Genomic DNA, 71,401 nt, shown 5'->3' on the forward strand with positions numbered 1-71,401 from the left:
TTTCATCATCCGAGCAACATATGATGTGCTGCTTTCCCCAATAAATCTGCAGGTGTGGTTTAGAAAAGTACCCATCTTGCCCCCTGTGTACAGTCCCAGCAACATTCAAGCACATCTTGGTTGGTCGCAGGACGAGCCTTACTTAGGGCACATGGACACATAGGCTGTATCCTAATTCAGGGTCTGCAGCCTTAAAGTACGCAGCCTCAATGATCCTCAAGGGCCGCGTACTCAAAGACCGCTAAGGCCGGAAGTGCGAGGCTTGTGAAATGGGACGGTCTAGCCTCCGTTGCGCTGCCCAGGTTGCCTAGCAACCGTGATACTAACAGCTGGAAACGTGTCATACAGCTTTGTTTGACAGAAATGAAGGAGAAAATCTTTTGTTCATTTGTTTGTTTCTTTCTACATGAGCTTTGATCATTCTCTGTAAGATGAAGGTCAGCTATTGAACGGCGTATATTTTAAAGTAAAGGCTGTAAAACCAAGTTAGTACAAACGTCACTAATGTCACATAACTTTGCCGACATGTGGCCAACAGTAATGTTTTAATGTTCTTCGTTATTAAACATTTGCACATAAATAAGTGACATAATATTCAGTACTTACTTAAAGTTTACTCTTCGGGCGCCCCTCATCTGCCGTTTTCTTTCGGCAAAATTATCCATACCCACCACCCACTATGCATTCTGGGATATGTTGGGCCACGAAGTCTACACCGCCACGTCCTTAAAATTCAGGGAAATAAAGGACGCATTTGAGGGCCGCATTTCGAGCAGCCTTCGAATTGGGACAGCCTTCGTCGCGTCGCTGTGACGTAATCGGCCTTAAAATGCAGCCTTTAAGGCTGCAGACCCTGAATTGGGATACAGCCATGGAAACACAACCAGGTCCTCAGCTGTCTAGCTGAGAAAGTTGAGTGAAAGAGAAAATCCATCAGTGCTCAACCTTTCACGAACCAAGAGGAGTCTCAGTATTGATCAGCATTTGTCCGGGAGGGGGACAAGCCGAGGTCTTACTTCTCCGTATCACCTTTTCTATCCCTTTGAAGAAGTGAGGCTCCTTAAATATTAAAGAGGTAAGTATTACTTCTCAGTTGTAGTGAACTGATAGAAGAAAATAAATTCTAAAAAACTAGTCTGGGGTCTGATCAACCCTGGCAGGGCCTCCTTAATGAGGGTGTCTAGTGATAACGGCTGAAACACCCGATGAATCCAAATATGTCCCAAATTTTAATATGATAATCTAGATCAAATCTCAAAGGCAAGAAAGGTAAAAACAAAATGGCAGATTAGGTTGGGATAAAAGTCCGAAACACCCTGTGAAGTTGAGGCACACAACGATGTGTCCCGCTGGTAAAATTTCTGCCTTTCCTTGTAACAGCCATCCCTCAAGGCTTTCTCTATTTGAGGCAATGCATTAGCAGGGATTGTAACATCTAGTCCTTTTACTGAATGAATGAACACATTCCTTCATGTATTTTTAAAAAATACCAACAACTGACTTTCATTATAAAACAGCTCTAAAATTATTGGTCAACAATAAAGGCGCTGGTTGTCTTTTTACTTTAGCTCAACTCTCATTAACATGACAGATAACTGGTATAAACATCTAGATAATGGGGATTTGGTTGGGGTGGTATTCTTGGACTTTAGTCCTGCATTTGATATATAAATCATGATCTTTTGATCGATAAACTAAAACGTTATGGATTTTCACCAGCTGCTTTGTGCTGGATGAAAAGTTATTTGTCTGGAAGAAGGCAAAAGGTTTATTGTAATGGTAATTTTCCGAAGGCTGCGAAATGAACTGTGGTGTGCCCCAAGGCAGCTGCCTCAGTCCACTTCTCTATTCAGTTTTCACAAATGATCTGCCGTATGTTTTGGATAAATCTCGTCTTGTAATGTATGCTGATGATTCCACCATGTTTTATTCAGCCAGAATTGACCAGCGTATTACAACAAGATTTTTGACTGGATAAGTAAAAACCACATGATTTTAAACATATCTAAATCCAAATCTATGTTAATTGCAAGTAGATTATGCTTATTCAAAAGCCCACAACTGAATCTTTCTAAAGCTGGTATTAGAACAGGTCACCCAGATTAAATTACTTGGAGTTACCATAAATCACCACCTTTCATGGTCTCAGCACATAGACTCTGTTATTAAGAAAATTGGACACGGGATATATATTACTTCTTCAATTATGAAAGATGTCATTAATGCACTCATCTTATCCAGAGTATTGTTCAATCATTTGGTAAGCAGCTAATAACACAGATCTTAACAGGCTGCAGTTAGTCCAGAATAAGGCAGCAAGATTAGTGTTAAGGTGTTCATACTATAGAAATATTGAAAAAATGCACAATAAACTTTCTTGGCTTCCTGTACAAACTAAATTATAATATGGCTTACTTGTATTTATGAAGAAAGCAATACTTTCTTCATAAATACAATCACATTTTTTCCTACACGATTTTCAACAAACAGCAATGTAGTAATTCCTCAAGTTCAAAGCAAATTATTGAAAAACTCTGTTATATTTAGAGCATCTTCTAAGTGGAATAAATTTCCTTATGCAATTAGAGAATTATCATCTATTCATAATTTCAAAAAACGATTTTAATTATTGTAAAAAGGCAATGTGATTTGTAATGGAAATTTGTGTATTTTGTCTCAGTGTTATTGATATTTATATGCTTACATTTTCACAATTGTAAAACCTCACTCTGGATGTAAGAGCCATATTATGTGGGTGTTTTGCTTCCACTTTATTGCATAATATTTTATTTGATTGTATTTGATGGCTTGGGCCCAAGGGAGACTAGCAACCACTGTTGTGGAAGCTAATGGGGTTCCTTGTAAATAAACAAATAAACGAATAAACACAGCAAGGACATAACAAAAAGCGAGTACTGTTCATTGGATATGCTGGCACTCACAGTTGATTCATCCATTAAAAACATGTTAAAATCTTTTGAATACATTGAGGCGTGGTTCTTAATTCTAAAACCAAACTAATGAGGCTCAGCTATTGTGATACTGCTGGCCTGAATGTGGATGAGGAAATCAGGCGACACTCTCTAGAACAGGGGTGGGCAAACTTTTTGATTCGTGGGCCACATTGAGTTCTAACATTTGACAAAGGGGCCGGAACAGGAGCGGATAGATGGCATGCTTTGAAAACATCACCTCATTGGGGGAAAAATACACATCTTGGGATATGGAGAAAACATGTGCTTTAATTTCCAATGAAAATGAAGAAAAGCATTACAATAAAATCTCTGACTTCGAAATGAGTCTTTAAACACTGAAAATCAAATAAATGAACATTTTATTTTAAAGCACTGAAAGTTCTGTTATCCTTCAGGATATCACATCACTCTCCTCCTGACTCTTTTTTTTTTTTTTTTCCAAAAACGGTAGGAGATGCAGATGTACTTGTCCTGTTCCTTTTATTCAATTTGTTTCCCCGGTGCCAAAAGTCAACAACGACCAGTGCAAGAACGAAACAGTTGCAGCAAGTCAGTCTGTGAAGCATTATATTTGATCTGCGCGCGCTGTTCATTTGAACAACGTGCGTATCACGGAGAGACACACATTTTAATGGGAGCAGTGTTGTTGGTCTCCTTTTTTAGCCAGCGCATCAAAGTCTGGAGTTAGTTTTGTTGTGGCGATTCTCAGGATGGATCTGAGGTGTAGGTCTGTTAACTTGGATCTGTGGCTGGCTTTGTTGATGTTCATGACGCTGAATGTCTGTTCACACACGAAGGTAGAGCCGAACAAAGCCAACATCATCTGCGCTTTTCGCCTTAGATTTGGAAACACGGCATCATTGAGTGAAGCATAGAAGTCATTTAGTTTCAGAGAGCTGAACTTCTCTTTTAAGGCAGGGTCAGACTGAAGGTCGATGAGTTCGAGCTGAAGCTCCTCTGGAGCTGTTTCGGGGTCTTGTGACAGAGGAAAGGCCAGTGACTTGTCAATTTTATCGAAATCCAAAAACCGACGGCAGAATTCTCCGTGTAGTGCATCCAGTGACTCACTGTATTTCTTTACTTTTGCTCCGGCCTCTTTCAGCGTGGCTAGTGTAGGAAAATGAGTGAATGACGTGTTCAAAATCTGCCTGGAGAATAAAGCCAGCTTGGATTTGAAGGCTTTCACGTTTGTGTGCATGTCATGCACAAACTGCTCCTTCCCCTGCAGTTTCACGTTGAGCTCATTCAAGTGTGAAAATACGTCCGTAGCAAACGCAAAGTCACACATCCAGCTCTTGTTGCTCAGCTCAGGAAATTCATCAGTCTTCCCCTGCTGCTCCAAAAACACGCCAATCTCCTCTTTGAGCTCCCACACTCGTTGAAACACTTTGCCCAAACTCAACCAGCGGACACGGGAGTGATAAAGCAGGTCCTGGTGATCATCATCAGTTTCTTCTAAGAACGCAATGAACTGACAGTGCTGAAGTCCCCGTGCGCGTATGAAGTTGACAAGTTTCACCACAGGATTCACAACATGATTCAGCTGTAACACCGATTTACATAGAGATTCCTGGTGGAGGATGCAGTGGAGAAAAATGACATCCTGATCAGGGTTTTCATCTTTCACTTTATTCTGGATTCTCCTCAGCAGGCCAACGTTTTTTCCCGTTAAATTTGGAGATCCATCTGTGGTGACGTTAACAAGCTTACTCCAGGGAAGCTTCATGACATCAGAATTGCAGGGGAAATAAAACATTAACAAGGTTAATTTATTAATTTTTTTTTCAAGTTTGGCGGGCCGGATCAAAACGATTAACGTGCCGCATGTGGCCCCCGGGCCGTAGTTTGCCCATGCCTGCTCTAGAAGGACAGATTGATACCAGGACAGTCCTCACACACTGCCATTACTATTTAGTCCTACACCTAAAGATAAAGCAGCAGCCATATTAGGAGGATTTTAAAGCAAAAAGCTTTGCCTGTTGTTCTCTTTTGGAAAGAAATACTGTGGCAGCTCACTGCTAATTTTTGTTTTAGATGATTTCAGAGTTCTGAGTTTTTCTCTGTGTCTTCTTTTAAGTCACATATAGTCAGTGAGGTGTCATTCTGAAGCCCAAACCCAGGATAAAGAGGTTCAGTGAATGTGGTGTTGAAGGTGTGAATGTGATTGAGGCTGTCAGAAGAGACTCTGTAGAAGGACAGAGTGCCAGCAGCAGCATCCAAATACACTGCTACTCTGTTAGAGACAGAGGATGAGGAGGGGAGACGACTGAATGTTACACTGTTGTTGTGGCACAAAGAGTAACCATCATGAAAGCAGCCCAGGCACCAGGACTGATCATTCCTTCCAAGCCATGAGTGGTTTTTGTCTCCTTTCCTTCTGATTCCTTTATAACTCACGGCAATATCAACCCTTCCTGTCCTGTTGCTCCTGGTGTTCCTGTTGCTGCCTTTACGTGTTGATGCTGTTCGCTGCAGACAGATTCTCACTGTTATCATTCTTGATATCCTCGACTGTTTTCTGAATTGTCACTGAGCTACTTCCTGTTTTTGTCAGCAGTCCTTGTAGCAGAACTTAGTTAGTTTTTCATGAAAGACCCAGCAGGAAGTGGAGGAACAAGTCCAGATGTCCATTTGGATTCTTTAAAGTGTTGTCCACAGCACTCTGAAATAAATGTGTCTCTGCAAATTCTCTTGATTCATTCTTTTTGGAGGGTGTTTGTTTTTCCAGCAGATTGACTCCAGAGCAGAAGAAGGTCAGATGAACATGAAGAGCAGCCATAAACTCCTAAACACTGAGATGGACAAAACAGAAAACCTTGTCCTGGTACAGTCCTCTCTCCTCTTTAAAGATCTGTGTATAATCAGTACACTGATGCTGCTCTGATATTGATGCCACACTCTGTCAGGTCTGATTCATAGAAGACCATGTTTACTTTCTGCAGCTGCTCAAAAGCCAGTTTTCCCAGAGACTCAATCATCATCCTGCTCTCTGGACTCCAGCAAGGATCTGTTTCAGCGCCTCCATCGTACTTTGCCCTGAACCACCAGGAAATATATGTACATCTCAGTCAGGTTCCTGGGAAGCTGTCCTCTCTATCTGGTTTTCAGCGCAAAAAACAGCTGAAGATATTTTTATTTCAAAAAACTTTAATTAGACCAGGGTTTTTATGATGTATTTATGACTGTATTATGTTTTGTTACCGTTCTTGTGAAGGAATTTGTGACATATGTCTGTGAAAGTGTATAAATTGTAGTGTATAGTGTATAAAGTGTATAATCAGAATCATCAGAATCAGAATCAGCATACTTTATTGATCCCTAGGGGAAACTATGTTGGTTACAGCGCTCCAGTACAAACAGTAACAAAAACTGACAATACACAAAGTAAGAAATAGCACAATATACCTATATATATATATATATATATAGGCATGGTGGTTAGCACTGTTGCCACACAGCAAGAAGGTCCTGAGTTCAATTCCAACATCAGGCCGGGGTCTTTCTGTGTGGAGTTTGCATGTTCTCCCCGTGTTTGCGTGGGTTCCCTCCGGGTACTCCGGCTTCCTCCCACCGTCCAAAGACATGCAGCTTGTGGGGATAGGTTGATTGGATAATCCAAATTGTCACTAGGTATGAATGTGAGTGTGAATGGTTGTCTGTCCCTGTGTGTTGGCCCTGCGACAGACTGGCAACCTGTCCAGGGTGTACCCTGCCTCTCGCCCTATGACAGCTGGGATAGGCTCCAGCGCCCCCCGCGACCCTGAAAAGGATAAGCGGAAGCGAATGGATGGATGGATGGATATATATATATATATATATATATATATGTATATATATATATATATATATATATATATATTTACTAATAAATATCTGAATAAGAAAGAAGAGCATGTGCGAAAAGTGTGTAGCTATTGCAGTATACAGTGTGTTAGGTGGATGAGTTGTACGGGGAGATGGCCACAGGCAGGAATAATTTCCTGTGTCGTTCAGTGGTGTTTTTTTTGGTAATCTCAGTCTCAAACTGAACGTACTCCTGTGGCTAGCCAGAACGTCATGGAGTGTCTTTATCCTGGACAACATTCGCCTCTCCATCACCACCTGTTAGGATGCCTGGGTCGTTGACCCAGAGGTTTGAGTTTATTATATTATTTATCTTTTCTAGTCTTTGGTTTCTTTGTTAGAGTTCTTTCTTATGGTTTATGTCTCTGTGTAATCCTTAGTTGCTGTCTCCCCTGTCTGCTATTTCCCCATGTCCAGACAGTGAGTCTGTGTCTCTAAGTTCAGTCTGTGTTATGTTTCCTGTTTTACTTTGAAGGTCCATGTCTTATGTTAATGTATCTGGTTTTGCTTCCTTTGTCTTTAGGCCTGATTTGCCCCAGCTGTGTTTCCCTCCCGTTACTCATTCCCTGATTGCTCCCTCTGTGTATTTAAGCCCTGTGTTTCAGTTTGTTGGTGTTGCGATCTACCCTCATTTATGCTGTGTGTTCTGTCAGTCTTCTGGTGTAAGTTGGGGGGGGGGGAAATATCCAGTTATGTTGCATTTGAGCTTAGCATTAAAGCTGTTTTGAGTTCAAGTTTTGCCTCTGAGTCTGCACTTTGGGTCCACTAGTGATGGGCAGATAAAGCTTCATGAAGCACTGAAGCTTTTCATCCAATTGGTTCACTCCAGTGCAAAGCTTCTTGAAGCTTCATTTGCTCTAGTAGGACACCTACTGGACATAAAAATATTAGTTGGCATGAATTTGAAGAGTGTGGCCTTTTGCACACAGCCTGTAAATGTCAACAACAAAAGGAGTGTGTAAAACATGTATATTGTAGTGATGGCAGTACACTGTGTATATTTATACTGGCAGTATGGAAAATGATCATTTGGAAATGCTTAAAATGGAAATGATCATTTACTGTGAGGTGAGGTGTGGTTGGGGTGTGGACAGTAGTTGTGCTTTTGTAACGTTGAGGTATGGACAGCTACACACTGAGGCCTCAGTCCTGCCTGTTCACATTTTATTCTGTAAAAACTAAATTTTCACTGCTTTTATGACCTTTTTAGTGGGGAGAACATAGCTAGGATTTAATGATTTAACAAATCTTTTGAATCCTTTGTCCTCCACAATGCTAAATGGCTGGGAGTCCTCAATCACCATGCTAACCAGGTCTACATCTATTTGAGATTGTTCTCCTGAGGAAAGACAATAAAGACAAAGCACAAATATAAATATCACACACGTAACTTATTACAGCTGTATAATATTGTTATATCATTTAGTAACATTACTGCATGCTATATTATCATGGCATTTGATGGCTCACCTGGTCTTGCTCCACAATCGGTGTTCCCCTTATTCTCATGCAAAGCTCTGTAGTGCCTAAGCATGGATGAGGTGTTGTTATATCCCAGCTCCCTGGCACATAGCAAACACTTCACCTTGTACAAAAGTCAAGACAGCTTAACATAAATTGTATGGCACCATCAGTATTATGAAAATACATCTTCTGTAGAAATTTACATACCTTGTTGGGAGGAATAAGATCAAAATGTTCCCACACAGGGGAGGACATCCTCCTCTTCTTAGCTGGCTCCATTCTCTCCTGACTTTCTCTCCTCACTCTCATAAACCTCCAAACTGTCTCCAAACTCTCACTAACCGCAACTCTCCATCAAACACCCACATTTTTGAATGAAGTCTGAGGGGTTTATATCGCTGTCATATCTCGCGGCAAAGTTCGAACCACTTCATGAACCAGTCACGTGGTACAGCTGGGCAGCGAGGCTTCGGACGTCATCATTTTCAGCTCCTCCCATAAATGAAGCAAGCCTCGATACGCGCATCGCGGAAACGCCCCCTCAATTACTCGACACAAGCTTCGAAGCCTCGATACAGAACGTCACATCACTAGGGTTCACTTCTCCTGCCTGCACACAGCGACACATGACACCACCCTAGAGAGTGAAGAGGAAGGGGGAGAGGATAGTGGCGCCCCTGTGTTGCTGATTACCTTGTCAGACACACACTGTGGGAGACACACATATTGTGGTCTTCCTGTCAGGTAATCAACAATCCAGAACACCAGAAAAGCATCCACCTGCATCGCTTTTAGCTCATCATCCTGGACGGTTGGCCTGATGGTGTTGAAAGAACTGGAAAAGTCAAAAAACATGACCCTCACATTGCTCGCTAGCTGGTCCAGGAGGGTGTAGACATGATCGAGCAGATAGATGATGGCGTCCTCAGTTCCGAGATGGGCCTGGTAAGCAAACTGAAGGGGATCCTGGTGTGGTCTGACTATGGGTCGGAACTGATCCAGGATGAACCTTTCCAGGTTCTTAATGATGTGGGAGGTCAGATTGTTTTCCCTGTGCCAGCCACTTTTTTGTCAGCACTGTTCTGATTGGTTCATTTCTTTCAGGCGAGGCTTAAAAAATCTGGGCACAGGCTCGCCATTTCCATCCAGAGAGAACCCAGTTGAATCCATCCAGAATCCAGAATTTGAGTTGCTTTATCAACACCACCAAAAAAAACCCCAGCCTGCACACCAATAATGATATTATTGCATACAGCCAGATCAAGTCCATTCTCTTATTTCTTCCCACAGCTATAGCTTAAATCCTTATCTTCAATTCCCATATCACCACAATAATATATTACACGCATGTTTTTAACTTAAAATGTTTTTGGTCGTACATGAAATTATTTTTAACCATGCAAACAAATAAATTAATTTCTCTTTTTTTCTTTTCAAGTCTTTAAAGTGATCAGAGTCCTACTGAGACACGGTGACAAGAATCTGGGCATGATGTTGTCTTGGAGGATGGCTCTGACAGCTACATGCTACTCTCATTTACAGCTCAGCAGCTGGGCCTAGCAGGCACACGTGAAGACCTTTCCCTGAGAACTATCCGTCAGGATATCCAAACATTGCACGTGGCCTCAGTTTCATTCAGTCTGTCCCTTATCATGCAGCTCCAGAAATCCTTTTCATAGCTAATGTTGTCACTGCCCAGCGACTTGGCTTGGCTCAACATTCATATCCAGTTACCGTGCTCAAGAGACGATAAAGACATCTTGAAGACTTACCCCTACAAACCCTCAGGAGAGTATCACTGTTGGGTCTGTGTTTCCACAAGCCCCACTAGTTTAGAGACTTATTCCTCATGAAGAACACAAAACATAACAGAACATCTTCAACCGGTTTTTCACTCTCTAACGAGGGAAGTTTTGGTCAAGAATAGGGGTGAGTTTTTATAATCGATTCATCAATTAAAATCGATTCTGGCTTGGATAACGTAAAATCGATTCATTAAAATCCTGAATCGATTTTTTAATATAAATTTATTTTGCCCGAAATGCCAGAATCTCTGGTGAAAGATCACAAAATTTCAATAACCACCAAACAGTTAAGACAGTAAATGAGAGCAGGTACAGGGATTCTGCACATAGACTTAAACACACAGCGTGACCCGCGGATCAGAATCAGTTAGATGTCGCCTTTCTCACGGTCGGGGCTGAAAGCCGACAGCTCGCTGATCCGGGTCCGCGCTTTGTGTTCACGCCCTTTATGAGCTGATTCTAAAGCTGTTAGTTTGATGTCTCTCCAAACAATATTGACCGAACCAGCAGCAAAAGAAGATCCAAACGCTTCACATAAACATCGTCATGAATTCACTCTGACTTTTACTGTTTTGCTTCCAACGCGATGCACAGCTCTCTCTCTCTCTCTCTCTCTCTCTCTCTCGAACAGTTTCCCTTTCTTCATTATTCGCTTGCTTGTTACGCACAAGTCTACCGTTGTTTACAGGCTGTCGGCCGCTGTTTTTTTCCCTTTTACATTCTTCCGAAAAGAAAACCTCATTTCTGCTGTTCAATACTGAACAAATTTAAACTTTTTAAAATTATTCAAAACGTAACGTGAGAGGTAATGTTCATATGTTGATTAATGGTTTTCTTTCGTTTTTGATGTACTGCAGAATATTTTTATAAAATCCCAGGCCAGGAAAATCACCTTAATGTTTTTCTGTGTTTTATCTTCAGCTACTTTGACACAAAGGCATCTGCTGTGACGCTTACACCTGCGATAAAGTCTTGCGTGTGTCAGCTTCCTTTTTATTGATACAAAAATATGTAAATGTACTGATCTGAATTATATTTCTGACTGTCAAAATTTCCCAGATTTAAATCGAATCGAATCGAATTAAATCGAATCATGGATCGAATCGATTCGGGACCTTGTGAATCGGAATTGAATCGATTCTAGAAATCAGTGACAATACCCAGCCCTAGTCAAGAATCAGCTCTTGGAGCTCACGCTCCTAACCTGTCTCATGCCCAAAATCCTTCAAAGAGCAGCTTCCCTTGCAGCTATTTATTGACATGACAGTTACAATACAACACAAGCACCTCCCTCTGTAACCCCCTCAATGGTTCTAAGACAAGGGTGTGTGTGTGTGTGTGTGTGCGCGCGCTCACCAAAAGGATCATAAAAGCAGGAAGCTTACAACACAAGAGAAAGACCATCCAGATAGAATGTACCTGCAATAAAACCTCCCCCAGCACAGAGTGGCTGGAGAGGTGGTCAGAGACAAAGGAATGTCTTGATCCTGTAGATTGAACTCAGAGTTTACAAATTTAAGAAACACAATGACACATTTACCAATTAGACTTAACAATCACCCTTGCTGCTAATTGGAGGATCACCCACGCCATATAAAACCTATATAACCTGTGCGCTTTGAATCACCAGGAAGGCTGGCTACAATCTGAACCCGACTGGGATTGACACTGCATGGGCCAGAATGATTCTTGAGTCAAAATAAGAGCACTATTGAGCAGTGCCTATATACCTCCTGAAGCACCCTATCTGTTGAGCTGTGTTATTCTGCTAGTGGATCAACAGCTACCCAGAGCATCGTGGCAGATTTCGAGGGTGACTAAGGTTCTTATTGGTTCTGATGGCCAGATCCAAACGCCAGAGGTAAAGATACGTGACAAAACATACACTTGACGTATAGTGCATCTAATTGTGATTCCGGAGATCATGGATGAAGATGACCAGGCGTTGGATCCCTTGTCTGCACAGACAGCCTGTCCATGGAGCCAATTTGCACTGCAAATTGGGGGCAGCTATGTTGGAAAGGCTGTCAGTTGTATGTGGCGAGAGAAAACGCTGTCAACGCTATCAAACACATAGTCCAGAGCACTGAGGTTTAGCTAACACATAGCAAGAGGCACCTTGCAAACTGACTCGACAGTGGACTTCTATGCATGGTGTGAGTTGCATGCGTCGCTAAAGAACTGCAGGTAGACATTGATTCCTGCCTGGAAAGAACAGTCTTGAGCCTTTTATGTCACTTAGGGAATCAACTTACGTAGAAGAGCAATGTTTATTTTCATCAGTATTTCTGGTTATACTGGAAGTTATTGACACATATTTCATGACTTATGTTGAATGTTTATTATACTCAGCACTTTTGTACGTGTTTTGCTTACAGACCACACACCCCCACTCCCACACCTACTAATGATGTGTCGGTCGCGAACGAAACGGCTCTTAGAGCCGGATCTTTGATGTGAACGACGCGAACCGTGGTTTTTTGTTTTTTTTTCCTCTCTCTCTCTCTCGCCCTTTTTCCCGCTTCACTCCGCACATGAGCCTTGTGCTTTGCGCTGGGAAGAGGGGCGGTAGTTACACTCTCAGTAGCACAGGAGCAGAGCAGGAGGGAGAGAGAGAGAAAGAGAACCAGGAACACCAACGTCACATTAGAAAGGTATAGTAATCATCCACAACTATTTTCAGTTGCAGATGATAAAGGATTCAGAAAGTTTATTCATGCAGACCCATATGACAGAGAATATGCATCTTCGTTTTGTTTTCATATTTTAATTTATATTTAATTGTGTTGTGGTTTGCTGCGTTTTGTGTTGTTTCACTTTAAATTTGTTTAAAAGGAAAAAGCTGAAAATGTAAATAGTTAAAAGTTGAAATATTAATAGTTGGTTTTTGTATTATATGATTTATTTATTAAATTTTATGTGGAGTGAAAAAATAAATGTCTATTTATGGAAGCCCCTAGAGACAAAGCACGTAAAAACTCCAAAACACTTACAAAAGACAACAGAAGTGCTCCAGGATGCTGGGCGCAGTGTTGAGCTTTTGTTACCTAGTGGCTACACAAGCCAGCAAGTACCAACAACCGGATTTGGTGTATGGTAATAACAGGTAAATGAACATTTTTTTTAAAATTATTTGAATATATATGAGTGCTTGTGTATAAATACACAAACAATACACATATGCTTTCAATTGTGTAATTTAAGTGATCTAGTAGCTCTGCTTTGGAAGTTCAGTTAATGCTAGAAATGTGTTTTGGAGTTTGCACGTGCTTTGTCTCTAGGGGCCACCACATATATTTATATATAAACATATATAAATAAAACCACTTTTTTTTACATTAGTAATTCCTTTTGTGCATAATTTTATATTTTTGTTAATAATAAATTAATTAAAGTAACAAAACAACCTTAAGAGCCGGTTTAGTGAGCCTGAGCTGAAAGAGCCGGTTCTCTAAAAAGAGCCGGAAATCCCATCACTAGTGTGGAGCAGCCCGTGTCATAGGGTGACCAACCGTCCTCCATGTCCACTTTTCACATTCTGTTCGGGGCGTCCGGGGGGATTTTTGAGATTGATAAAAATGTCCGGGTTTTCCTATACTCCAACAGAGGACCCATGTATGCGACGTCATCCCCGAGTTGCTGCTTTGTGAGTGCTTGTTCTGCACTCAAAGACGGGACAGCCAGCGAGCAGCATCGCCCTTAATGATGTTTAATAGTTTCTATCGCTGCTGTAACTGCAATGCTTTAAACTGAACTTTGGTTAACAGATCTAGAGTAGCACTGCTGGAGAAACTTGTTGAAGTCAAAGAGATCATGAAAATGGCTCAACAGATGAAGATGATTCAGGAGTAAACAAACATAATGAGAACACTTTAGAGCCTCTGTCATGTATGAATAAACAGTAAAGGGGTGTACAGTGCAGCTATAACCTCTGTTTATGTTAACAATCTGTTGACTGGTTGCTACAAACCTCTGGAAAAATCCCCAGAGAACTCCTAAGATCACGTTGGCTTATTTGTTATTACTGACTCTTATTGCTGCAGGTCAAACCAAGGCTTTTGAATAACACCAGAGGCCAGGGTACAATGCGTTAACAATTTTTATTGGGGCCATGCTGCTTAACAGGGTTCAATGTGAAGTGATTGACATCGATGGTTTGTGTTTACTCATCTTCGCTTCCTCCCATCTTGTCGATAACTTTGCCTATCCACCTGGTCATCCTGAACAGGTGAGTGTAGAAGCCGTACTTCCCGTCACGATCACAGCCCTCTCCCCATGACACGATGCCGATCTGATACCAGCGGTTCTCTGCCGGGTACTGCACAGGAAGACCGTTTCAAAATAAGACTCATTGTTTGCAAAGGCAGCTATTCTAAATTCTCAGATTGAACCTTTTGTAAATGGTAGAAAAGTCTTTTCAGAGCTGAAAGGACGAAAAACTCTATAAATATTTTAACTATTTTTTCAATTTTTAAGCAAAAATGCCAAATAACACTTAACTGTGAGGATTTACTGCTTTTCTCTAAATTGAGATAATAAATGAAGATTGAGGCTGCCAATTAGGCAAATCTGAAGACTTTACACGCTTTTTACCCTAACCCCTTTTTGATGAAGGTTTCTGATGCCAAAGTGCTCAAAGGGTATTTGGGACACAGACAGGGATCAAATCAACAACCTTCCCATTAGTAGGTGAAGTAGGTCCAGTGAAATATTGGTGTATGATTGTGCAGTGTATATGTTTTAATGCTAATATTAATAATAATAAAATCAGTGCTGTGTGGCACTTTTCAAAACCTAGGTAGAAAGTGATTTACAGACCACAAAAATAATTTATAATCAACTACATAAAAAAAATGCACACAAAGTTAAAGCGATAAATGAAATCACTGAATAAACCCTGAACAAACTGTGTGAATCAAATCATCATTGGTGTCCCAGAGAACACACATTTTCCCCTTTGGTTGCCATGGGGTTACCATCTGGTCTCTAGGATTGTGTGACTGGGAATTTAGTTGGAGAAAGCATGGCTGTATGACTTCGGCACAGGTCAACTCAAGCATTGGTATTTCCTATTACAACATTTTGCATTTTCATAAATTTTACATATTTGGATTATGGTTATATATTTTATGACTATAAAATACTGTTAATGTCCAGACAGATTTTCAGGAAATTCGTTAACAATTTTAACGTGTCAGGAATAAGAAAATCCCATTACACTACTGTTGAACTTGTGAACGAGAAAAAATTACATTTTTAATGTAAATGTTAACTTGATTATATAATTAAGAGTTAATACACAGTCTACATAATTTATTACTATGTGTTAATTAAAACATGATGTCACTTCTGTGTGTTCTCGTGCCATCGGTCTTATAATTTATTTAACAAATATATTAAAAAAACAGCTGCTTGAGATATAAACCAGATGTTATCTAATGATAAGAAATGGTAAAGAGGAGACTTAATCTATCATTTGTTCTTCTTTCATTGTGATTCTCACCTTCATCACAAAAGGTCCGCCGCTGTCTCCCTCACAGGCGTCTCCACGATGGTTATCGTCTGGTTTATAACCTGAAACAACCAGAAACTGTAATTATAGAGAAACTTTGACACCTTCAGGAGATGCAGGATCATCCTGAGAGAAACAGCCAAATTCCATTCAGTGCAGCCAATGAGATGGCAGCATCACTCAGCACACCAGGGGTTTATTCAGGATCAAACAGTTGGACCAAAAATAAGCCAAAGATAAAATATAAACAAGCATTTTCTTGAACAAATGTGGAAAATCTTTTGTTTTGTTTTACCAGCACAGAACATGTTGTCTGTGATCTTGACTGAAGTGGAGCTGCGGCAGATGTTCTGGTCCACTATCGGTAGGTGGATTTGCTGAAGGACTGATGGTAAATTTCTCACTGCAGGGTTCCAGCTTTCCTTCAGGTTCCCCCACCCGGAAACTCGGCCCTTAAAGCCTTCAGACATCAGACTGCCGGAAAAAATACCAGTCAGATATATCACAAGGTATAAACCTCACTGAACCAAAGTGTCTCTGACCACAGTTCTTAATAGCACCCTCTACTGGCGCAGTCTTTGCATTACTTTAGACTTTCCAATAAGACAGAAGGAATCTGTGGGATCTGAAGAATCTTTTAACCCCCTGCAGGATAACTGGAGAAAGGAAAATCGATATCTATGCAGAAATAGCTATGTGACCAAGTTTGAGGACCTGACTTGATTTAATCAAATTGTTGTTTACTGAGGACTTTAAGCAAAGTCCTTGGCACAATAATAAACTGTGTTGATACCTCCCCAATTAATATTTCTAGCAGTATTCAACACCATATGAACAAAATAATCTCTCCAGCAAGCTCTATGTCGGACCCAGAGTCTCCCCCACATAAAAACGCTCCAGATCACTTGACAAAACTGGAAATTCAATTCTCCGTTCAGTTTTGTTGATATGCCAGCACTACACAAGACTCATGTTAGAGAAAGGTAAAAACACCAGTCTGAATGTTTTAGTTAAGCCCATCAGGACAAAACTGATTTTGGATGTCTGTGTTTAGTCAGTTTAGATGAGTGGCACAAATAGCAGTAAGTTGGTAAATTGCTTTACCAATAGGCAATATAGGTCCACCACTCAGCTTTAAGCTAATCTATGGCGCTGCTTTTCACCGCAGTAGCGATTTAACTACTTCACATTGAGCAGAGATGGAGTCTGTCTCCGACTTGTATCCCCATGTAATGTCTGTGTTGTGTGTATAAAGTCGGGGTTGTCCCATTTCACCTGTATGTGGCGAATAAAGCTTTGATTGATTGATTGTCCTAATGAGAGGAATCTACCATGTCCTGAAAGAAAACAATAATCTGTGCCAAGCTAGATAAAAGGCAAAAGACACATTTTCACCCCTTTCTTTTGATTTGTGTGGGAAATATAATTAAAGAATTTGGTCTGAACTTGTCAACTTGTAATTGGTTGCAAATGTTTGTCTTACAACTTGGCGACGGGCTTGCTGGGCAGGCAGATAGGATGGATCTTATCAGTGAACGTGACCGGCCTTCTCATGTGCAGCAGAGCGATGTCACGGTTCAGGTTTTCTTTCCAGTTGTACTTGGGGTGGACAATGATTTCATCAATTGCCACAATCTTCTCAATGCCACGCTCAAACCTAGAAAAAAATGACATAATTCCAACAGGCCTTCAAATGAAACTAATGATAATTAAGACAGACACGCCTTCTTACTGGGCTCTGTTGTGTTTTCCCAGGCGGACCAGTATATCGTTGATGGTGAAGTTCTTGTTCCAGGGTGGGTAAAGGATGCAGTGAGCTGCAGTGAGGATCCACTGATCACTGATCAGACTGGCTCCACACAATAACTCCTGTGGGCTACGCTTGTACAGCATCACCTGCCTGCAAACAACAAAATTATCTATTAAGTTAGAAATAAAAAGTCATTCAAAAGGTGACAGAAACAGTTCATTTCTTAATGGTTCATTTATTTGTTTCTGACTGGCAGAATGGACAATGGACACTCATTGACTGTACCACCCTTCAGGAGCTTTCGAGCAGGCCAATCCTACCAATCTGAGTGGGAAGAACAAATGTGTCAGGATTACAATCTTTAACTGCTCACTGTGGAATGTGTCCATATTACTAATCTGTTCTTATCATCTTATCACTGTTTAGATTCCTCCATCAGCTGACACAGAGGTCACCCAAATGAGTATGGTTGTGGCGTATGGCTATGCATAATAACTGGATGACCTGGCCCACCCTTTGCATTCTGTCCTTGCCAGGCAGCATACAAACTTTCAACATCTGTCTAAGCTGAAGAGGCAGATGTTGAAAGTTCCCTGTGTCATACTTGTATTTATTTGCTTGAATGTACTACAAGCTCCTAAATATTTTCATTTTTACTTTTTGAGTCCTTCACTTTTTATGTTTCCTTGTTACTTCAGCTCTTTCTTGTGTGTATTTTATTTACCTTTCAAGATATTTGGTTTTGTGGTGTTCTATGTATTTTACAGTTTTTATGTTTTGGGTGCTATGGTGCTGCAGTTTCCTGAATGTTGGGATAAATCAAGTATATCTAATGTTATCTTGATAATCTCCTGATGGGAGTCTGATCTGTTTTACCAGACATTCAGAACAATTTTGTCAACCATCCTTAAAGTCATGTTGTTTATCTAGTGTCATTACCATGGAGCTGAGCCCACTTCAGCGTCATCACCCCCAACGATACGTCCGTATGACTGCACAAGCTCTACTTCGTTTTGATCTTTTTTGCTTATCTTTTCAAACAGGGGACGCTGTCCACAATCTGCAACACAAGAAGTCAATAAAAACTTTGATAGATGGTCAAACACAACAAAACTATTAACAGGCTAGATGGATCACCTGCTTCTTGAATTGTTCTCTTTCAGCTTTTTGGGGTACAGGGATTACCTGATGCTTGCTGTCACTGCCCATTAAGTGCACTCACCATCCTCTCCTTGTCCAAACGTGCGAGGACTGAAAAGGTTTTTCCTGGCCTGACCTAAGACGGAGCGCTCCCTGCCTTCGGTCACAGTTGTTTGCTCAGGCCCTAATAGTGGGGCATCTGCAGGAAGCAGGTGGCCAATTGGAAAGGTAAGGGGCAGGTAAACAGGTGGATTTATTTAATAGTGGATTGTAGGTTTGTACTCTACCACATAGCTGCAGATCACAGTAGTCCATTGTTATATTTCCAGCAATCCTGACATAGCACCAGGGGCCCTCAGAGTCACTGTCAGGATTTCGGCACTTGTTGGTCTGCAGCTGAACTTCAGGGATGAACTCTTTGTCCCGACTGAGGGTTTTTACCTCCGGTAATGACCATGGCAGGCAGGTGTGACCTCCTATGGTAACACTTAGGTCCCCATTATATTCTATACCATAATTGGGCAAGCACACTATAGGTTTGTGTGGTTTCGTGGCCACAGTGGGTGGGACAAAGTCTTCACCTTTAACCAAAAAAAAAAAAAAAAAGACAGATCAGCTGACAGAACTTGGAGCTCAAACTACAGAGAAATATAATCCTAAATTGTATATGAGCCCTGAAACACTGCAGGATGTAAGAAGAGTTCAGCAATGATGTGGAAACCAGAGACTGGAAGAAATTCAGTGAGTTCTGAGCAGCTCATGTTAGGTGCCGACATGGCTTTCCAACATTACTAGCACAAGAGTGTCAACTAGCCTAAAATGGTGCGAGAATATTAATTATTATCATTGTATTCATAATCTTTACTCAGTGGCTATAGCAGATACTTGCCACATATTGGTACTCTGCAGGTCTCTTTCTGGACAGATGGGTCTTTGGTAAAACACCAGGGTCCTTCTGGACGATGGTCAGGGTTTCTGCAGAAATTCTCCTTCAAATTGCTGCCTGGCTCTGAAGTGTTATACTCTCTGCAGACACACAGAAAATTGAATGAATTACTTCCCCAAGTGGAGGAAGGATCTCAGTGTGTTGTTCACCAGTGTGAACAGAATGGAACGGGAAGACTGTCAGATTGGCATGACCTCTGCATTAATGCGGATGCTGTACTGATCATCTGCAAAAGCAAAGCTATAGATGTCTTGATTCATGCTCAATCACGTAAGTAAATCCAAGTGACTTCTTCAGTCTCAGCTGACTGCAGGTTTCCCAAATCTTATAAACAGTACTGTACATTTCCATAATAACGGAAACTAGCGCCACTGAAGGAACAATGGGCTTGGAAGTCAGTTCCTTGATCATTAAAGAAGGCGCCAAAAGAAAGCTCCAGCCGATCCAGGAGAGAAGGACAACTGCTGCCTAAGCAAAAACCTGTAATGATCCCGTATGTGTCAGGAGTATCAGAACAGTTCTGATGCATCGTGTCTCTGTGACTTTCAAAACCCAAAACACACTGTGCCAAAAAATTGGTCCACCCCAAGGATCGGGTCCCCCGACACAGAGTAACATAGTGCACGCTGTTAAGTGCCAGGAGGATTGCCAGGATTTATACGTCAGGGAAACCAAACAACCTCTCGCAAAGCAGATGGCACAACACAGACGAGCTACCTCGTCGGGCCAGGACTCCGCATTCTATTTACACCTACAGCTACACCGACATTTACACCTAATGAGGATGTGCACATCCTGGACAGGGAGGAACGTTGGTTTGAGCGCGGAGTCAAGGAGGCCATTTATGTGAAAAGGGAAAGACCATCTCTGAATCGAGGAGGGGGCCTAAGGGTACATCTTTCGCCATCTTACAATGCTGTGATTGCAGCCATTCCCCAACTCTCTGTGAATGGTACTTTAATAATGGCCTTTGGTCAGTGGTTGTTGATGGTCATGAGAATTTGCATATTAATGATCAAGGAACTGACCTCCCAGCCCATTGTTCCTCAGTGGGCTGGTTTCAGTCATTATGCAAATGTACTGTTTATAAGATTTGGGGAAACCTGCAGTCAGCTGTTACTGAAGAAGTCACTTGGATGAGTGACGAAACGTTTCTCCCACAAAACGCTACGTCCAGATGAACAGAATCAACTTTTGGAGATTTACTTACCTGGATGATTGAGCATGCATCACGACATTACTGAGTTATAATTTGGGTGGTTAATAATTTTTGTTTTACCAGTTAGTTTGTGAGCTAGCCCTTTTAAATATGACTAAATTAGATGTCCTTTGTGTTTTTCTGCTTTTGCTCAGGTAATGAGTAATATGTTGCTTTGCTTTGGTTATTTCTTACCTAATTTAAGAAGCTCGTTAGTTAGTTCCAGGACTGTAATTTTTGTTTTTATGTGGGGAATTGCTCAGTTACCTAAAGATAGGATGTGGAAAGCTGTGCCTCCAGTGTTGACACACTCTGCCCGACTGCGTGATGCTGATGTCTCCTTCGTAGTTCACACCATTACCCTGACCAGAAATACACTGACCTGAGGACAGACACACACTCTGCGTTAATGTACACTAGTTAACTGTTTTATTATTTATTGTGTTCATTTATATTCACCTTCTATGCATTTTCTGATGAGATTGATGTTTTTTGCTGTTCTTGACATCCGAGTTCCTTTACAGTCTGCAGAACAAATAGACAGACACAGTGAGATGTTTGTGTGCTCCCTTTGTGTGCTGTTCTTGACTTTGTTCGTGTTTGCAGTGCAGCTCACAGCTGAATAAACTCTGGTGTACAAATAACATGAAAAATTAACTCTGCTTGCGTTCATCCAACTGCACAAAGTTTAACAGAAGCAAAAAAAATTAGAAAATTAAAAAAAATAACAAGATTAATCAAAATCAAATTCATTCAAACCAACAGAAAGCACAGAAACTTTCAACCAATTCTAGTTCTATTCAGAAACACATCAAATCTAAACTGGACCAAAACATCCATCCATCCAAACACAAACATCTCTGTCAGGGAGGGGGGGAGGATACAAGTTTTCTGGGGGTGTGTGGTGGTGCTGGGAGGGGCTCTGGGCTTCTGTGTAGGTGCTGCCCTCATGACCGGGGCACAGAGAAGCAGAAGAAAAAGGATCAATGGATGGATGTTTTGTTTGTTTAAAATCACTTAATATGAGAATTTCCTCTGATAAACTGAAAGACTGTGGAACTGTTGGTTACACAAAACAAGAAAATTGAAGAAAGAAATGTTTTTTATTCATTTATTGTAATAAAAAAAATCATACTGTTCATATACTTATACTTATCTCTTAGTATTGAACATATTTGTTTCCATGTTTAAATCCAGTATATCTCACCGAGGTATTTGTTCCAGAATTTTTCCTGTAGGAAGAGAGATTGTTTTGCGGTGAGACTCTGAACTGATCTCAGTGCTGTTAAAACTTCTGACAGCAGAGAGAAGTAAAAACATACTGTTTTATCTGGCTGCTCAAACACCTCTCTGGCTTCTTCGTGGTCGCAGATTTCCTCCACACACTCTCTCTCCAGGTTCCCTGATATGAAATAATCCACATTAAGACACTATAATCGTGACAGTATCATGAGACACAAACATAGAGAGCACCTGTAAAACATGTTATAGTAATTTTGTGTCACTTCACAGTTGTTTGTTGTCTCTGTTTGGCTCTTTTTGTTTCTTTTTGATTTACTTTCCAAAATTAATGCTAACATTCAGCAGTCTCTGCCCACCTCCAGTCAACAAAGACTCAAAGCTAATATTGTTCCAAACCTGCAGCGCATGCTAAAGTAAGTGATTACAATTGAATCTAAAGTAGATACGAAAAGGGAGAGAAATGAACCTGCTCCCTGTACAAACATTTATTTGAATCAAGGAATTTTATGAGTTCAGTAGACACAGAATGATACGAATGGTCAAGATGTCAAACCATAGTGGATGTAATAATGAGGAGAAAAGCTGCTGTTTGGTCACCTGCTTTCAGCTCCTCAAACATCTGGTTGGCTCGTCTGTTCCGGACCAAAACCTGTGAGGCGAGGTGGCCACTGAGAAAAACTACAACAAAGATAGAAAATCAGTTAAACCCTTCCAGCATCACCAACACTCAGCCTCCAGTTTAATTTAAAATCTGTTCTGTAGTCACACAAATGATCAAATGCAAGATGACCTGGGACTGTTGAGCAGCTAGAATCCTCTATCAGACAAAAATGGGACAAAGTACCTCTTCCAAAATTACATCAGCTGCTCTCCTCATCCATGACGTTTACAGACCGTTTATAAAGGACAGGAGACGCTAGACAGTGGTAAACACAGTCCTTTCAGATGTGCTGCTGCTATCAAATTCAACATGAGATATGGTTTTAATGTTTTAATTTACACAATGTTCCAACTTTTTGGGATTGGATTTGTATAAAATTTTTTCCATTCTTCCATTTATCTTCTGTCTAATAATGAGGAAGATTTTGTCAAATGACACAATATGCTTTATAAATAATTTACAGGGTCTGCCTCTTCCAGGTGATTGTGTTTCACCCACCTCCCCCCTTTGGCAAAATGCATGGCATATAAAAATACTGTATTAACTACGTACTCCAAAAATAAAAGTAATGGACTGAAAACATATCTTAAGTAAAGGTCAGTAATTTACATACTTGAGAATTGATTTCAATCATATTATACACGTATTTCTATCGGGTAATTGTAGAAGTGATAGTAGTACTAATTACAAAGACTGTTTTTACAGTCTTTGTAATTATACTTCCAGACCAGATTTAAAATGGTTCATTTGGTTTAGTGTTCATCAAATTCAAGACAAGAGAAGAAGAAAAAAAAGTGATATTTGGTTAGACAATCAAATGTACAGATACACAGACTGAGGGTTACTTTCTGTCTTCTAATGAACTTTCATAAAAGACTTAAATCGACATATATTCAAACCAAAGTACAATTTTGATCTAGATTAGTCATATGATGATCCTACATTTAGTACCAGTAATATGAGCACTAAAAACACCAGTTCACACATTGAAGAAGAAAGGAGTTCATTACCATGGTTTGCCACACAGCTGTGCAGGAGAAACAGCAGCAGAACAGCAGCAGGTTTTGATGTTGGTTCCATTATGATTCAGACCTGTAAGCAGAACCTCAGAACCAGATCCAGCAGCACTCAGTGTGTCCTTCTTTGTTTGCCCGTCTATGTCTCTCTGTCCGTCCTCTGGAGGGGGGGATTATTGACCAGAGGGTCAAAGTTTGAGCCAGACTGATGAGTCGGTTATGTTTAAACCTACATGTTTACTTTTTCTCAACAACTCGAGTCCTACTGTGAGTTAATACTGCTGCAGTTTAACACAACCCAAGGTCAGTTTTGTTGATACTGAATTATTGTTTGGTAAAAAAAAAAAAAACATATGAACATACAAGTCACAATTAACAAGTGTAACAAGTCCCTAAAAAAATCTTAAAAAGTCTTAAAAATACCATCTTTGGTACATTTTTTTTTCTTGTAGATCTTTAGTCACTTAAACCAGGAAAAATATTTTAATAATTCCATTTTGTCAGTTTTTCTTGCAGAACTCAAGTTTTTGGTTTAATTAAGCATCCAATTTACCTTTTTAAATTGAAATGTGAGGAATTAAGGGGGGTCAGTAGGAGGGGGAGGTGGGGTGGGTTTGGCGTGAGGAGCTCAGTGGATGATGTCCCAACAGGTTTATTTTGTTCCTTGGGAAATTTTTTTTCATTGCTGTTTTCGCTTTTTTAATGTAAAGTCCTAATGTTTTGCAAAAAAAAAATGTACTTGATGGAGGAAAATAGAGCTCATTTTTGGATTCAGCACCCTAAAAACATGAAAATGTATCAAAAATATACCGTTCAGAAAAAAACATTTTTTTTGTGACGACATATGTTATCACAGTCTTGGGTTCCTAAAGTCAGTCATTGTTCTGTCCAAACCCAGTGTGGTGGAGGTGTGGTCCCTGGATCAGTTGCAGGAGAGGAGTGGTGCAGTGAGCTCAAGGGGGCGGTGCTGGGAGGCAGGTGAGGCCACAGGTGGTGGCGTTATGACTGATGACAGTCTCCATTTCTTTTCATAGTGGAGGAAGAGACGAGCGGAGAAGGAGGAGACGGACATCTGGGCTGAGGGGAGATTGTCTTTGTGTGTGCAACTGACAATAAAGTGCAAATCAGTGAGTCAACCATTGAGTGTGTTGGGTCCTCCTTGTACACCCATCATACACAAAAATGATTCAACATTTAAAATAATAAGAGTTTGTTAAAAGCTAGGTCAAGTTCATTATCGGTGATGACACAAACCCGAACCCTACGCAATACAAAGATGTTCCCCAAATTTCTACTTCACAGACCTGTTTTGGTTTTCTCTAAAACACAAGTATGGAGTTAGGCATCACCACCCACAGTTAATATGCACCAATGTGTTAGGGCTACAATGGGTTTTTGTTTTGGCCATGTGCTCAGTAAGCAACACTCCAGAAACTAGATGTTACATTTCAAATAAATACTCATTTTGACATCAGACTTTCATTTGGGTGTGGAAACGGCCCTTAGCTCTTTGCCTTCCAGTAAGTCAATTTTTCAACCATAGCAGGACATCAAGAAAAGACCACCATCAATCGGTTTTCAACGTCTGATGATTGGTGACTGGAGATCAGTTGAAGGTCACATCTCTCACCAACAGGGACAGTCTCCAACCCTTCTCAGAACCTCAATATGTCAATCAGTTCAGAAAATGGCTGGATGTTCAGTTTGCAGTAACAGTGAATGTGTAATTCCATGGTCCCATCAGAGGGTGCAGTTTGTGCTGCTGTCAAACATTTGCTGTAATCTGTGTGGATTCATGTTGAAATATATTCTGTGTGAAACTACAGTTTGTAACTTTAAAGACATTTTAAAACATGAACAAGAAAACATATTCAGACAATTTTGATTTTTCACAGTATTCGTATATATTCGTATATATCACAGTTGTCCAGATAATTTATGAAAAGTTAAAATACTAAGTGTAAAAAATGTCATGCTCTAATCACCTTTGACGTTCACCTCAAAATGTTATTTGGTCATTACATGATTTCTGCCTGCTGTTGGTACTAAACTCAATTATATTACATTTGTGGTTTGCACCAGTTTTTTTCTTTTTTGACTCAGAGGTCGGTGTTGACTGAGCGAACTTTTGTTCCTAAGCCTTTCAGACATACGTCACTTGTGTAAATAAAGGCTGCTGCTGAGGTCAGAGGTCATGTTCAGAATCTAATGCTTTAGTTTGTCTCAATGAACATGTTATGAGCTCATATAGCAAACAGCATATTGGGAAGAAGAAGCAGGAGTGGTTAAATAAAAACATGAAGGTAAAGAGACATGCAGCAACCTCTTAGTATTGATCTGGCTTCTGCCTGACTTAGGACAGCTCACACATCAAATATTTACCTGCTGATACTGAGGTGAAAGTCTTCCAGTGGTGTTCAGCTTGTGGTCACACATACTTCACAAACCAACCTGAAATGAGACTAAAACTTTTTTTTTTTAAACCCTACAGTGACAGGTGTTTCTCATTGCATCTGAGTAATAAAGAAGTTGAGTCCTTTTATTTTATTATTTATTTATTTATTTATTTATTCATTCATTCATATTCTTTCAGATCTGATCATTGTAATATAAAAGTCGTTTAGGATTTAACAGGACATAATAAATACAAAGCTGAATCTCTCCTAGCCCACCCCACTCCCATGGAGGCCAACACTACCCTCCGGTGGTGGTTAGACAGAATGGCACGTAAGCTTGTTACAGAGTGTGGAATTAATCCAGCTCAAACAATAAACTCAATAAATAAAATAAACATGAAACTATATAACATCATCCAGAACAAAAAACCCTACATAATCTTAAATAACATCAAGTTATTTCTTTTCAAATCAAAGTATTGCACTTGAAGTTCTGATGCAGAGATTAACTTTTTGTGGTGTTACGCCACAGTTACCCATGATTCAGCCATTGAAAAGCAGAGTTTACTAGACTGCATACTTATTCTAACATTTCTGGGATAATTTGTTTGGGAGGACTAGTGCAGCTCGATTGTTTCAGAGCTTCATCTGCTGGGTTTCTGCATAAATTGTCAAAGCTCATGTTTTGACAATTTATGTATGAACATACGTATTTATGTATTTTTCAAAAACACCAACAACAGACTTTCATTATAAAACAGCTCTAAAATTATTGGTAAACAATAAAAGAGTTGGTTGTCTTCTTATTTTAACAGCTCCTCCATAATACACAGCAGGCACATAACAAAAAGCCAGTACTGTTCATTGGATATGCTGGCACTCACAGTTGAACCATCATATCTAATTATTAAAACATCTTAAAATCTTTTAAATACACTGAGGTGTCATTCTGAAACCTAAAACCAAACTAATGAGGCTCAGCTATTGTAATACTCATGGCCTGAATGTGGATGAGGATATCAGGCCATGAGTCTCTAGAAGGACAGATTGATACCAGGACAGTCCTCACACACTGCCATTTCTGTTTGGTGCCACAGCTAAAGATAAAGGAGCAGCCGTATTAGGAGGATTTTAAAGTAACAAAGCTTTGCCTGTTGTTCTCTTTTGAAAAAAAAAAAAAAATACTATTGCAGCTTATTGCTAATGTTTGTTGTAGATGATTTCAGAGTTTTTCTCTGTGTCTTCTTTTAAGTCACATATAGTCAGTGAGGTGTCATTCTGAAGCCCAAACCCAGGATAAAGAGGTTCAGTGAATGTGGTGTTGAAGGTGTGAATGTGATTGAGGCTGTCAGAAGAGACTCTGTAGAAGGACAGAGTGCCAGCAGCAGCATCCAAATACACTGCTACTCTGTTAGAGACAGAGGATGAGGAGGGGAGACGACTGAATGTTACACTGTTGTTGTGGCACAAAGAGTAACCATCATGAAAGCAGCCCAGGCACCAGGATTGATCATTCCTTCCAAGCCATGAGTGGTTTGTGTCTCCTTTCCTTCTGATTCCTTTATAACTCATGGCAATATCAACCCTTCCTGTCCACTCGACCTCCCAGTAACAACGACCAGTCAGACCATTGTTACACAACAGCTGAGAACGTTCAAATCTGTCTGGATGATCAGGATATGACTGATCCTCTTTCAGATGGGTTGCCTTCCTGTTGTTGTCACATAGTTGGAGTTTTCTGTTTACTGTGTTTGTGTCGATTGTGAGTTGACAGGAATCTGATGGAGAAAAAAGAATTGCAGTTAAGCTGTGTTTTAACATTTATCTGTTTGACACAAAACTATGAGGTTTAATGGTGGATTGTAAATGAACACGGTCTAAACATATTGATTATGTAAGTAAAATGAGTGGAGGTCTGTCAGTGGTGACAAGAGGTTAGTTGATTGATTGGGTGGGTTAAGGCTGCAAGCCTGGTCAGCGCCATCTTACCCTTCCGACCATACATACATTACACAAACATCACATGGGGAAGACAGGTCAGAGAGGTATAACAATGGAAAATACACAACACAAGAAAGGAAAAACCCCACCTCAGCACTAGAGATGGCACGATACCACTTTTTTATGTCCGATACCGATACCGATATCATAAATTTGGATATCTGCCGATACCGATATGAATCCGATATAGTGTTTTTTAATCAACAAAACTGTTTTTTTTAATATCTTGCTGCATTTTGTATAAGTTCATACTCAAGTTTAAAACAACAACTACACTAAAGCTATTCTGTTATACCTGTATGCAAAAAAAAATAAATTTCATAGTTCAGCAATACTGATCAATCTAATAAACTTAAACCTACACCATCCTCCCTATTCTGGTATTTTAAAGAGTACTTAGCGTAAATATTAAGCAACCTAACTAATAGGGTTCCAACTCCCAGCAACAACAAAAATAAATAAATAAAAAATAGGGAACCACCCCTCACGCTCCACCTCATGATGCTTAATCGACGTAATCAACCTTAATTTGATGCAGTGTGAAAAAATAAATGCACAGAAATCAATTATTTTTCAAGAAATATTAAATAGATTCAACATCTTTCTTCAACAAAATTGCAGACTGCACAGATGGTACCTTCCCAAAGGAAAAAGTACTATAGCTTACTAGGGTATATATATTAGACTTAATAGTCACTATATACAGTAATTGACTTCTATTCATTTTACATCAAATTAAAACTTTGGGTGTCAGATAATTATTTATTAAAAGCTAGACATTTTAAATGAGAATAAGAAAGAAAAGTATGTCTTTGTGCCCCCTTTTCCCTGTTAATGCCCTATCGGCCCCCCTGGCTAAACTTTGCTAGATCCGCCCCTGCACAGTTACCAGCCGTCAGCTACGTAGAAAAAGATCCTCGAGTAGAAAGTAATATTAAATAAATTCTAACAACAGCTGATCAAGCTTAAACGTGCTTCTGTTGTTCAGCCGCTGGTTTCCTCTTTCTGGTGCAAAGTGGGCCAAAAACAAACCAGAGAGACGGACTCGCGACAGAAAAGCCGATCAGCTGATCATTAAGCAGTTTCATGATTGAAGTAGCAGCCAGAAGAGGCAGTCGCTCCATATATCGTTTGGTAAGCTTAACGCAGGAATGCTTTACAAACATTCAGAGATGGACTTACACACTTGCTTTACTTCTCTCGGGGATAACTTTATCGGAGATGAAATGCCGGGTTGCTAGTGAAGCTCCACATGCTATCCAGACCACCGACAGGTCCCGCATGCCACAGCCGCTCTATCACGTGATGCATACTGCTCCGACGTGCTAACGTTCTGAGGTGAGTTACGGCGTGTTGCAAGTTTTGTGAGGTGCTTTCGTGATATTTAATGGATCGGATTACATTTTTTATTTTTCTCCGATATCCGATCCAGTAATTTAGGTCAATATCGGACCGATACCGATACGTAATATCGGATCGGTCCATCTCTACTCAGCACATAGCACATAAATCAGCACATAGCACAAAATTCAGCACATCTCACAACACAGAAGACATAAGCTTCGAAGTGTAGGTCTGTGTCAGTGTACATGCGTATGTGTGCGTGTGTGTGTTCCGTGTTCAGCCGATAGAAAATGTCCCTTCACTCGGTTAGGCAACTGTCAACAGTCTTCGGTCGACGCGGGTTTCCTTGATGGAAGGGGAAGAGTCACAACACAGTCTTGTTATCTAAGGGAGAATTTTTGTTATTCCTGTCAGCTTTTGCCTTGAGCATCCAGCTGGCGCCAGGGGAGCCGCATGAGATGAAGATGGTAGTGCGAACAAACTGCTTCCAATTTTACAGTAGGTCTAATGTCCATCACTGGTCAACATATCTCTCAATTCCCATTTTTCTTCTCCAAGATGTTATCCATATTGCGTTCAATAAACACAGTCTGAGTACTCACAGCCCTGCCCATCGTCTATCATGTCAGCCAGCCTTGTGGGATTTTGAACAGCTGTAGGCGCTTCTTGTTCTTCGATAAGCCAGGTCCGAACGAGCTCCAATCAGCCAGAACTCTGTTATCATGGTTCCGAATTGGTAGATGTCGTTTGATGTTCTCCATCAAGAGTATCACCAGAAACACGACGCAACAGACCATCGAGTACCTGGCAGCAAACATCTCCGCAGGACAATTGGGTTCTACCAAGCCCAGCAGTTTGTCAATTTTGTTAAGGGACCAGTTGATCAAATCCATAATTCTTCTTTAGGTTTTTAAAAGAACAAGTCTGGGAGACTCTCTTAGGGTTAGAGAATAAGCGAGACTATACAAAGACATGAGAAGCCAAGGGAAGATAAGGGAGAGGGAGAGGCAGAGAGAGAAAAGTGCGACCACCTCCGTCAAGAGCCAAGAAGAAAGTTCTGGCACAGCCTAACTATTGCAGTGTGATCTGGTCCAGTGCTTTAATAAAAGAAATTAAATTACAACTAACTCGAAATAAAGCTCCATGATGTCATGATGAGTGCTGTGTGGCTGGCAGGATGTGTACCCAAATGCAGGACTCAGAAAAGGAAAGTTAACTTAAAGCGCAGCTTTATTGCTGGGAAAACTCTTCACAGAAATAAACATCACAAAACGAACTAAAAATCACAACATGAAACTAAACATTAAACTAGCTGTTGGAAGAGAGGATGTACTGTATCTGTGCAGAGTGGATATGAGTGCAAATTTATAACCTTGATCTTGCAACAGTAGTCATATCTTCCCTCTAGTGAACCTAATGCTGTCTGTAATGTAGAACCTACTGTGGTGTTCCAGTATTCACATATTCTGGTGCCAACTGAATTTCAGCCAACAACCTGACAGCCAGTAACACATTGTTGGCGTATCGGTAGTCCACCAATCCAGATACCAAGAATAAAGAACCACCACCCAATAAAAACTATTTATTTATACTGTTTATCTTGTGATTAAAAACCACCTGACTGATTGAAATTTCTTAATCATATCACATGCTCTGGTTTAAATACAAACTAATTTCAATTCTACTCACTGCTGAGCTGCATCGCATCTGGATATCGATGAAAATTGTCACTACTTTGAGGGAAAAACTCATTCGAGATTTTACAAAACAAAAACATACTTACACTTCCTCAGACCTGGTATCAACCACTCGACACCAACCGGTTCCAAGCTAAAGTGATACGTTTAGACAAATTCAGATCATCCTATCATTTTATATTATAAAGTGATGTGTTTATAATGTTAGTAACAAGATCACCCAGATACCTGAGAGTCTCCAGTCTCCTGAGTGGATCCTCAAGTCCGCATAGCAGCAGCTTCCCCCCGTCTCCTGTATGATTGTAGCTCAGGTCGAGCTGTCGCAGATGGGATGATGGGTTGGAATGAATAGCTAAGGCCAGAGAAGCACAACCTTCCTCTGTGATCAGACAGCCTGACAGACTGCAGACAAGCAAAATGAGATACATGTCAGTTCATGTGGGAATGCCAGTGTACAATTTAATGGTATTAGAGAACAGCATACTTATGGCTAAAATGATGATAACTCTTAATTTAAATTGTGACAATTAGCTTTTCCTTTCATTGAAAATGTGTTAATAAAATACTAATAGAATTCTAAAACTAAAGAGCCTGAAAACTCAAGACATTACTAACAGTTGCTTAAGACTGAATAAAGCACATGTCCTCCATGACTCAAATTGCTTTACCCTACAGGAGAATGAGGTCTTGAATGCACTTTTTTTTGACTAGTTAGCAAGCATAGCAAGAGAGAAAATGTTTTTTTGTTGTTGTCATCAGGCTGCTTCTAGGTATCGTAGCTCAAATAATAAACATCTCACCAGAGAGTTTCCAGTTTACAATGTGGACTCTCCAGCCCAGCAGAAAGCTTTTTCACTCCCCAAACATTCAGGTTATTGTTACTCAGGTCCAACTCTCTCAGATGTGAGGATTGGGAGCTGAGAATTGAGGACAAACCTTCACAGCTTTTCTCTGAGAGGTTACAGCCACTCATTCTTTAAGAAAAAGAGGACAACTGATCAGTAAAACAATCCACTTACTGACACACGTTAACTAATTCTACTAACTTGTTCTCCTGCTGTTTGTAGAAAATCCAGCAACTAAGATTTATGTACTTACAAAGCTTTCTTGGAGGACTTGACCACTGGAAGTAGCCTGAGAAGACCCTCCTCAGAGGGGGAGTACTTCTTCAGATCAAACACATTCAAATCTTTTTCTGATGACAGTAAGATGAAGACCAGAGCTGACCACTGAGCTGGAGACAGTTCATCCCTAGAGAGACTTCCTGAATTCAGGGACTGTTGGATCTCCTCCACTAGAGAATGATCATTCAGTTCGTTCAAACAGTGGAACAGGTTGATGCTTTTCTCTGCAGACAAATTGTCACTGATATTATTCTTGATGTACTCGACTGTTTTCTGAATTGTCACTGAGCTACTTCTTGTCTTCGTCAGCAGTCCTTGTAGCAGAGCTTGGTTGGTTTCCCATGAAAGACCCAGGAGGAAGCGGAGGAACAAGTCCAGATGTCCATTTGGACTCTGTAAAGCGCTGTCCACAGCACTCTGATATAAATGTGTCTCTGCAGATTCTCTTGATTCATACTTTTTGGAGGGTGTTTGTTTTTCTAGAAGATTGAGTTCAGAGCAGAAGAAGGTCAGATGAACATGAAGAGCAGCCAAAAACTCCTGAACACTCAGATGGACAAAGCAGAACACCTTGTCCTGGTACAGTCCTCTCTCCTCTTTAAAGATCTGTGTGAACACTCCTGAGTACACTGAGGCTACTCTGATATCAATACCACACTCTGTCAGGTCTGATTCATAGAAGATCAGGTTTCCTTTCCGCAGCTGATTAAAAGCCAGTTTTCCCAGAGACTCTACCATCTTCCTGCTCTCTGGACTCCAGTGTGGATCTGTTTCAGCTCCTCCATCGTACTTGACTTTTTTCACTTTGGCCTGAACCACCAGGAAATATATGTACATCTCAGTCAGGTTCTTGGGCAGCTGTCCTCCCTGTCTAGTTTTCAGCACATCCTCCAGAACTGTCGCAGTGATCCAGCAGAAGATTGGGATGTGGCACATGATGTAGAGGCTCCGTGATGTCTTGATGTGGGAGATTATTTTGATAGCTAGCTTCTTATCTTGAAATCTCTTCTTGAAGTACTGCTCTTTCTGTTGTTCAGTGAACCCTCTGACCTCTGTCACCATATCAACATACTGATGAGGGATCTGATTGGCTGCTGCAGGTCGTGTGGTTATCCAGAGGCGAGCAGATGGAAGTAGTTTTCTCTTGATGAGGTTTGTCAGCAGCACTTCGACTGAGGTGGACTTTGTGATATCAGTCAAGACCTCAGTTTTCTGAAAGTCCAGAGGAAGTCGACACTCATCCAGACCATCAAAGATAAACAGAACCTTGAAGTCTTCAAAGCTGCAGATTCCTGCATCTTTAGTTTCAGTAAAGAAGTGATGAATAAGTTCCACCAAGCTGAACTTTTCCTCCTTCATGACATTCAGCTCTCTGAAGGTGAATGGAAATATGAAATGGATGTCTTGGTTGGTTTTGTCTTCAGCCCAATCCAGAGTGAACTTCTGTGTTAAAATTGTTTTCCCAATGCCAGCCACTCCTTTTGTCAGCACTGTTTTGATTGGTTCATCTCTTTCGGGTGAGGCTTTAAAAATTTCTTCTTGCCTGATTGTTCTTTCTGGTTTGTCTAGTTTCCGGGATGCTGTTTCAATTTGTCGGACCTCATGCTGATCATTGACCTCTGCAGTCCCTCCCTCTGTGATGTAGAGCTCTGTGTAGATCTGATTCAGAAGAGTTGAGTTTCCTGCTTTAGCAATCCCCTCAAACATGCACTGGAACCTCTTCTTCATTGTACATTTGAGATGTTGTTGGCATGTAGCTGGAGTTCCTGATTGAACAAAGAACAAATCCCATAAATTTGAACATTTGATATTAATGTAGAAGATGTAACTCTGACATTTCACATCCCAACCCTAGATAAGAGAGGCTAGGCAATGGACTAGCAGCCCAAAACCAAAACAATACATCCACTGACACAGTGAAGAAAAAAAAGAAAATTGTTCTCCCCCCCCCAAAACCCCCCCCCCCCCCCCCCCCCCACCTATTCTTATATGTTGAATGCCAGGATCTCCCTAAAACAGGCCAACCAGTCTTCAACCACCTAGGATATGCATTATAAGTTCATGAAAAGAAAGTGTTGTGAAGATCGGGAAATCAGTTCAAACTGCCACAGAAGTGCAGTAGTGTAACTACTTAGTGGGAATCTGTAGGACCAGATGGGCAAAGTGTGAGCAGAAAAGGCAAACATCAGGTGAGATGATTCTGGGTACTTCACCTGAGGAGGAAGGTGCTGAACGAACTTAAGGCATAGCACCAGGCTGCAATACTTGGCACAGAGAGCATTTGTAGAATGAGAAGCTCATGAGAGAAGATTCATCAGTATGGCTTCCAAGATCACAAAAAAATATAGCTCCATGAATGTCATTAAGAGCTATGCACCATTTTATGTAAGTGATGCTCGGACCAAAGATGTTTTGTTAATATCCGAACAATGCCTTTCTTCAGAAAATACTGAAAGAAGAGAAAAGCTGGAACATCCTGAATTCTCTAACAGGACGACTCACATACAGATGAAGGCAAAATTATTCCCCACCTATCAAAGTCTTTATCAAAAACTCCCCTAACTTTCCCAATTGCTTTTTTGACCATTTCATGCATGAAATATGACAACCTCAATCAGGATTTTTTAAAAGTATTTTTATTCATCTTTAGGCATGAAAAAAAGATTTTTGAACTTTTCAGTTTTTTACATGTCCCCTTAGGTGGACAACATGGGTTTTGACTTATGACTTTCACAAACAAATAAATAATATACACTGTATAAAAACGATAACATAACAAAATATGTTTTTATATATTTTAAATATATTTTATAACAATATAACAAATGTAACAAATATATGTAGAGGCTCTGTGATGTCTTGACTGCCACCCACTGGCTGACCAGTGAGTGGCAGGGTATGGACTGACACATAAGTGTCCAATGTAGTGGTTTAGGTGCAACTATACCATTAACACTAACACACATACAAAAAAAACAGCCTTTGAATAGTTGTCCACTATAGTGACCACTATGCGTAAAAGGGTTAAGTGGGATTTTCAAAATAACATTTCTCAACATACTACTTCTTGTTAGAAAGTAGGAATGATTTATGTTTGTACACAATTTCAGACTGATATCAGAAAAAAAAACCAAAAAAAACTACTAGGCTCAATATTATTAACCCCCTGAAAAACGATTTTTGAGCATTAACGTTGTAAGTCTCGCAGCTTAGAAAATCCAGTTAAAATTGAGGATCCTCTTCTAATTTGCACGCAATGTAAGAACCACAGCAAGGCTTCGAGATGTCACTTGAGGAAGCATACCAAAGACAAAAGAAACAGCTTAGACTTGATTGAAAGAATTGTTGACACTCTCCAAGATATCGATATACAAAGTTCTAATAGTATTTAATAATAGTATCTAATAGTAAGAATGAAAGATTTCAAAGTAGTGATGTGGGGATTGATACTGAAATATCGATTCCTCCGATACCAGTCATTTATATTCTAGAATCGATTCTCACATTAAAATATGGATATTTTAGTAATTTAGAGTAAATTTGTAGTTTATCATTAACAGGAACACAGTGGAAAGAAGCTATTTCATTCGGATTGTCTACATTGGAAGGAACTACTTCCTCTTACGCCTTTCATAGTCATGTGCGAAATACGGCTATATAAATGTCTCCACCCCCTGGCGTGCGCACTCACAACAATGGCTGAGTGTAAACGGAGTCATGTGTGGACGTATTTTACATCCACAAACAGCCGAGACGTGGTTTGCAATACATGTGGCAAGAAAATGAGGTGTTGTACAACGCCACTAACCTTGTCAAACACCTCAGAGTAAATCATATCACAGAATATGATGAGCGTATGTTGAGGTGAACTGAAGAGGAGGAGAGGGACAGGTGCTGCTAGGGCGAGACAGACGCCTCTCACGGAGTCCTTTAGTGCTGCAGGCAGGCAAGGTTTTCAAATAGCGCACAACTTAAATTTTTTTTATTTCTATATGATGAACTTTGCATTATTAAGTGATAAGAACAAGTAATCTGATGTCCTGTAATCATTATGACGCTATAATTTGAGATACAATAAAAGATACAATAAATAAAAAAAGTTTTTGTACAGAGTATCGGTATTGGATCGGTATCGGATCAGTATCGTCGATACCACCCTGAATTTTACTTGGTATCGGATCAGAAAGGAGATCAGTGATATCGCACATCACTACTGAAAAGACAAATGACATGACCTGTCTGGAAAGGACAGTCTTGGGCCTTTTATGTCATTTAGGGAATCAGCTTATGTAGAAGTGCAATGTTTATTGGTTTATCTGGTTATACTGGAAGACAGTGAATGATGCACAATTCATGATTTGATTGTTTATTATACTCAGCACTTTTGTATATGTTTTGTTTATAGACCACAGACATCCACTCCCGCACCTACGAGTCCTTGTACGCCCCATCTGTAAGCCTGTGGTTGCATTACTGTGCTGTAGTGTTAACGAATGACAGTAAAGAAGGAAGAACCTAATTTGAACTCCTGTTAGTTCTGACCGGCACCACTGCTATTCAGCCAACGCCTATACAGTCATTGGTGAAACCCAAATAATTAGTGGCAGACCAAGAAAACCTGCACTTCTGCTGAATTGGACTGGACATCTTCAAGCCAGACTGCAGTATGTTAAGCACAACCTGGAAAAAGACTATCCATACTGAAACCACATCCTAAGGTCAGATAAGACAAAATTAGGGCTCTTTGGTTATGTTTGGAGAACATTCTGATCCACAATGCTGCACTGACAGGAGCTAGAGAGAAAGAGAGCATATTTCTCTCATATTGGCTTTTCTTCATTGACTCCCAGTTAAATCTAGAAAATTTGATGGGCTTACTTGTGGTTCCTAGAGTATTTAAAGGTAGAATGGGAGGCAGAGCCTTCATCTTTCTGGCCTCTCTTCTCTGGAAAGATGCACAGTTTGCTATTAGTATCCAGGTTCATAATTTCAACCAAGGTGATTTTTGATATTTGGGAAATAATTTTATTTCTGAAATTTAAATCTTAAATTATGCATATTTAGCAAGACCATGTTAAAACATTATTTGGTCTCTTTAAAAGGATATGGGTAAAATAATTTTATGGTCCAAAACAAAGATTAGATGAAAAATATGGTTTGCCAGTGAAATTTCAGGTGAAGATTAGACCATTTGACACCCGTGTTTTCCCAAACCCTGCCACAAGCGGTTGTAGGGTTGCAATGACGGTGCTGCTCAGGACTGTAAATACTGCCTGAGCCAGACTCTTAAAAACTGTTTTCTTCCTGGTAACACCTCTCACTCTTCATTGATGAAGTGAGGTCACAAAAGCTGAGATTTACAGTGGATTTGAGGAAATCACAAACATACACCAGAACACAGTCTGAACTTTATAACCAGACGTGGAATGAGTGGGACATAATGTGATAGCAGCCAGGTGTTGGTTTTTTATGAACCTAGTTGGAAAAAAACATGTCTGATCTGGACACTACACTTGATCTTTATAGAAAATGTTCTTACTTCTTTGTAGAGAGTCAGCCAAGGCCTCCTGCTTCATCCACCTCAGGAAGTCATCTACCATCTTCAGAAGAGCTTCTCTGCTGCTCCTCTTCTGGTTTTCACCCTCCAACATCTCCTTATCCTTCCACTGACTCGCTAAACATTCTGGATGATCTGGACTCAGAACTTTCTGGATCTTCTTCAGTTCATTCTTCACAAAAGTGATGATGTTTTCTTCCAGCAACTAGAACAGAATACTATATATTTTTTTAACATGAATCGTATAATTACCAGAAACATCGTATCTGGTCTTGTACAGAATTTCAACCTACAGGCCTACAAATTACTATAAAGGAACTTTATTACAAAGCCTGCCACTTCATCTATACTGGATGTATAGAAATAATGACTACACAGCTTTACATAAGCTAGTCAGTCAGTCAAATACAATACAACACTGAGAACAGGTGTTACTGTAGAGTTTTAGGTTTGTCCTCTTTATGATTTCATATTAACAATGCCAGAGAATTTTGTTGAACTGAATTACGTCAACAAGAATTTGATTTAATCTGATGAAACTGCGCTACTTGATGTATAAGGAGCTTGGAAGGACACAATCTGGACTTCTTGAAGTTTCTTGCAGACGTTTCAACTCTCATCCGAGAAGCTTCTTCGGTTCTAAGAGCAAGAGAGAGTCCCAGATTTTTAAGCCCCGTTGGGAGTGTCCCTAAGCCCTTTTGGCTTGTTCATCTTCTTGAAATTTAAGGAAGTCCAGATGCTTTCCTTCCAAGCTCTTTAGACTATGATGACTGGATGACCGAGAACCTTCACAGACATGTGCTGCTTGATGTTATATTAGTACACAGTCCTGTTTGATTCGTAGCTCAAGTGAAGGACGTTTCTGTTCATGTACAGACCCTAAATATGGAGTCCAGGTGTTTTTGATCCTGCTGTTCAGACTGACCACTAGGAACCTCTGAGCTCTCCTGATGCATCCTGTAAAAACATAAACTATTAGTTAATATTTGATATAAACTTGAACTAAACATTTGAACAAAAATCTGACCAAACTTCGGCTGCTCAAAAAAAGCAGAAATCATCAACACAGCTTTACTGTCTTCCTTTAGCTTCTATTATGTCTGACTTTCTGTCTAAATGCACTGTTTGAATATTCTACAAGTTGCCAGTTGCCAAACAATACAAAAAAATAGACGACCCTTTACTTTGAAGGATTTTGCATTTCGCCTTCACAGCAGCAACAAAAGAACTTTTAGTGAATAATGTGACTTCTAATTGTGAAGATAGGACATAATTTGTTATTTTTACTTTCATATTGTGATGCCAACAAAATGATGCGTTATTTTGAGGAAACTAATTAGTGTTTAATGGACACAAAATAATCTTATTGAAGTAATGACATCAGTGTAGCAAAATAATAACCATTATCTCTCGGAGAAAATGCTAACGTTTTCTGACACTTGTAAGTTTTCTGTTTATTTTGAAAGTATGAATTAATTCCAGTCACTTGTTTGAAAGTCATCAGGTCTTTTACGTTTGTCATAATAATTAATTAGGTGTACAAGTAAAATACTCAAGAATCCAAAAGCACATGCAAAAAACTGTAAATCATTGTTCCTGACTTTTATTGACTTTAGACCAGATCTTGCTTAAATTTTTGTCTTTCTTTTATTGTGGGTTAGATTTGAACACTTGAAAAAAAAAAAGCGTCAATGTGCAACTAAAACAGCAAATAGTGGCCCAATGTAGGATCAAAATACTAGTGAAAACTAGCCCAAACTGGAGCTAAAGCTTTAGCAGTTCTAAGTTTAATGCTCCAGTCTCTTGTGGATCTTGTAAAATAAGATAACAGAAAGCTTTGTGCATTCATTAAAGGGCATATACTCTCCTGGAAGATATAAACAGTGGCACATATAACACTAAATCTATCTATTTGTCAAATTTTACAAATCTATTTGTAGTTTTAGTGTTGAAAGTACTTGTGAGAGAGTTATTCAGAACATCTTTCACAAACTCTGTACACACAGGAGGTTCGCCATCACAGAGGGGTTAACTCACTTTGCCTGTGAAGAAGGTTTCTGTGTAAAATGTCACAGTGGCTTCTTCAACTGGCTGCTATTCACAGACACACAGCTGGATTCAGCTTCAGAGGAGTCGACTCTGTGATCAATGCTGTTCTATTAAGCCTATACAATCATATACTTTTATGTAAAATATTCATTTTCATATTATGGTAACTTACTTTTTGGCAGTATGTCTAAAACTGGTGTTTAAATTATTTGGCCGTTCACTTTTTGAGGACACACAGCTGGGTTCAGGTCTCGGAGAATTCAGCATCTGATGGATCCTAAAAATAAATAGCCTTGCATGAAAAAACGTCATATGTGGATTTGAAGTTAATTCTTTAAATCAGTTAATATTGAAAACAACTCACGTTTTACTGGAGGAACTTTTTTGTTTGAAATCAGTCGCAAGTTCTTTTGAATCGTTGCTCTTTAAGGACACACAGCTGGGTCCAGGTCCAGGTTGGTTCCTGTGAATAATGATGGAGCAGTGGTGTGAGTGCTGAGCTGTGACATGGAGAAGAGTCATGGACAGTTAAAGATGGGCATCTTACCTCTGAGCTTTGGTCTGGCTCTCATGTTCCCCACACAGAGCGGTTTTAGAGGGGGGGACTCCCTCCTCTCTGTCCTCACACTGATCCATAGCAGAGCCCACTCCTTCACACAAACAAAACTTCATGAGTGGATGAACATCAGATTTGTTGGAAATGAACTGAGAACCAGGGACAGCAGCTAATAGTAGGAGACAGATAAAAAGAAAAACAGATAATATGTGGACAGCGTTTAGGTTTGTCAGCTGTCAGATAATTACACGTATGTCACAGTTAGGTTTTTATCCCACCTGTTAGCAACTCTCGTATGACTTCAGTAAGATTCACATGCATCCATTAGTTGTTAATGTGATTGTGTTCTCTCATTTTCTTAATGTTTTTTGAGTACTCAATGTCCATGATTCACCTGCAGGAGCTTTGTGTCTTACATGGGTCGACACCATTGTATTTACTTTGGCAACAAAACAGTGAATCAGGGTTCAAATAAGAAGAGTCTGCAGATGGTGAGAAGTCCTCCTTTTTGTGCTGTGTGGAGCTGCCAGCCCTAACCCTCTGCTTCCTTGTGATCTATGCAGTTTTTACTGTGAGATGAAACTCAATAAAATAGTTTCAACTGTGGTTCAACTTTGCCCATCTGTTGGCCAGGTTGAAGCAGATTTACAGCTGAATAAACTGTTCAGCAACAATTCTGTTGACACTGTGTGGCTTTTAGGTCTAACTGTGAGGCAAATAGAGAGTTAACAGCTGTGTATACAGGCATGGTTAAAACAGATAGTTAAATGTTTGTGTACAGCAGGTTTAACAAGTTTAACAAGGTTTTAAACTACAGCAAACATGTAACTGGACTTAAATCAGATAATATAGCAAAAACAAGAATCAAACACTTCCTGTAAAATATTCTTAGGTATGTTTAAGACTTTGATCTGTGTGCTTAACAAGTTTATTAGACTACCTGACATTAAAAAAAAAAAACAACAACAACAAGAAAACACAAAGACTTGAGAAATCTGCCAAAAACTTGTTTAAAACTAAATGATGGTATAATGAAATTGCTGTTTATCGGGCAAATTACAAACTGAATCCACATTTTTATACCCAAATTTACACTGGACTTGTGTCAGAGATCAGAAATTAATCCATCAAATAACCACTAAAACATTTTTTTTCTGTGTTTTCTGTTCAGGAATGAAAGTAAATAACTGTAATAAAATTCTACTGTGCTTTACATTTTTTCTGCTTTTCTGTAAAAGAGAACATTTGGGTATGGATAACATGGATAATTATATTCTAGCATTAAAAATATAATTTAGATTGCAGAGGTTTTGCATACTGGTTGATTAATTGTTACAGAAACATAAACTGTTATTTTGGTAATAACTATTACTGTTAATATAAGGACAGCTGTGGCATAAACCTTACACTGGAGGTGGTTTGATAAACTTGTTCAGCACTGCAGCTAAAATGTCCTGATAAATCTTCAGTAAGTTACAGATAATTATTTATAGATTTTAATAAGTACGAAGATGTGAATGCTAACAGTCACACGGTCTATAGTCAGTCTACTGGGACAAATCATGGTATCATGGCTAAATGTGCTGTTTCACATTTCTTTCTCTGTTTTACAATCCAGGCCTTTTTCAGGGCAATAACTGTAACACTGTAAACTTTAATATTGGCCTAATTACTGCTTACAGAACATGTAACGCAGGAATGTCAAACTTGATTTAGTAATGAACCCAATTTGATCTCACGTGGGCTGAAAGAGTAAAATAATTTCACAATAATCCACTTTTTTGTGTTTTAATATAAACACGTTCAAGAATATTTTTACATTTACAACAGATCAAACAAACTGCCAAGATCTAGAAATACCTTCAGCACAGTTTCCCTGCCTGTGTTAAACTGTCTTAAACTTTGAAATGTGCAAAGTCGTCCAAAAGTGGGCTGTTTCTGGCCCCGAGGCCGCATGTTTGACACCACTGTATCTTTATGCCCTGAATAAAAACACACTGCATCCAAACAGCTGACAGGGTTTTTTTTTTTCACCGAGCAGATATTTACTCGCTCCAGGCATTTGTTCATTCCGGGACGTTATTTTGAGTCATTATCCAAATTTCCTTGTCACCAGATTCACTTTCTGATAGAAACCGCTTTACAAGTTTAATGGTTTGGCCTCAAGATACGATTTTAAAAGGTTCCCTTGTTAAAGCTACACTTCTATCAGCGCGCGTGCTTTCACAGATCTCTCCATCATACTTAACCAGTCCGCACGCTGGGCTCTGATAATCACATAAAATAAACACTCTACAGATCCGCTCTTACAAACAAACGAGCAACTTTGCAAACAAAAGCAAAGAATAAACCACAAACAAACACTTACCAAAGTATAAGTATCCACGTAAACATGACAAAAGCCAGTTTAACTAACCAGGAAATAAACAGAGGCTGGCCTGATACAGGAGATCGCCCCGCCCACCAGTCTACCTCAGCCGAACGACTGAAGTTCAAGTACAACCAAGTCCACTGTAGCTATTAGCGTTTCATGTGGTTTGAACTACTTCAAACAGAGTTAGTTTAGTGCACTGGTTAAACTATAGTCGTTATTTTCTAAGTAATATTTTCAGCGCGTGTTAACCATCAGTGTGCCACACCTACTGTAGTTACTAATGGTGACCACTAGAGGACAGTCACCACCATGAAAACTTCACCTGAAGCGCAGAAGCTTAAACGGCCATCAGCAGATTATATACCAGAGGCTCGGGAGCCAAACCGACTTCATTCTGTGGATTCTCTGAATGATGAAAACTTCATGATACAATTGCAGATTTCTTCATATATGACCTGCATGGAGAAGCTGAAAAAATGTCTGATACTGATGTACAAACCTGAACAAGAGGCTGTTGGTACCTGAATCTCACCACCAGCTTCTGAAAATAAAATTAGGCTCAGAATCAAAGCTCCAGTAGTCAGCTCTGTCCTGACACACAGTCCTGTGATTTACTGTTTTAAAGGACACCTTATACCACATGTGTCAGTGGTTTGACACACCCAGAGTCTGTGGCTTCACATTGAGTCAGGCAGGAGTTAGTCTGTGATCTCAGGCCAGAACAAAAGGACACCAGATCGCACCTCTGCCACAGAGCACTCCTTTGAGGTGGAGGACTTCTTTCCTCAATCAGAGATCTGTTTTCAGCCTCGGAGCTCAAACAATGCAAGTGGAAGACAGGACAGGGCGGTCTCTGATGGTGCTTCAACAGTTGTCAGCAAATAAAACTGCACACAGTCAGGGATCTATGATCAATTGATCAACTGATATATTTATAAGGCCAGAGGTCAGAGGTCGAAGTTTAATTACAATTTATGGACCCATTTTTATAAAAAATAATGCACATTACGCTTCACAAATAAATATATCAGGAAATTCCAGTCATGTGTGTTTAATATGATGTCTTCAGGTATAACTGTTACTCTTCAAGTTGCCTGGGTGAAGGAGAGCTAACACTGCCCTCTTTGGGTAAAGTTCATGATCACAACTTTCATGCTTTAAATTTAGTTTCTGTGAACATGACATAACATAGAGATTAATAAAAGATTAAACACTATTATTGGATTAATGTCACCTCTCAAATATGCTGACAAACTCTTAATTACAATAAGAAAAAAGTCTGTTGATTGACATCTGTGCTTGCGACCACCACAAGCACACCAGCACCTTAGATTTTTGCACACGTTTGGTCTTGTTCTCTCTATGTGAGTGTATCATAAGAGAAGTCCAAAAAAAGTTTTTAAACTCTTTAGCCATGTTAAAACCATCTAGAAAATGCTGGGCGGGTGTTGATTTAGCGGTACAAACATGTTCACATTAAAAACTTGTTACTGTTTGAACTTCCTGAAAAGAGAAGCAGTTGCCTTTTAGTGAATCTAATCTTTCTCAGAAACACATTCTGGATTTTTATAACTGAGATTAAAGACTGCGTTAGAGTCTGAATATAGAGTCTGTATTCTCTGTTCAGAATACAGACCAGATCTTAACAGCCTTCTGTTTGATGTTTTTCTGTCATTGAGTGATTTATACAAGTGTGGTATTCATTTATAGAAAGTACATATTTACTATAACACGTCACATTTGCTTTCAAGTTCAATATATTGATCTGAAAGTCAGAGTGATAATAATGCCATATAGAGCCGTTTAAAACTGTCTCTTGCCGCCAGTGTTCCTATGGACAACATATAGGAATATAAGGGATAATATATAAATGGGGATTCTAAATACCACATTACTTTGGACCTCTGACATTTTATTAACGGTGTAATGTCTGGTCAACCTTTGATAAATCTTTTGAAACTTCTTAAAGGGCATTTAAAAAGAACAAAGAAAACAAAATTGACATATACAAAATAAATTACAATACCCTTAAAAGCAAATACTGCCCAGAGAGACAGCTGCCTGGTGGAGGTTTGTGCTCTCGCACTGCTTCTTATTTTTCATAGATTAACCCTTTAACCCACTAACTTATGAAAAGTTATCTTTGTGTATTTGAATTTTTGGTCTGTGGATTTAAATTGAAGTTCCACCTTAAATAATAACGCACACGAAAACACATTGTATCTTTTATTGTCTGTGTCATGTGTTGGGCTGGGTGTTTACGCCCATCTTTTTTTTACTTTCACTTTCATGAACTTTGTGGCGCAGGTGATCGTCTCCTGTGGGAAGCTCCGTGAAAGGTAAGTGAAGCACTCTGTAATGTTTTCCTTGCTAACATCAGCTGTGTACAGGTTAGTTCCACCACAAACAGCACAAATTTGCCGCTCCGTTTAGTTGGAACTATGGAGCGGCTCCAGCTGGAACTGGGAAGCAGGGGCTGGGAAAGCTGGCCATTTAATGTTTGTGTACGTGCGTGACCAGCTCAGCAAAGATAAGCTGACGGTCAGCAGCTGATCTCTGAATCGTTGTTAGTGTGGATCCACTATTGATTACTGAAGGGCAGCTTTTTCTCCCGTGGAGCAAAAGTCATTGTTGTTGTTTTTTTTCCTGCTGTGGAGGAAAAGCTTTTTATATCATGGTTGCTAGGCAACCTGGGCAGCGCGACGGAGGCTAGACCGTCCGATTTCACAAGCTTCGCACTTCCGGCCTTAGCGATCTTTGAGTACGCCGCCCTTGTGGACCGTTAAGGCTGCTTACTTTAAGGCTGCAGACCCTGAATTGGGATACAGCCCATGACATGGATTCCTGCTTGTATGCTTGTACCATAATGTCCAGAATAGAGGAACTGCAAAATTCAAACGTACCATAATGCAAGAGGACAACGTAGTGGTGAACCTGGCACTTTAAATAGTGAAGCAATGCCATTTCAGACAAGAGAAAGAATGTCAATAAACCTTAAATCTCATGCCTGTGTTGCTGACAACATCATTTTTATTAGTTTATTGATTTAAAATGAAAAAGATTTGCATGTAATCATACCCAAAGCTTTGACTCTGTGTCTCTTTGTTAAAGAAAAGTGGACTGTGATATACCGAAGGGATCTGATCAACTCAAACAGCTGGAGGCAATAAACACAACTTCACCTCCTGTTTGTCCGAACCAGGATTAGGCTGCATTCACTGGTGCATATCACTAATAATCTCTAACAGATCCGTGTGCCTCCAGCAAATAATGTTAGGGTTTACATGCATTACTTGCATTTAAAAAAAACATAAAATTCAAACAAGAATATCAACCACATATATGCAATTTTATTAGGATAGCATGATGCTGTGCTGGTTCATGACATTGTCTCCCAATAAGAAGGTCCAGGGTTTGATCCTGCCAGACTTTCTGTGTGAAGTTTCATGTTCCTCCCACAGTCCAAAAACATGCATGTTAGGTTACTTGGTGACTCTAAGGTGCCTCTTAAACTATAGCTGCTGGGATAGGCTTTTGCCAGATCATAACACTTAATTGGATAAGCAGTAGAAAATAGATGTATGAACAATTTTCTAAACTAATTCTAGAATTCAAAACTTATCTTATCAAACTTCCTCCGTGAGGGAACTTTCTTCATGTTAAAAGTGAAGCCACCAAGTGCTGCTTATTTGATCATTGGGGCTCTCTGTCTAATGTTGTCAGCACCTTAACCTGACATTGAGATACTGATTTTGTGAGCTAGCTCTATAAAAATAGCTGCTGAGATGAAGCAGAAAAGAAGCAGCTGATATTTGGACAACAAACATGACGGAAAGGAGGATTTCTTTTGATGTGCACATGAATGATTTGTGTTTCATCTGCAGGTGAAGGTAGGAAGTGATGTAGATGTGACTTAAAAGACCCCAAAATTATACAGTGAAACACCAAACAATATGGTGATCCTCTATTAGCAAAGATGGAGATTATAAAGAAACACACACTGACAGGTCGGCAAAGGTCTGCTAAACAAGCAGAACACCACCTTCTCTCTAGTTTATGAGTTATCTGCTTCAAGGTAAACTTTTATGAGTTACACCAGGGAGTCAAACCTCTCCAATTAGCCGCTTTCTTTGTCAGAGGAACAAGAGCATCAAGAGTCATATACAGTGAGGTTTTGACAATATTAACAAGATAATTGACGTCAATTAGTTGCTCTGCATTGTGTTTAGAGATGGCACTGAAGAAAATAATGGTGGAATTATTTCTTTAACATTAGTTACAGCATTTTTAGATAGACATCTGCAAAGAAAAACAATCCACAGTGCTGTGTTGTCCATTATTTTAGAATTAAGTGTAATTAACAAATAGTCAGACAAAGAGATTTTTCAGTAAATATTTCTAAATGTCCTCTTTCTACTCCGTATGTCAGGAATATGGAGGACAGAGAGGAGGGAGTCCCTCCCTCTAAAACCACTCTGTGTGGGAAACATAAGAGCCAGACCAAAGCTCAGAGGTGAGATGACCATCTCTAACTGTCCATGACTCTTCTCCACATCACAGCTCAGCACTAACATCACTGCTCCATCATTATTCACAGAAAAAAACACAGAATCAAACGCAAACCTGAAACTGGATCCAGCTGTGAGTCTGCCAAAAGTGAGATGTCAACAAATGACGATGTTAAAAGACAGTGCACCTCTGAATCTAAGTAAGCTTATATTACTTTTAGAACAGTTGTTATTAACGCAGGGATAATGTAGTTAAAGTGCTGCAAATATGTGTTCATTTTTTTTTTTTGTTGCTGTCAGGATCACTCAGAGTCCAGGATTTCCTGAACCTAAACCCAGCTGTGTGTCCTTGAAGAGCAACCAGTCAAAGGGCATTGGAGAAACCTTTAAAGCGGAACTTTCTGAGATAGAGAGGTATTCTGTACCTAAAGCTGTAACTGTGTTTGAAGCTCTTTTCCCCACTAAGTGTAAAGAATCGACATGATGGGAGCCATTTATGTAGGGAAGAGTATCTGTAGGACTCCGCTCTTCCAGCAGATAATCTCCATGTGTTGTAGACTTATTAAAACAATTCTTATATTTATAGTAAAAATGTGGAACTAGATAGAAAAATGTCTTTAATTCCTAAACAGTTAACACAATACTTTAGTTAAACCTTTTAGTTTAAAGCAGAAAGTCTGCATTTCAATCACATCTTTATTGTTAGATGTAAAATCTATTTTAAATGTGTATAGAAGCTACATTATGAAAAAATTGTCGATGTACAAAAGCTTACAGACCTAACTACAAGATGTCTACCATCTCAGCTTGGACACTTGACATCAAGTTGGCAGCAGCTATTAACTATCACTATAAACCATAACTTGGTTTGCAACATAACAATGACAAATGTAGAATACTGTGACCAACATGAAAATGTCTTATAATATCCTCCATCAACACAGCATGGTTGAATTATATAGGATTAAAGAACAACAACAAAGACAGCATGTCTCTAAATTAGGGCTGAACGATATATCGCATTTGCGATAATATCGCGACATGATTAAGTGCAATTTTCTAACCGCAAAGGCTGCGATTATACATGTCCAAATTCATGGGCTGCATCCTCCTGAGGCCGCATTTGTAGACCGATTACGTCACAGCGACGCGCCGAAGGCTGTCCAAATTCGTAGACTCCTCCGAATGTAGCCGACAAATGCGTCCTCCTTTTCCCCGAATTTGAAGGATGGGTCGGGTGTGTCCTTCGTGGCCTACCATATCCCAGAATTCATAGCGCGGCCCAGCCAAACTCCAGTTTCCAGCAATGGCGGCCGCTACTAAGTTTTAAAATTACTCATACTAATCTTTCTGGGTCACAAAATAAACTTTTAACATATTTTCAGGCGAGAAAGTAGCTGTGTAAACATCAAATATCTGCTCGGTTTATCAAGATATCCCATATTTGCAAAAGTGCTTCGACGTTTTCAGAGGCGTCTGCTACCCACCAGCTCGACAGCTAGCCGGGAGCTCGAGGGTTACTGATGCGGCCGAGAACGGCACAACTCCCGGCACATCATTTTCAGATCACCGCGGAGTTTCGCTGCTCGGGTTAAACGTAATATATAAGTCACTTAGACAACCTAAAAATGTTATTGTTGGGCTTTTTTCAGTGTTTTGTTTGTTCGTGAGTAAATCGGTTTGGCTGAGATTAAAGTTATTAAATTAGATAAAATAAAACTTTAGTAATCCCCCGGGTGGGTTCCTCCTTGGTTTTCACACAGCTGACTAAACGTCAAACAGAAAACTTATTAAACAGAAGTATGAGACAGTCGAGAATTTACACCAGTGTCTGGTTATATTTTAGATAGCAAGAAGCAGACGGCCGAGTTTATTAAACTCCACCGAGACAGCGGTGACGCTAATCAGAACTAGACCGTCCAATTTCACGCCTTTAAATTTTAAAGGCGTGTTTGTGTGTGTGTTTATACAATTGCTATTATGTTTGCACTTTATGTGTAATGTTACTGACTGCAGAGATCAGTAAGATGTGTGTATTTTTTATTTATTAGTTTTATTTATTTAATATTATTTTTTAATTGAATGACTGTCTAGTAGTTCACAGATGTCGAAAAACTGAGTGTGGTAAAGCCACTGATTTTTTTTTATGTATATTTCTGCAATCTGCACATTGTACTGACTTTCATTTTAATGTTTACACCAGGGTTCCTTGTCAGCACTTTATGCTCAGATGTTTGTAAGCTAAAAATAAACTATTGTGTATGTTCAAATATACTGTTGTGATTGAAGAAGTTAAATAAAAATGTCAGTCATCAATTCATGCATCACCTCATGTCATCATAACAGAGGTCTGTCTTCCAGGAAAGAACAGTTTAAAATTAATGTAATATAGTATTGGCCATACTATATGATGTATTGCTTGTCTTTGTTTAATAATACAGAAGACAAAGACCTTAAAAAATAATCGCATATCGCATCGCAATCGCAATATTTGGGCAAAAAATCGCAATTAGATTATTTTCCATAATCGTTCAGCCCTACTCTAAATCCAAGTAGGTTGATATCAGTTACTTCTAAAGTTGTTCTATTTCTTTTTCTGTCAGGATCCCTCAGAGAAAAGACTTTCCTGAACCTGAACTCAGCTGCGTGTCCTTAAAAAGCAACCAGTCCAAGGGCATTGGAGAAACGTTTAAAGCACGGCCTTCTGCTGTAAAGAGGTGATCTGATTTGTTGCAACAGTGTCTGTTGTTTTCACCCTTGACAAACACAGCAGTCAGAGTTTAAAGAATAAATGCTGTAGGAGGTGTTTCTGAAGTAAAGTGGCTATAAGACTTCAATTGGTCCAGCAGTCGATGACTGGTAGATGCTAAAAAGCTTGGTGAGCATGACACCACATGAGAAGCAGGGAAGTTCATCTTTATAGAGGTTTATGGATGATTTTGGATTGTTGCATTGAAAAATGAAAGACAGTGTGGGGGAGGCAGTCCTGGATGTTGCTACATGATGTTACCAGCATTAATTTGATTTTTAAAACTGTACCTGTAAGTCAGGAGCTCATGTCAATCTGTCTATATCGAGAAATAACAGGTATTTTTATTTATTTTGGTTTTTTTTGCCAGTATGGATTGATCATTTTATAATAGATACACGGTGATTTAAACATAAAAATGAGATGCAACATGCCAGAAGCCAAGGGAGATGTTTTGTGTTGTTCCATTAAAAGTCTAGAAACAGCAACATATTGGAAATCATTTAAATCATTTACATAAAAATAGCACACATACTGTTGCAATCCCAGCCTAACACTGGTATAGAGCACTCATATTTCCAGAAGTCCTTTTTATGTTCAGCATTCAAAGATGTATCTCAGCAAGAAATGCAGCCAACCTCCATTTTTCTTACTTCTAGTTATTCCTTATAGCCCAAAGTTCTTTCCCTTCACTCATCTTTATATAGACCATATTAGCTTCAGTTTGATAAAATAGCTCTTTGCTGTAAAATTGTTTCCAATTCTTTGTTTGCTTCTGTACAAAAATCCATCCATTCAAATCATCCATTTTTCTGTGTTTGCTTCCTTTTCATTTTCAAAAGCTTCCCTTAAAATTAACTTCCCTCTCATAACAGTTTTAACTCTGCGTCACAAAATGGTGGAACTATTGTACTCTCTATGTTTTCTGCTATGAATCATTTGTTCTCCTTTTTAATTTCTCTGAATCTCTGATTGTTGAACATACCTACATTTCTTTTCCACAGAGTATTTACAGTCCTCCCATTTTGATAAAAATGAAGGCAAATTATACTGTGATCAGACAGGTTATTATCGCTTCTCACTTGTCTCTATCTTGCAGTCTTCCCATTTATGTCTGTTGTGTACTTAAACAGTCTACCATAAAGAAGACTGAGTGTAGAGATGAGTAACATGTATAACCCTTCTCTGAAGGATGGAGTTTTCTCCACATCACAGAGTAAATTTTATCTACAGGACTGTAACGTGTCATAAGAAAATGAAAAAGAAAGTTTTTCACATGACTATTTGCACTCCTGTGCAAATCAGTAGTTTATAGAAACATCTTTAGCAGCAATGAGTCAAAGTCAATCTCTTCTGTATGACTTTATCAGTTACTTACATCAGAGTGGATGAGTTATGGCCCAGTCTTCTTTAATGTTGCTTCACTTCTTTGAGGCTTGTTAGTGTTAGTTTCATGTATCTGAATTGAATCTCTGTTCAAATACAAACATCACTTTATAGACCTATGTGGACAGAAATAATCTGAACAATTTTTTTATGATTCCTCCACAGAGTGGACAAGGGGACCTCTGAGTCTCAAAGTGGTCAGTCTGTGCAGCAGCATCAAATGCATATGGACACCATATTTATGGTCTGTACATGTGAACCAACTACTTTTATATACATACCAAACAATACTGTGCCATTTTTATTTATAAAGCATGCATTTAACATGTCCCAGGCCATGGTATCTTTCCATTAGGGGTTTTGCAGAAATCATGTAAAATGCGCATGTAATAAAAAAATAAACCCACACACGCTATAATCCACATAAACGATTCGCCCAATCTTTGCCAATCTGATCACCTGTCCAGTGCAATTCCTACGCTGGAATATATGTCATCACATTGTCAGCATGAACTATCACATAGAATAGACTAAAAAGGTATAAAACAACTACAATGGACCAAAGTGCTGTACAGATGAACAAACACACCCATTCTCCTCACTGTCATCTCCATGCTACAGTTTGTAAACTAGCAGATTGTCAGTCAGTTCCAACACAGACACTGCATTACTTCAGTTTGATTTGGTCATTCAAACAATATTCTATTCTAGGAGCTGGAGGGTAACGTCATCACTTTTGTGAAGAATGAGTTGAAGAAGATCCAGAAGGTTCTCAGTCCGGATTATTGCGAATGCTTGAAGAGGCAAAAGGAGGATGAGGAGGTGTTGGAAGGTAGGGATGAAGAGAAGAGGAGGAGCAGCAAAGAGGCTTTTCTGAAAATCATACTGGACTTCCTGAGGAAAATGGACCAGGAGGAGCTGGCTGACCGTCTGCAGAGTAGTAAGAGGATTTCTCGTAGAATTTAAACCACTGGTTAAATGGGACATTTACCAATATCTTCATTTTATTGAAGCAACCACACTGCGAGTGAACTATATATATATATATATGTATATATGTATATATATATATATATATATATATATATATATATATATATATATATATATATATATATATATATATATATATACACTCAACAAAAATATAAACGCAACACCTTTGTTACTGCTCCCATTCTCCATGGGATGGACGTAGAGACCTAAAATTCATTCCAGATACACAATATAACCATCCCTCCCAAACAGTGGTCACAAATCAGTCCAAATGTGTGGTAGTGGGCACATCTGCTATATTGAGATAATCCATCCCACCTCACAGGTGTGCCACATCAGGATGCTGATCTGACATCATGAATAGTGCACAGGTGTACCTCAGACTGCCCACAACAAAAGGCCACCCTGGAATGTGCAGTTTTGTCTCACAGCAAAATGCCACAGATGCCACAAGCAATGAGGGAGCATGCAATTGGCATGCTGACAGCAGGAATGTCAACCAGATCTGTCGCCCGTGCATTGAATGTTCATTTCTCAACCATAAGCCGTCTCCACAGGCGTTTCAGAGAATATGGCAGCACATCCAACCGGCCTCACAACCGCAGACCTCGTGTAACCACACCAGCCCAGGACCTCCACATCCAGCAGGTTCACCTCCAAGATCGTCTGAGACCAGCCACCCAGACAGCTGCTGGAACGATTGGTTTGCACAACCAAACAATTTCTGCACAAACTGTCAGAAACCGTCTCAGGGACGCTCAACTGCATGCCCGTCGTCCTCATCTGGGTCTTGACCTGACTCCAGCTCGTCGCCGTAACAGACTTGTGTGGGCAAATGCTCACATTCGATGGCGTCTGGCACGTTGGAGAGGTGTGCGCTTCACGGATGAATCATGGTTCACATTGTTCAGGGCAGATGGCAGCTGAGAATGTCCCAGTTCTTGCATGGCCAGCATACTCACCGGACATGTCACCCATTGAGCATGTTCGGGATGTGCTTGACCGGCGTATACCACAGCGTGTACCAGTTCCCACGAATATCCAACAACCTCGCACAGCCATTGAAGTAGAGTGGACCAACATTCCACAGGCCACAATTGACAATCTGATAGACTCCATGCGACGATGTGTTGCACTGCATGAGGCAAATGGTGGTCACACCAGATACTGACCGGTTCTGGGTCCCCAGACCCCCAATAGCGCAAAAAACTGCACATTCCAGGGTGGCCTTTTGTTGTGGGCAGTCTGAGGTACACCTGTGCACTACTCATGATGTCAGATCAGCATCCCGATGTGGCACACCTGTGAGGTGGGATGGATTATCTCAATATAGCAGATGTGCCCACTACCACACATTTGGACTGATTTGTGACCACTGTTTGGGAGGGATGGTTATATTGTGTATCTGGAATGAATTTTAGGTCTCTACGTCCATCCCATGGGGAATGGGAGCAGTAACAAAGGTGTTGCGTTTATATTTTTGTTGAGTGTACATATATATATATATATATATATATATATATAATATTTTTATTAATGAATTTCTTTATTTCTTTCATCGGTTTTGTTTTCATTTAGGAACACATGGTGTTGTTTGCCACGTTCTTAAATCTACCCTGAAGAAGAAGTTCCAGTGTGTGTTTGAGGGGATCGCTAAAGCAGGAAACCCAACCCTTCTGAATCAGATCTACACAGAGCTCTACATCACGGAGGGAGGGACTGCAGAGGTCAATGATGAACATGAGATCAGACAGATTGAAACAACATCCAGGAAAGCAGACAGACCAGAAACAACAATCAGACAAGAAGACATCTTTAAAGCCTCACTTGGAAGAGATGAACCAATTAGAACAGTGCTGATAAAGGGAGTGGCTGGCATTGGGAAAACTGTCCTAACACAAAAGTTAATTCTGGACTGGGCTGAAGACAAAGCCAATGAGGACATTCAGTTTATATTTCCATTCAGTTTCAGAGAGCTGAATGTTCTGAAAAAGGAAAAGTTCAGCCTGGTGGAACTTGTTCATCACTTCTTTACTGAAACCAAAGAAGCAGGAATCTCCAGCTTTGAAGAGTTTAAAGTTGTGTTCATCTTTGATGGTCTGGATGAGTGTCGACTTCCTCTGGACTTCCGCAGAACTAAAGTCCTAACTGATCCTAGAAAGTCCACCTCAGTGGATGTGCTGTTAATAAACCTTATCAGGGGTAAACTACTTCCCTCTGCTCACCTCTGGATAACCACACGACCTGCAGCAGCCAGTCAGATCCCTCCTAAATATGTAGATATGGTGACAGAGGTCAGAGGTTTCACTAGATCACAGAAGGACGAGTACTTTAGGAAGAGATTCAGAGATGAGGAACAGGCCTGCAGGATCATCTCCCACATCAAGACATCACGGAGCCTCCACATCATGTGCCACATCCCAGTCTTCTGCTGGATCACTGCTACAGTTCTGGAGGATATGCTGAAAACCAGAGAGGAAGGGGAACTGCCTGAGACCCTGACTGAGATGTACATCCACTTTCTGGTGGTTCAGGCCAAAGTGAAGAAGGTCAAGTATGATGATGGAGTTGAGACAGATCCACACTGGAGTTTGGAAAATACAAAGATTATTGAGTCTCTGGGAAAACTGGCTTTTGAGCAGCTGCAGAAGGGAAACCTGATCTTCTATGAATCAGACCTGACAGAGTGTGGCATCGATATCACAGCAGCCTCAGTGTACTCAGGAGTGTTCACACAGATCTTTATAGAGGAGAGAGGACTGTACCAGGACAGGGTGTTCTGCTTTGTCCATCTTAGCATTCAAGAGTTTCTGGCTGCTCTTCATGTCCATCTGACTTTCATTAACTCTGGAGTCAATCTGCTGGAAGAACAACAAACAGGTACACACCTTTACCAGAGTGCTGTGGACAAGGCCTTACAAAGTCCAAATGGACACCTGGACTTGTTCCTTCGTTTCCTTCTTGGTCTGTCACTGGAGACCAATCAGAGTCTCCTACGAGGTCTGTTAAACCAAACAGGAAGTAGCTCACAGACCAATCAGGAAACCGTCCAGTACATCAAGAAGAAGATCAATGAGAATCTATCTGCAGAGAAAAACATCAACCTGCTCCATTGTCTGAATGAACTGAATGATCGTTCTCTAGTAAAAGAGATCCAACAGTACTTGAGATCAGGACGTCTCTTCACAGATAAACTGTCTCCTGCTCAGTGGTCAGCTCTGGTCTTCATCTTGCTGTCAGCAGAAGAAGATCTGGATGTGTTTGATCTGAAGAAGTACTGTGTTTCAGAAGAGGCTCTACTGAGACTGCTGCCAGTGGTCAAAGCCTCCAAGAAAGCTCTGTAAGTTATTGTCAAGTTAACATTATTTGAATACATTGCTCTGGTTCAGTGATGGGGGGGAAAAAACTTGCCTTCATCTTTATGTCTTTTCAGATTGAGTGAGTGTTTCCTTTCAGAAAGAAGCTGTGAAGCTCTGTCTACAGTTCTCAGCTCTCAGTCCTCTAGACTGAAACAGCTGGAACTAGGCAACAATGACCTACAACATTCAGGAGTACAGCTGTTATCAGTTGGATTGAAGAGTCAACACTGCACACTTGAAACTCTCAGGTCAGAGCAACTCACAGTTTGGTTTATATGTTTTTTAGATATTTGTCTAAAGTTTCCGATTCATAAATCTCTTTAAGTTACAACAAGTACAGATCAGTGACAAAGTAATTAAAGACAAGAAGCACAGGTATTTATGCAGCAGCAACTTATGTTGCTGACAACGAATAAAGGTCTCTTGTTTGATTTAACTGACTGGCTTCGGCTAACCTCCACACCACATGCCTGCTGGACCTGCTAGCCGCTACTTCCTTGCCAGACTGCTGTTACAGTGTGTACAATGATTGTGCAAAATAAACTGTCCTATATTTCTGAAGTTCAGGTAGAAACTGTACCTGAATCTATTGGTGTGGTTGTAGATGCTTATATACTTCATACCTGATGGCAGGACCATAAAGAGTGTATGGGTGGGGTGGCTGGAATCAGGGAGGATCCGGTGGACCTCCTTCTTACAACCCTATCTGAACAGGTCCTGGATGGCTGGCAGTTCAGACCCAGTGATATGATCTGATCTGATCACCTTTCATACTTTTCTTTTTTCATCTTTTCAATTTCATTTATATAGCGCCAAATCACAACAATGGTCGCCTCAAGGTGCTTTATATTGTACAGTAGATCGTACAATAATAGAGCCATAGAGCTTTGTGGTCCAGAGCCATTACAACTGCCATACCAAATCATGATAGAGCCAGACAGAATACTCTCGATGGTGCATCCATAAAAGTTGGGGAGTTTTCAAGGGTCCATGCCAAACCTCCTCAGCACACTTTTGCTGCTTTTGTGATCACATCCACGTGATGACCAGATCAGATCTTCAATGATGCTGATGCCCAGGAACCTGAAGCATCTGACACTCTCCCCTCAATGAAAATGGGTATGTGTCCTCCACCCTGCACTTTCCTGTAGTCCACAATGAGCTCCGAGGACTTGCATACATTGAGCAGCAGGTTGTTGTACAATACTATGATGTCAGGGCTCTCACCTCTGCTCTGTAAGCAGACTCGTCTCCATCAAAAATTTTGTACAATATCTTTTCAGGATGAACGGCTGTAACCTCTCAGAAAGAAGCTGTGAAAGTCTGTCCTCAGTTCTTAGCTTCCAGTTCTCCAGTGTGAGAGACCTGGATTTGAGTAACAACGACCTGCAGGATTCAGGAGTGACACTCCTGTCAGCTGGACTGCAGAGTCCACACTGCAAACTGGAAGCTCTAAGGTCAGGGTTCATCACACTGTTAAACTCATGAACTCAAAATTACATTGTTTTAATTGTTTGGATTTCATATTCACTTTACTCAACCATCGGTGTTTATGTGTTCTATGATGTGCTTGCAAAAGTGAACGGGTACCCTGAAGACCATATGCTGCAATGAGTATCCAGTACACAATAATACTATTTAGCTGTGCATGGGCATTGTTAGTGACACTTCAGAAACAGAAAATGTAGCTTAGACTTACTAATGAAAACCAGTCCTTATGAACATTTGAAAGGGTTTTAAATACAAATGATCACATATTTGAGATCTGTTAATCAGCAAGTAAGAATGTGAGTCAACATTTATTATAGGGCTAAATTCCATTTGCGTGTCTATCTGTTCAAGCTTTCCATTTGACTGGAAAAATAAATATTAAACATATCCTTCCATCACTTACTGAAAAGTTTGGTTCTAAACTGTCAGTATTGGGGAATACCGGCGTTATGTATTTAAAATACAAAATATGAGTAACTGTATTCCATTACAGTTAACGTTTAAAAGGTGGTATTCAGAATACAGTTACTGAAATAAATGGATTACATGGCGGTATTTTCCTGTTTCATATGTTAGGCTATGCCCTCTCTATTTCTGGTAATTCCATGCCGGTGGAAACGCAAACAAAACATGCATTAAGAGGCTCTAATGCCTGTGTCTCAATCTCGCAGTATGTCACCCATACTTGTGGCCCGCATAATGACGTGAAGAAATATTTTTAAAAATGATTACTCAAAAGATTATTTAATGTGAAGGCAATAGGCAGAGTGTTACAGGCATAGCCCTAAAGAATGTAGCCCTATGGGCAGTGCAGTCCATGCTGCAGGGAGAATGGACTGCCATACCGAGCCCAGTTGTAATTAAGCTATTAAGACTCGACTGTACACTGTGTTCGTGTTTTCCTCCGAAGCAATAAGTTCCGTTGGAGCAGCCTTTCAACGCCTCTGTCTGTCTCACTAGCAACGTTGACCCAGACAACAAAGTAAAGCTAGTTTTCAGCTACGAGCCCGACACGGAACCCGACGTATTAGCCAGAGGTCCCTTTACTACGGTTTGGAGCCGCGGACCTGTTTTATATACGTGCAGAATAGTTTTCCATATGAGATCACTGCAAAAAGTGCAGCCTTACCTGCAGCATGATAAAGCATGATAATATATTAAGTAATCCAAATTATTCAGAATACATTACTGTCATTGAGTAATGTAACGGAATACGTTACAAAATACATTTTGGGGCATGTATTCTGTAATCTGTATTGGAATATATTTTAAAAGTAACCTTCCCAACACTGTAAACTGAATATAGAGGTGGCATTAACTATATTCGTGTCTAAAACTCACGAAATCAGTGTTTTTCCAAGTATCAAAATTCAATTTCCACTGCCAAAATCTGAGGGAACCATACTGTCTCCTCTCTTGTTAATTTTTTTTTTAGTTATTTATGTTTGAGTCATTAATTAAAATGTGGACCAAGTCCCAGTTTTTATAAATTCTTCCCCACTTGTGGTGTTTTGTGTGTCTCACAGTCTGTCAGGCTGTCTGGTTACAGAGAAAGGCTGTAATTCCCTTACATCAGCTGTAACCGCCAACACTACTCATCTAAGAGTGCTGGACCTGAGCTACAATCATCCTGGAGAGACAGGAGTGAATCTCCTGAAGCAGCTGACTCTGGAGACTCTCAGGTATGGAGTGACTGGCTGCAGCCATGTACAATGTTGATAGAGGAAAAAGGAGTGGAAATTTTTTCTTTGTCCTTCACTAAGTGCTGGTAGTTTTTTCTCCTTTTCTTTAAGCCAGAATATGAACTTTATATGAACAATCACACATATAGGACCAGTTTTACATGCAGGGGATTTCTCAGAAGAACACCTGGGACATTAATTCTGTGCCTAACTTACTGTTTCATGATTTCCCATTAGTAAATTATTTAACACACACAACATATTGGTTTACATATTATTTATGCTGAAAGAGACTGTGCTGGTCTGACCCCCCTCCTTCTCTCAGGGTGGAGCCTGCTGGAGTCCAATGGTTGAGACCAGGTCTGAGGAAGTGTAAGTGTGTTTTTAATGTGATTCATGAAAATAAAGCAGCACACATTCAACCATCTTCAAACTGTCACATCACTCATTCACATCTCTGATGTCAGGACTCACCATCAAAGTGTCAATCAATGAACAGATGATGGATCAATAACTGCAGCTGGATTGTGTTTGTTCTCTCCATTAGATTCCTGTCAACTCACAATCGACACAAACACAGTAAACACAAACCTCAAACTGTCTGACAACAACAGGACGGTGACACATGTGGAGGAGGTTCAGTCATATCCTGATCATCCAGACAGATTTGATGACCGTCCTCAGCTGCTGTGCAGAGATGGTCTGACTGGTCGCTGCTACTGGGAGGTCGAGTGGAGAGGCAGGGTTGACATTTCAGTGAGTTACGGAGGAATCAGAAGGAAAGGAGACAGTATTAGTTGTTTGTTTGGTGGAAATGATCAGTCCTGGAGTCTGAGCTGCTCTGAAAATCGTTATTTTGTCTGGCACAATAACCAAAAGACATGTTTTTCTTCATCCTCCTCCTCTGTCTCTAACAGAGTAGGAGTGTATGTGGACTGTCCTGCTGGCACTCTGTCCTTCTACAGAGTCTCCTCTGACACTCTGATCCACCTCCACACCTTCAACACCACATTCACTGAACCTCTTTATGCTGGGTTTGCGTTCAGGCCTGTTTCTTCATTGTGTTTGTGTAAATCTGTAGAATCAGAGATTTTCCAGGCAAACAGAAACTGTTGAACAGATAATGCAGTCTGTACGTGTCTGTCACTTTCCTTGTAAACTTTGTCTCCTTAGTCCTTTAACGATGAAAGCTACAATTATTCCAGCATCCACATGTTGTTTTTCTGTCCTCCTCCTCCACTCACAGCTTTATAGTGAAGTATGCTGTGTTTCTCTAAACTTAACTCACCTGAGATGCTTTAGTTTGCTGTTCGCAGTTAGTTTGCTGTACATGAGACACACTGTGATATCAGGGAGGAATCACTGAGCTACACAAACCCAGAAGATGAATTTACAAACTCTTCAGAGACATTCACACATCATTTTTCAGTGAACAAAAGTGTAGAGACCAGCCGGGGTTTATCCAGATTTTATTCATAATTAATGACTTAAATGAACTTGCGTTGTTGCATCAGTTTCTGTTTTATTATATCAGTGATATGGATGATCAACCGTGCTGATTTTATTAAATGCATGTTAATATTAATGTCCCGTGACCTTCAAGCAACTGCTATAACTACTGTAGTTTTCTTATTTGTTATGCTTAATTTGTCCACTGGGTCAGTCTGTAGAGAGTAGTGTCTCTCCTCAGTGTAAAACATTATCGCAGACCTTATAACAATGTTTCGTTCTTCAAAGAGACCCAAAACTGCACTTCTGCCACTGAAAACACTAGCATGAACATTCACCCTTCCCTTAGCTGTTAATCAGAGGTTGGTTATAAGGACCAGCTGTCATCTACTCTTGAGCTCTGGCAACTTGCACTCATTCCTGTTCAAGGTGGCAAAGATTACAGGTTGTTGTTAAGTATTGCAGACTGGATTCATTTCTCCTGGCAACTGCTTAATCTGTATAACCATTAAAGGGTGGCCTAAACACTGCTGCTGTCTTGTTGTAGCTTTGCTGTCATTTACTACTGGCATTGGCTGGTTCCTTGTTTTATGCTGTTTTAGTGTTAATTGTTTGTTATATTTTAATCATGCTTTTAAAGGAGTTGCATTTTAGGGTGTTTGAATTCGTTCTTGTTTCTTTTATATCTCGTTTACTGAGTTGTTTTGTGTTTTATATGTCACAATATATAGTTGTTGTTTTTTGTTCTGTTTTTATTTTTTGATTTAGCTTTAGTGGAGGCATGGCTGCTTGTTGTGGAGGCTAGGGATATATGGTGGAATTCCCTCTGATGCATGTGAGCAGTAGCAGTTTTTGATACGGGCGACATGGGCGGTTGCCCAGGGCGGCATCACGGGCATCGGCAAAAAAAAAAAAATTGCTCGTACTCATGCTGCCCCGACATCATGCCAGCACATATTGGGAATGGTACAGGCACCGATCGGTTTTCTATCACCCATTTGCTGGGAGTAAGGGCGCCCTTCGTTTGCGAGGTGTGCCTGCTGCTTGCGGCACAGGGAGGAGAGGGCAGGGCGGCGGGGGATTCACTGGTGGCTGGAGCAGCATCTAATAACCAACTCGCAAAATAAAACAAAACAACAAACACGAAAACACCAGACATCATGATACAGACATAATCTGCACCGATGTTTTATAGAAATTCTATACGCGAAAAGTGAGCACGAGAGCCCTCGGTGCGCCTATTGCTGCTGAAGTCAAAGTAAACTTTATTGTCATCTCCGCTACATACAGTCCAGTATATAGAGAGACGAGACGACGAGGCTCCAGTTACAGCAGTGCAAGTAAACAAACAATAAATATAAGAATAAGAAGAGTAAGAAAACAAATATACACTTTAGGACTCGGGGCAAAGGGATCAATAACAATTTAAAATTTATAATTTACTGTTTGATGATTTAAAGTCTCACACACAACCCGTGGAAAGGGGTTCATAATGTTGTAAATCCAAGCCCATTATGTATTCATGATTTGAATCCTGGGTTGTGTGAAATCCCAGAAATACACCTTAGACAAAGTGAATCTGTGAACTAAGGTGTAGGTTTATTAGGTTATGTTGTGGCGATCCTCGAGTTGGGGGATTTGTGTTCATACTGGAGTGCAAAATGAAAACCAATGTAAGATGGACAAGAAAAGTTCAAAGCCATCAGGTGCTCAGTTTAGAAAAAATAGAAAAGAAGAGGAGAAACGAGCAAAAGATACAGGTAAGCAGATGTGTCATTGGATAATGGCAGGTCATGTATCGTGAAACTATCAGAGTCAGAATACTTTATTAATCCCTAAGGAAATAATGTGGATTACAGTTGCTCCAAGAAGAAATGGTAAATTGTTGCTTTGTCCTGTTCTCATTGTATGACGAATTATGATGGCTGTTTGGTAGCCGTTTGCATACAATGCATACTCTCCCTAAATTCATGTGTGTGTGTTTCTCTGGTGAATTTCGACAACAGTTTTATGTTAATGCTGTTGGACACATGAACAATAACCATATGACTGTACCCGCCACTAACACATGACCCTACGCTGTGTCACTGCATCATTCCATGTTTGACACTGATCACCACCTGCACTCATGTATATATCTTTCCACGTAGCACTTTTAATTCTTATCCCTACTTTTATTTTATTTATTTTTTTTCCATGTCTATTTAAGTGCTATTTATGACACTATGTTTGCACTGAAGCACCGCAGCAATTTCCTAATGTTGTAAACCTGCTCAACATTTGGCAATAAACCCCATTCTGATTCTGATTCTTTTTATGGGGGGGGGGGGGGGGGGGGGCGCCAGAGGGAGTGTTCGCCCAGGGCGCCAAACAGGCTAGGACCGCCACTGCATGTGAGTGTACACACCGGGAAATGGGTATAACGCACCATTTAAATTGCAGTGACAGTGGCAGTGAGGATTGCAGACCCATACTCCGGAACAGTAGGAGGCGGTAATGCTCCTTTACGTTGGTTGCCAACTGCCGTTAAACACGAAGAAGAAGAAGAAGTGAGGATTGCAGAGAGATTACACGGGTGAGTAATTGGTGGCACCTTTGGGCACTCCTTCCTTTAGGTTGCCTCCCGAAGTGGTTAGTCTCCACCATTTTGTTAAATTATTTTACTGAGTTCCATTTTAACTAGGGTGGCAGTGAATCTTGTCCTTTTAATTAATGTTTGTTGATAAAGTATTTTAATTAACTGTATTGTCAGTCCTTCTACCTAAAAAGTGTGGGTGTCAACTTTACTGGTTTTCCTCCTTCGTGCTGCCACATAAGGAAGAAGCTTCAGCATATTTAAGTAAATCTATCCTGTATCCCCAACTGCTCAGTGTATGTTTGTCTTAAACCCCTCTTAGAAACTCTGGCACTACCTGCATTTCAGTATTCTGCAAACCTCAGGTTTGTATCTTGCAATAAATGTTTGTATGTTCTGGATCTCTTTGTGGTTTGTCTGTGTCATTTTTCTTTTGTGAACAAAACAACATCTTATCTGCTCTCCAAGCAGAAGTTTCCTTAGGTATTTTGGTAAATGGCCTGCATTTGTATAGCACTTTTCTAGTCCTTAAAGGCCCCAAAGCACTTTACACTACAGTCAGTCATTCACCCATTCACACACTGGTGATAGCAAACTACATTGTAGCCACAGCTGCCCTGGGGTGCACTGACAGAGGCGAGGCTGTCGGACACAGGCGCCACCGGGCCCTCTAACCACCAGCAGTAGGCAAACATGGGGTTAGTATCTTGCCCAAGGATATTTGGCATGCAGCCAAACTTTCCTGCAGTCCTTCCTCATTCTGTCCTAAATCTATTGATCTTTCTTTGCTTGGACTAGTGTCCAGTTTGTTGTGATTATTATGGAGGAAAAGGTCAGATCAACATGGGGGAAAAAATCAGTGCAGTTATTGAGGAAATGTCCATAAGTGGGAAATTTAAAAGAAATTACAGTTTCAGATTATTATTATTATTATTATTTTTATTTATTTATTTATTTATTTATTTATTTTACTGAGTTTGCTTTCAAAGTGAACCTTGATATTTTGTTGGTACTTGTTTTCCATCTGCTCGATGTTTGTATTGGTGAAACCTCACAGTGAAAAGTAAAGCTTTTGACTACATTCTTCACATTTGGGTCCTTGTGTATATCATGGTATTTATTGTTGTTAGTGTATTTATAGAATGCTTTTTAATTTTATTGAAATCATTTAATATGTTCCCTTTCTCAATAAAAACATTTTTCCAACGTCCACAGAAGTGGTTTGTTTCATCTTTCTGCTACTACAATGGCGCCATCGTGTGGACACTAGCAGCAGCTACAAAAAGAGCTGAGGCGAAACTACAGGAAGTGTTTATTTTAAATGAAAGTGTCTTCAGCTGTGAGGCTCTGTGTTGCTGCTCAGGTATGTTATGACTTGTTTTAAAGATGTTTTGAGCTCAGACTCCCGCCGTTACATCGAGTCTGTGTTTCATAACTGAACATCGTCCTAAACTATAAACTCCGTATATGTTTAGGACATGTGACTTTAATGTTACACGGTAATCATTTGCATACACTTTTTCGCGCCGACATAGAAACCATGAACTGATCTGTAAACGTTTAAAGAGAGACACAAGTGTTCCGACTGTAACTTATGTGATTTATGGTTTTTTTTATTTTTTTATTTTTTGAATATATAGGTCATGTTGCCGCCCTTTATCCTAGCGATGCGTCAGCCATATTAGACTACTCAAGGGAAAGATTACACAGGTCTGCAACCGAAAAACTGCATAGGACTTTCTGACTGTTTCTTATAGATTTTTACTCACTGAAACCAGGAAGAATATTTTAAAAATTCCATCTCGTTCTTGCAAAACTCATGTTTTAGTGTAATTAAGCGTAGAGTTTCCTTTTTAAAACTGAAACCTGTTATCCTATACTTGAGTAAAAAAAAAAACCCCAAACAAAACATATCCAATAATGACTTAATGATTTATTGTGTCCATAGCGAAAGGTAAGGAGTCTAAGAAAAAAAATGCATAGTTAATTGTAACCAAATATTGATTTTCTTTAATCGCTTTTGTGCTTTTTTTTCTTTTTCTAAATGTCAACTCCGCTTGTTTTGCAAAAAACTGTAGGTGATGGAGGGAAATGGAGATCATTTTTGGATTCAGCACCCTAAAAATACATCAAACTTACCAAAAATATCCCATGCAGCAAAAATGTATGTATTTATTTTTTGCAGACCTGTGTTATTGTAAAATTACAGTAGACACTGTACCTCACCGAGAAGTTTATAATGATACTACTACTACTACTACTACTACTACTACTACTACTAATAATAATAATAATAATAATGATCAATTAATACAGTCATAAAAAACAGGTGGAAAACCTTTAAATACAAACCAAAAGATACAAAACCATGTTTGTTATCACACATCTGTGAATATTGTGAGCAGTCAAACCCTTATTAAAATATCCTGCCCTAATTTAAACATTTATTTCATTAAATAAAAATAAAACATTCATTTCTATCACAACTACAAACACATCAATAGCAGTGTATAAGCTTTGTAGTACAATATTCACTTGTGTATTTTTAAAATGCTTAAATTATGTTATCTGCTTTAACCACTCTACACACAAGCTTAAAGGATACTGCTTTCAAAAAAGTGTTCAATCAAATGGTCAATCTCCATTAGAACTTAAGTCCAGTAGACAATAATGTTTTACAACCAGCACTTGCCCGCACTTAACCATAAACAAACATCAATAGTCTTCCATACTCAGACCAATAAACCAGTGTTTCCCAACCACTGTGCCGCTGCACATAGGTGTGCCATGGGAAATTATTTCATTTCAATTAAATAAAAAATGCAATTTAATAATTACTTTGCCCAAACAGACACAGTTACTTCAACAGGCTTTGACATCACCAAGCATGTTACACTAGTCCCTCCGTTTCGGGAGGCTGAGGTTGATTCTTATTTCAGCGCTTTTGAGCGTATAGCAGCCACATTGAATTGGCCTAAGGAGTTTTGGGCGCTGCTACTCCGGTGTAAGTTAATCGGCAAGGCTCCAGAAGTATGTACTAGCCTTTCCGTTAACGACAGCCTCCAATATGATATTGTGAAAAAATCCATTCTGCACACGTATAGTTCATACGAGGCTTACCGTCAGAAATTTTGTAAAAGTGAAAAGACCGCTGATCAAATTTTTGTGGAATTTGCCCGTGAGAAACGTCACTTCTTTGAACGCTGGATGCAAGCAAGCAAAGTGAAGGATATTGAAGGATTAAAGGAAGTGCTTCTTGGAGAATAATTTAAAAAGCGTCTCCCTGATCAGTTAGTTGTTTATTTAAATGAACAGAAGGTGACGTCCCTGGCGAAAGCAGCAGTTTTAGCGGACGAATTTCCCCTCACACATAAAACCATTTTCCCAGCTGGGGTAGCACGAGAAGTGAGGGGAAGGCAGGGAAAGGGAATAAAAACTCCTAAACAGGCCCGAAAGGCGAGACAGGAGGAAACTGAAGGCGGGAATGTTTTTATTGCCATGAGTCTGGTCACCTGATTGCCCGTTGTCCTGCGCTGTGGAAGAAAGAGCAGCGCAGAGGGTCTAAGGGACCCGTGGGGCTCATTAAAGTAGTTTCCCCACCTATATGTCCTGATCGAACACAGGGGTGTAACCCAGAGATGGAGGTAGAGTCACGTTTTAAAACATTCCTTTCCCAAGGCTTCGTTTCGGTGACAGGAGAAGAGAAGGACAGGGTTCCTATCACTATTCTCCGAGACACCGGGGCACATCAGTCTTTTATGTTAGATGATGTGTTGCCACTGTCGGATAAAACCGCCTACCACACAGATGTGTTGGTGTGGGGAATTGAAATGAGTGTTCTTTGTGCACCACTCCACCGGGTATGTCGCCGTAAGACAACAGTTGCCGTTTAAAGGTGTGTCGTTTATTTTGGGCAATGATTAGGCCGGAGGGAAAGTTTTTCCACTGCCTGAAGTGATGGATACCCCTGTTGCTACCACCTCAGATGTTATTGATCTGAAAGCGACAGTGTTTCCCGTTTGCACTGTTACGCGGGCGCACACATTTGCTGATGTCGTTAGTATCGCAGATACGTTTGTGGCTATGGAGCAAAAGCCTTTTGTAGGGGAGAAAGACCGTATGAAACAGAAATGCAGTTTGATAAATCTAATGCCGGAATTGGGCGGAGATGTGAATAAAGAAGCTTTGGTAAGCGCTCAGAAAAATGACAAGTCTTTGAGTTCCTGTTTTGCAGCCGCTGTCACTGCTGGGGAAAGCATCCTTCCTCATTTTTTCCTGCAGGATGGCGTGTTAATGAGGCGGCGGTCCTCAGATCAGCATGAAACATTGAGTGTTACACAGGTGGTGGTACCATCCCAGCATCGTGATCAGGTGCTAAGCTTAGCACATGACGCCGGCATGGCTGGGCATCTCAGAATAAATAAAACTTATTACCGAGTGCTGCACAACTTCTTTTGGCCTGATTTAACATGTAGCTGATTACTGTTGGTCTTGTGCCACCTGCAAGTTGGTGGGCAAACCCAATAAGCCCATTCTGCCTGTGCCATTATCTCCTATTCCAGTAATGGGTGAACCTTTTGAAAAAGTAATACTAGACTGTGTGGGACCGTTGCCGAAAACAAAAGCCGGTCATCAGTATATTCTCACTGTAATGTGCTCAGCAACGAGATTTCTGGAGGCCATTCCGTTCCGTACGGTGAAAGCCAAAGCAGTAATTAAGGCTTTGATCAAATTATTTCTATGTTTGGGTTGCCGAAAATCATTCAAACAGACCAAGGCACCAACTTTATGTCTAAAGTCTTTGCACAGGTTGTTAAAGAACTACATGCCAAGCATGTTACATCTATCCCATATCACCCCGAGAGTCAAGGTGCTTTGGAAAGGTTCCACCAAACTCTCAAAGTTATGTTACATAAGTAAGAGTCTGTTTAGAGTCTGGTAAAGAGTGGGATGGGGGTTGCCCCTATTGTTGTTTGCCATTAGAGAGGCTAAATAGCAGTCCCGCTGTTTTCGGACATGTGGTCCGAGGCCCTCTCCGACTTCTGAGGGAAAAGTGGCGGAGACCCCGGACGAGCAGTGTAGTGTTCTTAACTACGTGAGTCAGCTTCAAGATAGACATCGGCTAGTGTGGCAAATAGCCGGGGAAAACCTGAAGCAAGTGCAAACTAAAATGAAATCTCGATTTCACAAAAAATCTGTGGATAGAAGTTTTCAACCAGGGGCCAAAGTGTTCATGTCATTGCCTGTGGTGGTGTCCAGTTTACTAACGCAGTTTGCTGGTCCTTACAGTGTTGAACGTAAACTCGACAATAACAACTATGTGATTCGCACTCTAGCTCGGCGGCGAAAAACCAGAGTTTGTAATGTGAATATATTGAAACTGTTCTATCCACTTGAACAAAATACAACAGCGCCTCCGTTGTGCGCTGTTGCCATCCTCCCCGCTTACAAACTGTCGGATAATGGATTATCTGGGAGCGATGACGCAAAGGGAAATAATGCAGAGAGAAGTCAATTCTCTCCGAGAGCACGGCTTAGCTGTTCCAAGTGCTAGCGCATGGAGCTCTCCATGTGTGTTAGTGCCAAAGTCTGACAATGCTCCTCGATTCTGTACGGATTATCGAAAGGTAAATGCGGCCACTAAAGCCGACTCTTTCCCATTACCTTGGATGGATGACTGTGTTGATCAGGTTGGATCCGCTACTTATGTGACCAAATTGGATTGATGAAAGGGAGACTGGCAGGTTCTTTTAACTGCTAGAGCGTCTGAGATCTCAACATTCATTACCCTGATCACTTCCTTCAGTATACAGTGATGCCCTTCGGCTTGCGTAATGTGCCAGATTTCAGCACCTGATGCCTAAGGTTTTGGTCGGGGTACCTAACTCTGATGCCTACTTAGATGATGTGGTCATCTATTCTGCTTCCTGGAGTGATCATCTCCAAACCCTCTTAACTGTTTTTAAATGTTTTGAGGAAACATTGCTCACCGTAAATATGACCAAATGTGAGTTTGAAAAGCAACCATCACCTACCTTGGAAAGCAGGTGGGTCAAGGGCGAGTGTGCCCCGTGACCGCGAAGGTAGAGGGTATTATTTTGTTTCCGATTCCACAAACAAGGAGGGCGTTACACCGCTTCTTAGGAATGTGTGGCTACTACCGAGGTTTCTGTAAAAATTTTACCTCCGTAGTCGCTCCCCTGACTGACCTGGTCAGCCCGACCAAACCCTTCATATGGACTACGGCGTGCCAAACTGCTTTTAAGTCGGTGAAGACTTTATTGTGCAGTGCCCCAGTTTTAGCAGCACTTAACTTTGTATCTCCTTTTAAGTTGGAGGTTGACGCCAGCGCAACTGCAGCGGGGGCAGTCTTGCTGCAGGCAGATCAACACAGAGTGGACCGTCCGATCTGCTCTATCTTATCCCAGGAAGGCAAGGTAACAAAATCATCTAAAGAAAACTCCATCCTCAAACATTCATCCTTCACTTCCCCTCCACACGCATGAAAGATAGGCTGACAACAAACTACAGACCACAAAACCAGCCAAAAAACAAGACAAAACGGATGAGCCCCCAAATCATGTTACGATCTGGCTCGGAATGACCGTAACGAGAGCGGGGTGTCCCGTGACTTCCCATGCCCAAACAGACACAGCTGCATCATCGGGCTTTTAACAATAATTTATTTACGGCAATGGCACTCAGTACAACGATAGTGGGAGTGTATGATTTCAGGCCAACACAACAAACAAAACCCAACCTAAACTTCGGTTCCCCTTTGACCTCTTCAAGAAAACAACAAAAGAAATGACACAGTCTGACCTCCCTGGTCTAACAACACAGGAGAAAATAAAGCTTCCCAAAATAATTGGCAGCTCACCCTACTTGCTCCACACTTCACACACATTCCCGAATTTAACTAATTAGCTATCATCATCATCATCATCGTTTATTTGTATAGCACTTTAAGAACACACCAGGCAGACCAAAGTGCTGAACAACACAGATCAAAACAACAACCAAATTAAAAATACCATAAAATCATTACAAACAATAAAATAAATAAAAAGGTGTCAGTTTCCTACAGAGTTAAAAGCCAGGGAATAAAAATAGGTTTTCAATCTGGACTTAAAGACCTGCACTGATGACGCTTGTCTAATTTGGAGGGGAAGGTTATTCCAGAGCATCGGAGCCGCAATTGAAAAGGCACGGTCTCCTCTGCATTTCAGCCGCGACTTAGGGACCGACAGCAGCAGCTGCTCAGCTGAACGGAGCGAGCGAGGGGGAACATGTGGCTTCAGCAAGTCAGATAAGTACACAGGAGCCAGACCATTTAAAGATTTAAAAACCAATAAAAGGACCTTAAAACGAACCCTAAAATCAATGGGAAGCCAATGCAAGGAAGCCAGAACCGGAGTGATGTGATCAAATTTCCTACTACCGGTTAAAAATCGCGCCGCCGCGTTTTGCACTAACTGCAGGCGTGACAAGGTGCCCGACCCGACCCCTATTAAAAGGGAATTACAATAGTCCAGACGTGAGGTGATAAAAGCATGAATAAGAGTTTCCAAATTGGGTTTGGAAAGGAAAGGCTTAACCTTCGACAGGCGTCTGAGGTGATAAAAAGCTGATTTTACCACCCCACTTACATGACCTTCAAAAGTAAGCGCAGAATCAAGTTTAACACCAAGATTAGTGACTGAACTTTTCAGATGAGAGGTCAAATCACCAAAATCAACATCTGGAGAATCAGTAGAACGATGCGGGCCATATAAAATTGCTTCCGTTTTGCGACCATTAAAATTCAAAAAATTATTTGCCATCCATAATTTAATATCGCTAAGACAGTCAAGCAGTGATTGACATGGGGAGGTATCCAAATGACTAAAAGGTAAGTAAAGCTGACAGTCATCGGCATACAAATGAAATGACACTCCGTGTTTACGAAAAATCGCACCAAGGGGGAGTAAATACAGCGAGAAAAGTAATGGCCCAAGGATAGATCCCTGGGGCACACCCCAAAGCAGAGGGGCCACAGAGGAAGCGGCCAGCCCCAGCTTGACACAAAAACTCCTTTCGGAAAGATATGATTTTATCCATGACAATGCCAGATCAGAAATTCCCACACAGTGATGTAAGCGGGAGATCAGCAGGTCGTGGTCCACTGTGTCAAATGCAGCTGTCATATCCAATAAGACAAGCACAGCATATTTACCACGATCAGTAGCAACAAGAATGTCATTCATAACTTTAACAAGAGCTGTCTCCGTACTGTGAAAGGGCTTAAAACCAGATTGGAAAATTTCAGACAATTGCGAGTCGCTCAAATAATCCAACAGTTGGGTATGTACAATCCTCTCCAAGATCTTGCTTAAAAAGGGAAGTTTGGAGATAGGTCTAAAATTTGACATAGTAGAACTATCAAGGCCAGGTTTCTTAAGTAAGGGGTGTATGACTGCATGTTTAAACCCACTAGGAACTTGACCGGTTAACAGACGAGTATTGATAATTTTCAGGATATAAGGTCCAATGATGGGAAATACTTTTTGGAGAAAG

General features: G+C 40.3%; 4 protein-coding genes across 7 annotated transcripts; 1 reads left to right on the forward strand and 3 right to left on the reverse strand.

Annotated features, from left to right (window-relative positions):
• Window positions 1-3,603: 3,603 nt before the first annotated feature.
• On the reverse strand, window positions 3,604-4,701 carry LOC146547114 (general transcription factor II-I repeat domain-containing protein 2A-like). Its single transcript, XM_085264008.1, has one exon. The coding sequence runs from the start codon at window positions 4,699-4,701 to the stop codon at window positions 3,604-3,606; it is 1,098 nt and encodes a 365-aa protein (XP_085120134.1).
• A 9,467-nt stretch (window positions 4,702-14,168) lies between these two features.
• Window positions 14,169-23,705, reverse strand: f2 (coagulation factor II (thrombin)). The gene is made up of 15 exons (XM_085264791.1): window positions 23,547-23,705; window positions 22,473-22,553; window positions 21,956-22,035; window positions 21,841-21,865; window positions 21,093-21,158; window positions 20,901-21,015; window positions 19,379-19,515; window positions 18,777-19,070; window positions 18,572-18,688; window positions 18,289-18,409; window positions 17,332-17,499; window positions 17,083-17,256; window positions 15,895-16,073; window positions 15,591-15,661; window positions 14,169-14,405 (listed from the first exon to the last, which is right to left on the reverse strand). Exons 1-15 carry the CDS (start codon window positions 23,614-23,616, stop codon window positions 14,250-14,252), a joined length of 1,854 nt encoding a protein of 617 aa, XP_085120917.1. The 5' UTR covers window positions 23,617-23,705; the 3' UTR covers window positions 14,169-14,249.
• A 2,384-nt stretch (window positions 23,706-26,089) lies between these two features.
• On the reverse strand, window positions 26,090-42,773 carry LOC146547116 (NLR family CARD domain-containing protein 3-like). Of its 3 annotated transcripts, none has more exons than XM_085265868.1 (11): window positions 42,645-42,773; window positions 40,268-40,445; window positions 40,085-40,183; window positions 39,893-39,997; window positions 38,550-38,628; window positions 37,654-37,876; window positions 32,089-33,880; window positions 31,791-31,964; window positions 31,219-31,392; window positions 31,077-31,123; window positions 26,090-27,726 (listed from the first exon to the last, which is right to left on the reverse strand). In XM_085265868.1, the coding sequence occupies exons 2-11, from the start codon at window positions 40,390-40,392 to the stop codon at window positions 27,149-27,151; spliced, it is 3,396 nt and encodes a 1,131-aa protein (XP_085121994.1). In that variant the 5' UTR covers window positions 40,393-40,445; window positions 42,645-42,773; the 3' UTR covers window positions 26,090-27,148. The 3 variants fall into 3 exon arrangements, with proteins under 3 accessions (XP_085121994.1, XP_085121995.1, XP_085121996.1); XM_085265869.1 differs by having other exon boundaries at window positions 40,268-40,370; window positions 42,645-42,764; XM_085265870.1 differs by lacking the exons at window positions 39,893-39,997; window positions 40,085-40,183; window positions 40,268-40,445; window positions 42,645-42,773 and having other exon boundaries at window positions 37,654-37,889; window positions 38,550-38,614.
• Window positions 42,774-44,939: 2,166 nt separating this feature from the next.
• LOC146547117 (NLR family CARD domain-containing protein 3-like) lies at window positions 44,940-60,802 on the forward strand. Of its 2 annotated transcripts, XM_085265851.1 has the most exons (13): window positions 44,940-44,989; window positions 47,080-47,163; window positions 47,248-47,358; window positions 47,459-47,572; window positions 49,762-49,875; window positions 51,459-51,537; window positions 52,005-52,233; window positions 53,868-55,629; window positions 55,723-55,896; window positions 56,932-57,105; window positions 58,666-58,821; window positions 59,147-59,193; window positions 59,369-60,802. In XM_085265851.1, the coding sequence occupies exons 1-13, from the start codon at window positions 44,940-44,942 to the stop codon at window positions 59,935-59,937; spliced, it is 3,663 nt and encodes a 1,220-aa protein (XP_085121977.1). In that variant the 3' UTR covers window positions 59,938-60,802. The 2 variants fall into 2 exon arrangements, with proteins under 2 accessions (XP_085121977.1, XP_085121978.1); XM_085265852.1 differs by lacking the exons at window positions 47,080-47,163; window positions 47,248-47,358; window positions 47,459-47,572 and having other exon boundaries at window positions 44,941-44,989.
• The last annotated feature ends 10,599 nt before the right edge of the window (window positions 60,803-71,401 follow it).

Source organism: Mchenga conophoros, linkage group LG23 (assembly GCF_057382185.1).
Source record: "Mchenga conophoros isolate Kocher_MC1m ecotype Shallow Benthic linkage group LG23, M_conophoros_male_GT1.1, whole genome shotgun sequence".
Taxonomy (NCBI): Eukaryota; Metazoa; Chordata; class Actinopteri; order Cichliformes; family Cichlidae; genus Mchenga; species Mchenga conophoros.

Coding starts and splice junctions, on each gene's coding strand:
- LOC146547114 (XM_085264008.1), bottom strand. CDS start 4,701: ATGAAGCTTCCCTGGAGTAAGCTTGTTAACGTCACCACAGATGGATCT.
- f2 (XM_085264791.1), bottom strand. CDS start 23,616: ATGGAACCAACATCAAAACCTGCTGCTGTTCTGCTGCTGTTTCTCCTG. Junction 18,689..18,776: donor CTGTGATCTGCAGCTATGTG/GTAGAGTACAAA, acceptor TGCTTCCTGCAG/ATGCCCCACTATTAGGGCCT. Junction 15,662..15,894: donor AGACAACATGTTCTGTGCTG/GTAAAACAAAAC, acceptor TGGTTGTTTCAG/GTTATAAACCAGACGATAAC.
- LOC146547116 (XM_085265868.1), bottom strand. CDS start 40,392: ATGAAGTTTTGTTTGTGTGAAGGAGTGGGCTCTGCTATGGATCAGTGT. Junction 38,629..39,892: donor TTTAGACATACTGCCAAAAA/GTAAGTTACCAT, acceptor ATGTTTTTACAG/GATGCATCAGGAGAGCTCAG. Junction 37,877..38,549: donor ACCTGGACTCCATATTTAGG/GTCTGTACATGA, acceptor ATTCTGTTCTAG/TTGCTGGAAGAAAACATCAT.
- LOC146547117 (XM_085265851.1), top strand. CDS start 44,940: ATGAACTTTGTGGCGCAGGTGATCGTCTCCTGTGGGAAGCTCCGTGAA. Junction 47,573..49,761: donor GAACTTTCTGAGATAGAGAG/GTATTCTGTACC, acceptor TTTTTCTGTCAG/GATCCCTCAGAGAAAAGACT. Junction 49,876..51,458: donor CGGCCTTCTGCTGTAAAGAG/GTGATCTGATTT, acceptor ATTCCTCCACAG/AGTGGACAAGGGGACCTCTG.